This window comes from Aquarana catesbeiana, linkage group LG12 (assembly GCF_042186555.1).
Source record: "Aquarana catesbeiana isolate 2022-GZ linkage group LG12, ASM4218655v1, whole genome shotgun sequence".
In the NCBI taxonomy this organism is placed as follows: domain Eukaryota; kingdom Metazoa; phylum Chordata; class Amphibia; order Anura; family Ranidae; genus Aquarana; species Aquarana catesbeiana.
Genome location: NC_133335.1, coordinates 3,518,922 through 3,591,010, shown reverse-complemented (window position 1 = coordinate 3,591,010; position 72,089 = coordinate 3,518,922). Strand labels below are relative to the sequence as shown.

Sequence of the window (72,089 nt, the reverse complement as noted above, 5' to 3'; positions counted from 1 at the left end):
AAAGGAGATAAGATAACCAGCCAAGAGAAGAGGGTCCTCACTCTACAGAGATGAGGGAGCCCACCCCACAGAGAGATGACCAAGCTGGAGACGAGGGGCCCACCCCACGGAGGTGACCAACTTGGAGACGAGGGTCTCACCCACAGAGAAGACCAATCTGGAGATGAGGGTCTCACCCACACAGACGACCAATCTGGAGATGAGGGTCTCACCCCACAGACATAACCAACCTGGAGATGAGGATCCGCACCATGCACAGATGAGGGCATTCACCCTACAGAGATAAGCAATCAGGAAATGAGGCTCTTCACCCTACAGAGATAACCAACCAAGAGATGAGGGGCTTGCCCCACAAAGATAATCAGCCTAGAAAAGAGAGGTTCACCCCACAGAGATAACCAAACCTAGAGATGAGGGGTTCACCCCACAGAGATAACCAATAAATATGAAGCTCACCCCAGAGAGATAACCAACCTGGAGATGAGGGATTCACCCTATAGAAATACCCAACCAGGAGATGAAGGGCTCACCCCACAGAGATAACAAACCAGGAGATGAGGGGCTCATCCTACAGAGACAACAAATCAGCAGATGAGAGGCTCACCCAACAGAGAAAACCAACCTAGAGGTGAGGGGCTCACCCTGTCAATATAACCAACCAGGAGATGGGGGGGGAGGTGAACCCTACAGAGATAACCAACCAGGAAACCCAGCCCCAAAATCATACATCGCATCCTTCACAGCTTTTTATGAGCAGATGGTGTTTGGGCAATGAGTTCCACCAAGACCAGCACCTAATCATTAACTTTCTTGAGACTAAGAGGTGAGGATTAGAGTAGACAGGGACCGCCCCTCTTGCCCCCAATGCCTGCAACTCTACAGCCATACATCACCCAGAATGCATGTAATATATACCTTTTTATATATACTTTTTTTTTATATGTTTAAATAAAAAACAAATTACAAATTAAAAATAACATGTTTAGAATGACCCCATATTATGTCCTCTATGGGCTGATTTGTGAAGGAAATGTTACACAATGTAGGCAGATGATCCAGTACAGCCTCTATCCAGGTGAAGGAGTCGGATGAGAGTCATGGCAGCCAATTGCAACCTCCAAATGGGTTAGATGAGACCATTCGTAATGAGGGGACCCCCCCTCCCCTGAATATTCTCCATTCATGCCCCCCTCCCAGGTTTATGATTATGCTGCCATTCACTCGGCACAGAATAATCTCTGGATGTTCCCTCACCCACTCACACCGGGCTGTGCCAGGAAAACACCGAGAGCTCATCAACATCTACAAGAGGAAACGCCAACCTTCCAGGCAGGAGGTGACAGTACACGGCGCTGTTTACAACATGCTGTACACGTCTAATGACGATTATGTATCTCTCTCTATACACGGTCTGTATAATACAACAGAAGTTACTTGGCACAGAGCTCTGCGTGGCGTCAGTGTGCCGGGATTATCAACGCTCAATAATATTTTCTTACCGAGGTACCGACAATATACCGAGGTACTGACAATATACCGAGAATATACCGAGGTACTGACAATATACCGAGAATATACCGAGGTACTGACAATATACCGAGAATATACCGAGGTACTGACAATATACCGAGAATATACCGAGGTACTGACAATATACCGAGAATATACAGAGGTACTGACAATATACCGAGAATATACCGAGGTACTGACAATATACCGAGGTACTGACAATATACCAAGAATATACCGAGGTACCGAGAATATACCGAGAATATACAGAGGTACTGACAATATACAGAGAATATACCGAGGTACAGACAATATACTGAGGTACTGACAATATACCAAGAATATACCGAGGTACTGACAATATACCGAGGTACTGACAATATACCGAGAATATACCGAGGTACTGACAATATACCGAGGTACTGACAATATACCCAGAATATACCAAGTTACTGAGACTATACTGAGAATATACCGAGGTAACGGGAATATACCGAGGTACCGGGAATATACAGAGGTACCGAAAATATACAGAGTTGCCGAGAATATACCGAGGTACTGAGAATATACCGAGGTGCCGAGAATATACCGAGGTACTGAGAATAAACCGAGGTACTCAAAATATACAGAGGTACTCAAAATATACCAAGAAAATACCGTGGTACTGAGATCATACCAAGGTACCGAGAATATACAGAGATACTGAGAACATACCGAGGTACCGAGAACATACCCGGGGTACATAGAATATACTGGGGTACACAGACTATACTTAGGGTACACAGACTATACTTAGGGTACACAGACTATACTTAGGGTACACAGACTATACTTAGGGTACACAGACTATACTTAGGGTACACAGAATATACCTGGGGTACAGAGAACATACTTAGGGTACAGAGAATATACTTAGGGTACAGAGAATACACCAGGGTACAGAGAATAGACTTAGGGTACAGAGAATATACCGGGGTACAGAGAATATATCGGGGTACAGAGAATATACCGGGGTACAGAGAATATACCGGGGTACAGAGAATATACCGGGGTACAGAGAATATACCAGGGTACAGAGAACATACCGGGGTACAGAGAACATACCGGGGTACAGAGAACATACCGGGGTACAGAGAACATACCGGGGTACAGAGAATATACCAGGGTACAGAGAACATACCGGGGTACAGAGAACATACCGGGGTACAGAGAACATACCGGGGTACAGAGAACATACCGGGGTACACAGAATATACCGGGGTACAGAGAATATACCAGGGTACAGAGAATATATCGGGGTACAGAGAATATACCGGTGTACAGAGAATATATTGGGGTACAGAGAATATACGCGGGTGACAGAGAATATACCGGGGTACAGAGAACATACCGGGGTACAGAGAACATACCGGGGTACAGAGAACATACCGGGGTACAGAGAACATACCCGGGGTACAGAGAACATACCCGGGGTACAGAGAATATATTGGTGGCCTGCTCTTCACTTCAACACACTTTTATATAGAGAATTCTAGTAATAAATTGGATCATACTTTGCAGTTTTTTTACCTTCCTCTGGATCCTCTGTGGGTATAGGATTGTGTATATGGGATTGTATAATTTTTTTTCCCCCCTTTTATTGATTGAACTGGATGCACTTTTATGTTTTTTTTTTTTTTCAACCAGACTAACTATAACTATATAATAAAGATATATGCAGTATATCTAACAGTACAGCAGGAGGAGGGGGTACACCTGCTGCATTCAAATACAAGAGAACTACAAGTCCCAGCAGTCCAATAATTATCCATAAATGAGGTCAATGAATCCAAGGACAGGGATGACACGGTGGGTCTCTGGTTTCCCATTGTCTTTTCTGGACATAGCTGACCAGCAGACCATTGTCTGTAATTTCCAATGGAAAGGTAACCGGCATCCGGTGAACTGGGGGGGGGAGGGGGGTGTCAGACAAATCCCTGGAAATCATTTTATGACGTTGGCAGCCATACAGAGAGCCGGTATGGGAGGAATGAGACGGAGCGGCTCTATAGACACGTCTCCATATAAATCATTTCCAGAATAAACTCTGCGAGTGGAAAGGATTACACAGGATGTATAAAATAGATTTATTCCGTTACTATTTATAAGAATATAGCGGGGTGTCCCCTCCCTGTAGAAGATACGTCGGGGGTGGAGAATGACACCAGAGTCCTATAATGGGGGAGCGACAGACGCCATACACCAAGCAGCTGTGTGTTTTAAGGAGCACTCCGGACAGAAAGAGACGTAACCCACCTAACACTGGCCACATACTTTCCAACCATAGATCACCACGTTTTATAATTGTCCACCAGGAACAAGGATTTGTGATCTCTGCTCTTCCCATTATACGGGGTCCCCTGACACATTTGTTTTACCATCATCATCGAATATAATAGAGAGTGTTGTAAAAAGAGCTGGGGCCCCCCCAGCGTTGAGCTCTCTCCCCCTCCTGTTGGGTGGTAGGCTGACCCTTTACATAAGTCTGATATCTCACATGGAACAGATGTGTGACGTCGCGGGAGCTCGCTGGCAGATGGATCGCTCCCTGACCCAGCGCACAGATGGCGGGCAGTGCAGGCGCTGCGGTGGATGCGCGGACGGTAATATATTATTATATAAAGCTCCACAGAACAGGATTAAGGGAAGGCAGGAGGTGAGGGGGAGACCTGCTCCGCTCCGCAAATCCGAAATGACTAACAGAATTCCCAAGCTGTGCCGGCACGCCGATAGACGTCAGCGGATTAGGGAAGCGTCGGTGAGCGCCCGCTATGCTTTGTGCTGGATTTCCACCTCCACCCTCCCTGAACTTTTTCCACTGTTAGTCTGGGCTCCGCAGATTCTGAATAAAGCTGCAGCAATATGTGGGTGATGGGGGGGGGGGCTCCTTTCCTTCCGAGTCGATTCTGGCCTGGTACACCAAGCTTATCTCTGGATGCCCAATTGAGCTGGACCCATAGGGTTATCTCCATGGTACTGATGATGATAAAGCGATCTGGTGCCCAGGCAGGCGGCTTCTACACCCCAGAGGATCTCCATGTCCTCTTTGACTTGTAGACTAATATAACAAAACTTGAGGTGCAACACCACTGCTAAGAGATCCAGATACAACTTTATTCAACTAAAAGTCAGGGATACAGTCCAAAAAGTATCCAATGCATTTCAGCAGGCCAAGAGCGCCCCCCTTCATTAGTGGGTTGAGTGACAGCAATGTGAACAAGAACAGCCAAACCAGCTGCTGAGAAGGCCTGTGCTTGTAAATCACACTGGAAAAATACTATTGCAGGCCCAGCTCAGGTCTGGCTTGTTCACATTCTTGTCAATCTAGTAGCCCTGATGAAGAAGGGGTGCACATAGACCCTCGAAACGCATTGACTACTTTTGGTACTGTACTCCTGACTTTTATCAGAATAAAAATGTATCTTGACCTTTTAGCAGTGGTGTGGCGCTTTAATTTCTATTTTTGTCCCCTATTGTAAGAAGCCCCCCTGGTCTCCCAAAGAATGACATTCTCCTGAACTTGCACATGGGCAACATATAACTTATTTGATGCACTTTTTAGAATATGCAAACATTACTCTCAAAGACCAATAGGGCGTAGGCTTTTAGGCCTTCCCTGAAAGTTGGGGGGGGGGGGGGCACAGGGACTTTTGGTCAGGTTCTACCCCAACCATGGAGAGCCCCAACCTAATACTTTAGTAGACCTTGTCTTGGCAGATCTCCCAAAGGATGGGGTTATCCTGGTCTTGCATGTGGACAACATATAACGGATTTATTACACTTTTTGGAATATGCACATATTCTCACAGACCAGTAGGGTGTAGACTCTTGAGCATGAAAATTTGGGGTTGGGGGGTACATGGCTTTTTGGTTAGGTTTAACCCTGCCCACAGGGAGCCCCAACCTAGTTAGTACTTCAGTAGAACTTGCCTTGGCAGGTCTCCCGAACATTGGGGCTCTCCTGGTTTCGAATAGGTGGACCAAGACTTGCCTTGGCAGGTCTCCCGAACATTGGGGTTCTCCTGGTTTCGAATAGGTGGACAAAGACTTGCCTTGGCAGGTCTCCTGAAGAATGGGGTTCTCCTGGTTTCAGACAGGTGGACCAAGACTACCCTGCCCCTGTCAGGAGTCTCGAACCCCAAGGGGGGAGGGCCAGGTGTTACATTGTGTGTTTCCGCAGCTCATTTTTGCCTGAAATGTCTATCAGGGTGGGGTGGTGACATGATGAGATCTGGTCAGAAGACCTGTAGAGATTATCAGCAACTTAACAAGTGATTTTGGGATTTAGAGGAGAAGATCATGGAAAACAGAAATATTGGTGACGGTTCCCTCTAAGGCCATCCTGTAAACATTGATCAACAGACACATCATGGCTGAGAAATAAGACTTGACTTACGTCTGTGTCGGGGCCCTTGTCCCCCCCGGGACAGGTGAACGTGACAAATTCATGGCAGCGTTTGTGCACCACAAAACAGCAAACTGCAAAAAGAATAAAAATAAGAGAAATGGAGATTGTTACTCATTTCAGATAAGATACATTTTGAAAAACAAAAACAAATCAGAGACAGAATCTTTTGTTTGATAACCAGCAACCAACATTTACAAACAAAAAAAGCATAAATGAAAAAAAATCCAGTATGGACTGAGACAAGGATATTGTTCTGGGGTAATTACTATGAGCCCCCAGGTGTGAAGTCGGAAGGAGTAAGTCAGAGGTCACAGAGGGAAATCTAGAACTTGAAGTCAGCATTGAAGGTTTGGGGGTAGTAAACCAGAAGTCAGAGGGCTTAAGTCCGAACTCAGAGGTGACACACAAGAATTTGGAGGTGGAACTCAGAAGTTAGAGGTTATAAGACTGTAGTTGCAGAGTAGAAGTCATAAAATGGAGGCGGTAAGTCAGAAATCAGAGGGGATGCATCATAAATTGGAAGTGGTGAATCAGAACATCGAGGGGATAAGCCTGTAGTCTTTAGTGGTAAGTGATAACATAAAGGGGGATAAGTCAGAAGTCATAGGGGGTAAATCAGAATAGGGAGGGGATAGGTCTGAAGTCAAGGGGGATAAGTAGGAACAGAGGGATAATTCAGAATATGGTGGAGAAAAGTCAGAATATGATCATGAAAAGTCAAAAGGCAGAAGGGAAAAGTCAGAAGTCAGAGGGGAAAAGTCAGAAGTCAGAGGGGAAAAGTCAGAAGACAGAGGGGAAAAGTCAGAAGACAGAGGGGAAAAAGTCAGAAGACAGAGGGGAAAAAGTCAGAAGAGAAAAGTTAGAAGTCAAAGGGGAAAAGCCGGAATACAGAGGGGTAAGTGAGAAGTTTGAGGGGAAAAGTCAGAAGTCAGAGGGGAAAAGTCAGAAGTCAGAGGGGTAAGTCAGAAATCAGAGCAGATAAGTCAGAACATGGCGAGGATAAGTCAGAACATGGCGAGGATAAGTCATATCAGAGGGGATAAGTCAGAACATGGAAGGGATAATTCAGCAACAGAGAAGATAAGTTAGAACATGCAGGGGGTAAGTCAGAAGTCGTGGGGGGGTAAGTCAGAAGTTGGAGGTGTTCCTGTGTGTATTCGTACCAACTTGGGTGCTTTTTTGCCATACCCTCAGATACATGTAAACTGGGAGCAATGTCTGTAACATGGCAGCCAATGGCGGCATTCAGATATGTGCAGTTACATGCACTGCGCTGCAAAAGAGCGGCGTCCCAATTCTTGCACGCAGTCCTTTCGGCGGCCCTTTACATTGAGTGTGGTAATAAAGCCCCCAAATGCGCCTTGTAATTGCAGCTCTTATTTACTGGTGGATTTTTAGTGCAGATATCTGAACACAGCATAGAGGGGTGAAGAGCCGGCGCCATTCCTGACACAGCGAGGTGATTTTATACAACCGCTTTACGATGAAATGGCGCTCAGCAGAAGTTTTCTTGAATTTTCGGCTTTCCTGATGAATTTTTTTTTAGCGCGCTGACAGACAAGCGGAGGGTTTATGGCCCATCCCCAGCCTGACAATTTATCAGAGAAATCATAATATGTGAATATCCGATATTAAAAATGTGTGACAGATGGCGAGGACGCGGCGTAATGAAGAGAACGCCGCGCTGTCTGTGAATCATCATCTCCTCGTAATTCTCCCTGCCAAATTCCCTGCAATTAATAAAAGTGACACAGCATTGCTCTAAACGCTGCGCCGAGTGAGGCTGGCAGCCGGGGACTCCGTGCCAAGCAGCGGGCGCAAGTCATCTGCTGAACACTTGGTAGGATCGCCATTTCTGCAGGACACAGTGGGGGAGAAGTCGCCAGTCCTGAAAAATAGCAAACGACCTCATGGCATGCCAATAACCAGCGGGAAGAGAGGCGCTCTATGCAACCGAGGAGACCGATTTAGTCTGCTCTATGTGAATGAGGTAGAGGAGTCACATCGAATGTAAATAAGGAGGCGGGCACTAACTCAGCGGGCTTTTCAATAGAGCAGGGGGTTCCAAACTTTCTAAACAAAGGGCCAGTTTACTGTTCTTCCAACTTTAGAGGGGCTGGACTGAGGCCAGCGGGAGTAGCAAATGTCCTGGTGTGAGTAGACAGTGCCCCATCATTGGTATCAGTGGGAGGAATAGTGCTCCATCATTGGTGTCAGTGGGAGGAATAGTGCTCCATCATTGGTGTCAGTGGGAGGAATAGTGCCCCATCATTTGTGTCAGTGGGAGGAATAGTGCCCCATCATTGGTGTCAGTGGGAGGAATAGGGTCCCATCGCTGCTGTCAGTGGGAGGAATAGTGCCCCATCATTGGTGTCAATGGGAGGAATAGTGCCCCATCATTGGTGTCAGTGGGAGGAATAGTGTCCCATCATTGGTGTCAGTGGGAGGAATAGTGTCCCATCATTGGTGTCAGTGGGAGGAATAGTGTCCTATCATTGGTGTCAGTGGGAGGAACAGTGCCCCATCATTGGTGTCAGTGGGAGGAATAGTGTCACATCATTGGTGTCAGTTGGAGGAATAGTGTCCCATCATTGGTGTCAGTGGGAGGAATAGTACCCCATCATTGGTGTCAGTGGGAGGAATAGTGCCCCATCATTGGTGTCAGTGGGAGGAATAGTGCCCCATCATTCGTGTCAGTGGGAGGAATAGTGCCCCATCATTGGTGATAAAATGTTTCAGCCAATAAGGGGGGTGGGGGAATTACTACAGAGCTATGGCCAGTCTGCCCAGTCCAGGAGCCAGCAGGATTTGTTTTAGGAGGTAGGTCCTTTGACAACTAGAGAAAACCTCACAAATTAGGAAGCATTGGTGACTTGGCTCCTGGGATTTGTCCAGCCCTCAGCCGACAAGCCTATTGTTCCCGATATAAGAGACTTGGCATGGTCTACACTTCAGATGACAAGGCCCCAGTTTTGGTGCACAGTAAGTTGTGGCTCTGTATTTGTTGTGGAGCTATACATTTCAGCAGAACCTGGAGGCCACTGGCCGGTGAGGGACACTATGGCTTGATGTTCAACCACGGCTAGAAGAAAAGGATCCAACAAATGCAGACCTTTGCCAAACGAAACTTTGGCTTGCGTCAGTCTGCAGCGTTCATGTACACAGAGCGGCTACCGCACACAGCTGTGACCACCGGGGTCGGTGTATACCGCCTAAATCCCTGCCTGATAGAAGCAATCTAGATAATCCCCCAAAACACGGCCGCGAGGAGACAGATGGCCGTGACTGCTCGCCTCCGAGCGGAGGATTCTGGGTAACAACAAAAAAAAAAAGCCAACAGAGGATGAATCCAGAGAAAATGAACTCAGCTACGTTCTCCTAATCAGACGAGTTCTGCGTCTCCTGATCAGCCGACTGCCATGTTTATGGCGGGGGTAACATCTGCGGGACGGGGCGGCGATGGCGGGTCACTCCTCAAACACGAGCCGCAGATTTTTATTAATAGCAGCTGCTGGAAGAGTATACAAACCAGAAAGTGGACCTTGATCTACGAGCTGTATAGACAGATAGATACAATGTATATATAGATATAAGTAGATACGTTGTATACAAAGATAGATACAGTGCCTTAATAAAGTATTCATACCCCTTGAAATTCTCCATATTTTGTGATGTTACAACCAAAAACGTAAATGTATTTTATTGGGATTTTATGTGATAGACCAACACAAAGTGTCACATAATTGTGAAGTGGAAGGAAAATGATAAATGATACAAATAAATATGAGAAAAGTGGGGGGGGTGGGCATTTGTATTCAGCCCCTTTACTCTGATACCCCTAACTAAAATCTAGTGGAACCAATTGTCTTCAGAAGTCACCTAATTAGTAAATACAGTGGAACCTTGAGCATAATCCGTTCCAGGAGTATGCTCGTAATCCAATGTACTCGCATATCAAAGCGAGTTTTCCCATTGAAGTCAATAGAAACGAAAATAAATTGTTCCTTGTTCTGCATTGACTTCAATGGGATGCAATACCGCATGCGGCCAGAGGCGGGGGGCGCCTCGGAAACGGCCGAAAAAGGCCCAAGGGACACTTCGGCGGACCTCAGAAAGACTCCGTTCACGAGCCTTTCCGAGGTTTGCCGAGGTCAGCCGAACTGTCCTCGGGCCTTTCCGTGCATTTCCAAACGGCGCCGATCGGCGACTTTCGGCTCTGCTCAGCTCCGGCGCCCCCCACCTCAGGCCAAAAGCGGTACTGCACACCGCTTTTGGCCTGAATCCTGCTCCTTTTGCGAAACAACACTTGCAAACCGAGTTAGGAATTTTAGAAATACAGCGCTCGGTTTGCGAAACGCTCGTTAACCGCGTTACTCGCAAACCGAGGTTCCACTGTAGAGTCCACCTGTGTGTCATTTAATCTCAGTATAAATACAGATGTTCTGTGGAGCCCTCAGAGGTTTGTTAGAGAACCTTAGTGAACAAACAGCATCATAAAGGCCAAGGAACACACCAGACAGGTCAGGGATAAAGTTGTGGAGAAGTATAAAGCAGGGTTAGGTTATAAAAAAATCTCCCAAGCTTTGAACATCTCACGGAGCTCTGTTCAATCCATCATCGGAAAATGGAAAGAGTATGGCACAACTGCAAACCTACCAAGACATGGCCGTCCACCTAAACTGACCGGCCGGGCAAGGAGAACATTCATCAGAGAAGAGCCAAGAGGTCCATGGTAACTCTGGAGGAGCTGCAGAGATCCACAGCTCAGGTGGGAGAATCTGTCCACAGGACAACTATTAGTCGTGTTCTCCACAAATCTGCCCTTTATGGAAGAGTGACAAGAAGAAAGACATTGGTGAAAGAAAGTCATAAGAAGTCCTGTTTGTAGTTTGTGAGAAGCCATGTGGAGGACACAGCAAACATGTGGAAGAAGGTGATCTGGTCAGAGGAGACCAAAATTCAACTTTATGGCCTAAAAGCAAAAAGTTATGTGTGGGGAAAACTAACACTGCACATCACCCTGAACACACCATCCCCACCGTGAAACATGGTGGTGGCAGCATCATGTGGTGGGGATGCTTTTCTTCAGCAGGGACAGGGAAGCTGGTCAGAGGTGATGAGAAGATGGATGGAGCCAAATACAGGACAATCTTAGAAGAAAACCTGTCAGAGTCTACAAAGACTTGAGACTGGGGGGGAGGTTCACCTTCCAGCAGGACAATGACCCGAAACATCCAGCCAGAGCTACAATGGAATGGTTTAGATCAAAGCATATTCATGTGTTAGATTGGCCCAGTCACAGTCCAGACCTAAATCACATTGAGAATCTGTGGTAAGACTTGAAAATTGCTGTTCACAGACGCTCTCCATCCAATCTGACAGAGCTTGAGATATTCTGCAAAGAAGAATGGGCAGAAATGTCCTCTCTAGATGTGCAAAGCTGGTAGAGACACCCCCAAAAAGAGTTGCAGAGAAAGGGGGTTCTACAAAGTATTGACTCCGGGGGGCGCCATACAAATGTACCCCCCACACTTTTCACATATTTATTTGTATCATTTATCATTTTCCTTCCACTTCACAATTATGTGACACTTTGTGTTGGTCTATCACATAAAATCCCAATAAAACGCATTTACGTTTTTAGTTGTAACATGACAAGATGTGGAGAATTTCAAGGGGTATGAATACTTTTTCAAAGGCACTGTAGATAGATACTTTGAATATATATAGAGATATAAGTAGATACAATAAATGTATGTATGGGTATAGGTAGATACTTTGTATATATAGATATAGGTGGATACTTTGTTGTAATATAAAGATACAAGTGATCTTTTCCAAGCAATGTATCGGTTTCCGGTAACATCTGTGCCCAGGTCCTGGAAAGATGATCCCACACTGGATGGAGGCCAAAGTCTGAGGATAAAACTCACATGTGAGGAGAGCAAATCCGGTCATCTGTCCTGATTACAATTACATTTCTAATAACCACTGACTGAGATGAAAGGAACTGCCATAATAAATCCATCAAATCACCGCAGTCACGTGACTTCCCGGGAACCCACAAATCTCCCCAGAAGATGGCTTCAGGTCACAGTATACACACAGCAGTCATATCCTGACAGCCAGGCTGACATATTGTCCCCACAGACAGGAATAGTACGTACGGCAGGAACGGTGACCCCACAGCAGGCAGATTTCAATCATCAAAGCAGACACAATGATGAAAGATGAATGGACATCACCCTGCGCACAGTCCCAATCTATATACAATATATCTCGTACAGAGTGCCAGGGATGGGTCCTAGACAGGACAAATCTTTCCCTGCTATTTGGGTTGTAGACCCTTCAAAGGACATTTTTAGGGTTCCAGGTTAGTCCCGACAGAGAGGATAGGCCTGATTTTAATACTCTCTGGACTGGTAAGTCCTCATTTGGGACACAGAATTTGGAGGCTTGGGGAGACTTTGGATGGGAAAGAGCCTCCAAAACCCTGGTGCCCATCCTAAGGCCTGAGGACCACATGTGGCCCTTTGGTATATGATGTGTGGCCCTCAGACCTTAGCAGTCTGTAGTGGGAACACTGATTGGGGCGATAGCATTGATCTCTACCACCCACAAGTAACATCTTCCCAGTTTTGTAGCCAACAATGTATCCTGTCCTCACTCTCTGACCACCAACAATGTATCCTGTCCTCACTCTCTGACCACCAACAATGTATCCCGTCCTCACTCTCTGACCTCCAACAATGTATCCTGTCCTCACTCTCTGACCACCAACAATGTATCCTGTCCTCACTCTCTGACCACCAACAATGTATCCTGTCCTCACTCTCTGACCACCAACAATGTATCCTGTCCTCACTCTCTGACCACCAACAATGTATCCTGTCCTCACTCTCTGACCACCAACAATGTATCCTGTCCTCACTCTCTGACCACCAACAATGTATCCTGTCCTCACTCTCTGACCACTAACAATGTATCCTGTCCTCACTCTCTGACCACCAACAATGTATCCTGTCCTCACTCTCTGACCACCAACAATGTATCTTGTCCTCACTCTCTGACCACCAACAATGTATCCTGTCCTCACTCTCTGACCACCAACAATGTATCCTGTCCTCACTCTCTGACCACCAACAATGTATCCTGTCCTCACTCTCTGACCTCCAACAATGTATCCTGTCCTCACTCTGTGACCACCAACAATGTATCCTGTCCTCACTCTCTGACCGCCAACAATGTATCCTGTCCTCACTCTCTGACCTCCAACAATGTATCCTGTCCTCACTCTCTGACCACCAACAATGTATCCTGTCCTCACTCTCTGACCCTCATTTCCTCTATTAGCTCTGCAGTCTCTGACACTCCTCTCCAGCATTACATATACTGAACATTATGTGCGGCTCTTTGGTGATATCAGGGGCCACATTTGAGGCCCCCTTTAGCTCACAAGTTGACAACCACTGCTCCAAACCCGATTACAGGAACGCAGGTTCTCAGAGGGTTGACCCACCTGCAAGGGAGGCTTTAAAAGCAGCGGGAAGGAGTCAGCAGCTATCTATGTGTTGGAGAAGTCCACGGCTGTGACACATGTGGGCTGTCTGGTGACTGAGGCTCGGTTTACCGAGCTCCTGCAATTTTGTCTTGCACCCAGAAACAGATGGGAACTTAAGACCCAAGTGTAGGACTGAGATACTGGCGGTGAGCCATTTTGTGGTCTTCATTAGAACAGGACTATGGGGCGTTTGGCTTTATTTTACAGAAGAATGCTATCTGTGTTCGCTTCTTTTGAGAGACTAATAAAGGTTATTTATCTCTGACTCTTCATATTACTATTATGCATACAGTGTGTCTGGTGACCCATCCCAATAATCAATGCGCAGATTGGACAATTACCTATTGGCAGGGAATTGCACGGCTGGGAGTCCTCAAGCCGCTCTCCACCAAACGGCACCAAGAACAGGTGCCATCTGTGCCCCATGTTCACACACTCTTCATTATCTGAGGAGGTGGACACTTGAATATCCAGCCCTTGGTTGGGACGTGCCCTGCCTGCGGAGTGCCTCCAACCTCCATCTGCTGAGAATAGCCAATTCCCCCACGGACACCAAAATCCTCATCTCCTGAACTGATAAAAAGGGCAACCAATGTTCCAGCCCTCAGTGAAGCCCCGCCCACACAGGTTGGAGCAGAAGTGGGAGCTTGCACAGCACAGGATCATGTGACACCCGGATGCACTGTGATAAGCCTGCTGAAAATGGCCTCCAGCGGCCGTGCCTCCGATACTACCGGATTATCACAAAGAGTCACGATGACAATGACTGAGGGAGAGCCCTCGTCTGCCGGCTGAATTCACAAAGTAGGGGGAGGAGAAGGGGGTAAATGGCGTGAAAAACGCCGTCCACCCGTCACACCGGTTCAATGAATGCCGCTGATGGTGAGACGGTAAAGCCGTGATGAAGCATTTTCTGTTGTTTTTCCAGGAGAACGCTCTGTTCTTGAAGCAATGTTTCCACTGCATTAGTCACAGAGCTCGCACTTCATTTCACTCCGCAGACTGACTACTTCCATCTGCCCCGTCACACCGCAGACTGACTACCTCCATCTACCCCGTCACACCGCAGACTGACTACCTCCATCTACCCCGTCACACCGCAGACTGACTACTTCCATCTACCTCATCACACCGCAGACTGACTACTTCCATCTGCCCCGTCACACCGCAGACTGACTACCTCCATCTACCCCGTCACACCGCAGACTGACTACTTCCATCTACCCCGTCACACCGCAGACTGACTACTTCCATCTGCCCCGTCACACCGCAGACTGACTACTTCCATCTACCTCATCACACCGCAGACTGACTACTTCCATCTACCCCATCACACCGCAGACTGACTACTTCCATCTACCCCATCACACCGCAGACTGACTACTTCCATCTGCCCCGTCACACCGCAGACTGACTACCTCCATCTGCCCCGTCACACCGCAGACTGACTACCTCCATCTGCCCCGTCACACCGCAGACTGACTACCTCCATCTGCCCCGTCACACCGCAGACTGACTACCTCCATCTACCCCGTCACACCGCAGACTGACTACCTCCATCTACCCCGTCACACCGCAGACTGACTACTTCTACCTGCCCCGTCACACCGCAGACTGACTACCTTCATCTACCCCGTCACACCGCAGACTGACTACCTCCATCTACCCCGTCACACCGCAGACTGACTACTTCCATCTGCCCCGTCACACCGCAGACTGACTACTTCCATCTACCCCGTCACACCGCAGACTGACTACTTCCATCTACCCCGTCACACCGCAGACTGACTACTTCCATCTGCCCCGTCACACCGCAGACTGACTACTTCCATCTACCCCGTCACTCCGCAGACTGACTACTTCCATCTACCCCGTCACACCGCAGACTGACTACTTCCATCTACCCCGTCACACCGCAGACTGACTACTTCCATCTACCCCGTCACACCGCAGACTGACTACTTCCATCTACCCCGTCACACCGCAGACTGACTACCCCCATCTACCCCGTCACACCGCAGACTGACTACCCCCATCTGCCCCGTCACACCGCAGACTGACTACTTCCATCTACCCCGTCACACCGCAGACTGACTACTTCCATCTACCCCGTCACACCGCAGACTGACTACCTCTATCTACCCCGTCACACCGCAGACTGACTACTTCCATCTACCCCGTCACACCGCAGACTGACTACCTCTATCTACCCCGTCACACCGCAGACTGACTACCTCTATCTACCCCGTCACACCGCAGACTGACTACCTCTATCTACCCCGTCACACCGCAGACTGACTACCCCCATCTACCCCGTCACACCGCAGACTGACTACTTCCATCTACCCCGTCACACCGCAGACTGACTACCTCCATCTACCCCGTCACACCGCAGACTGACTACCTTTATCTACCCCGTCACACCGCAGACTGACTACCTTTATCTACCCCGTCACACCGCAGACTGACTACCTCCATCTACCCCGTCACACCGCAGACTGACTACCTTTATCTACCCCGTCACACCGCAGACTGACTACCTTTATCTACCCCGTCACACCGCAGACTGACTACTTCTATCTGCTCCGTCACACTGCAGACTGACTACTTCCATCTACCCCGTCACACCGCAGACTGACTACTTCCATCTACCCCGTCACACCGCAGACTGACTACTTCTATCTGCTCCGTCACACCGCAGACTGACTACTTCCATCTACCCTGTCACACCGCAGACTGACTACCTCCATCTGCCCCGTCACACCGCAGACTGACTACCTCCATCTGCCCCGTCACACCGCAGACCGACTACCTCCATCTGCCCCGTCACACCGCAGACTGACTACTTCCATCTACCCCATCACACCGCAGACTGACTACTTCCATCTACCCCGTCACATCGCAGACTGACTACCCCCATCTACCCCGTCACACCGCAGACTGACTACCTCCATCTACCCCGTCACACCGCAGACTGACTACCCCCATCTGCCCCGTCACACCGCAGACTGACTACTTCCATCTGCCCCATCACACCGCACATCAGTCCATGTGCTGATGAAAAGCCTGATGACAGGAGGAGAGAGCAGAGCGATCGAGAGATAAGCTTATCACTGTGCTGCATCTCCTTTCACAGACCAATCTGGCTCGATTCACAAAGCTGAGGTGCAAATTACATCCGTTTTTTAATGTGCGATTGCAGTGCGAATTCACAGTGCGATTTGTGTGTGTCAAGTGCGATTCTAATGCAAATTTGATGTTTGAAGTTAAGTCTATGGCGCTTAATTTGCACTGCACCAGATCAAACTCACACACGACCCTTTTTTTTAGCCGCATCAGAATCGCATCGCATCAATGTGAACGGCCTTCATTGAAAACAGTGTTATTTCAGATGACATGGGAATCTATGCATTCGGGGAGGATCAAAATCGCATCAGAATTCGCATCAGTGTGAACCGGGCTTCAAAGGCTGGGGGCGGGTCCAGGAGGGCCTGGGCTTAGAGGAAGTGTGTTGAATGATGCTGGCCATCAGACTGGGGACATCTAGTGGTGGAAAACAAGTACTACAGGGGGGGGGGGGCGCAAGCTCTGGATTGAAGGTGAATAATTGTAGCAAAAGGTTTTATTTTTTATTTTTATCTTTCGATTTTTGGCTGGGGTTTTGCTTTAAAGAGACAGGCACTATGACATCACTTTAAAGGATGCAAGCTCAGTGGGTGTGGCCTTCATCCTGACTTTGCTACTAAGTCACCAAGCTTTCAATGGTTCCAGGACAGCAATTCTCCAAATAAAGAAGTGAGGAGGATAATGACGGCTGCAGCGCTTGGCCTCTTCAGGTTCCCCTTTAAGGCAGAGGAAGAGAAGACTTCTTTGTCGGGTCTGGCAGGTGCGCCGGGGGCCCGGCTCCTGGGACTCCTTTACAGCGTCACTCTACCACTCCGCCGGGAATCCGGGATGAAGAAGACTCCCGACCGCAAGTGTGAAATGAAGACGTGTGAGATCACCACACTCATGACATGTGGTCACCCCCATCCTGTGTATTACATACCACGGCTTCCCTCAATGCCAGACTTCATTCTTCACCAACCACTAAAGCCACAACCAGCCCCCGTCCCAGCCTGGCCCCCCGCCAGGGGCTCCCAACACGCTGCGACTGACACCAATTATAGACGAGAGAACGTTAAAGAGGGAGAATACGACACCGAGGACTGCAACACCGATATATAAACTGCTCCGGACAACGCGGTGTAGTCACCAACAAGGGACCCGACCATCATATTTCACAACTCATCATCTCACCCTCCCCCCCTCCAAGCAGTCGATACGCGGTGACACTCTGACAACCGGTGACTACAAAACCGCAATACACACGATGGACTGGGAATATGGAGAATCTTATTACCTGAGACACCTTTAGACAGAACTCTATGAAGAGGGATTAAGAGGATTAGATGTTCCATGTCATTAGAAGCTGTAGACCCGGGGAAGGCAACCTGGGGTCTTTCAGCTGTTGTGGAACTACATTTCCCATGAGGCTTTGCAAGGCTGGCAGTTACAATTACTCCCAGAGGCATGATGGGACTTGTAGTTCTGCCACAGCTGGAGGGCCCCGGGTTGCCCACCCCTGCTGTAGAGTATCATTCAATTTTAAGCAGGCGGCTCCTGTCTGGTAGACTTGCAGTGAGATCGGACTGTATAAAACTTTAACACTCATTGGTATCATTATATACACAAAGCTGTATTTATAGCAAACCCCCCACCCCAAAAAAAACAACAACGTAAAAATGAAGATCCCGATAAAATAATAAAACCAGCTTTTCCTGCAATAGTTCCCTTCAACCCAGAGTCTTCCCCTGCAGTCCTTGTTTTCTATCACTAGATGTCCTCGGACTGATGGCCAGCGTCATACAACTGTCAGAGCTGGGCTCAGCCCTTCCTTCTCTGAGCTGGCCGCTCAGCTGTCGGATAATTGCCAGCTCCTATCTCTCCACAGTTACTCAGCTGTTGATGATCCTGCTCGTCAGTCCTGCCTACTTAAGCCGTCCAGCCAAGATGATCTCTGCCTTTGCCTTGGTCAACATCACAGAAACTATCTCCTGCGTTCCTGTTCAAGACTTGCTTTGCTGACATCCCTTCTGGCTCCAGATCCTGCTTGCTGTTCCACTACATTGATCCCTGACTTTTGGCTTGTCTGACTTTCCGTTCTGGTTACTGAACTTTGGCTATGTTTTGACTACGTTTGTTCTTTTTACTTTTATTATTAAACAAGTGTGATTTAACTGTACTTGTCTCGGCCTGATTTCATGGTTTCTGGCAACAACCCAGTTCTTCTGAGCCCAAGTCATCCTGGACCAGCCCCCAACCTGTGACTGGAGAGTGAAAGAAGCAGCAGCACAATAATGAGCTCATATCTCGCCCACTCTGATCTCAACTCCTATTGGCGTGCTTCTTGTCAGCACATGAAAAGACTGGGTCCTTGTGCCGCTTCTTCCTCTCCCAGTCTGAGCTCTCTGTACTATTAGAGGCCGATACCAGGTCACATTCAGATACTCACACTGCTTGTTATTTAAATGATGTATTCACAATTACAGAGCTGTATTAAGCGATGAATAGTTAGAACCCCGTTAGTATTTTTTTGCTTTGTGTCCCCCTTTCCAGTATACAACAGGAAGTGAGGAAATTCAGTTCTTAGTGACAGTTGTCATCAGATCAGGTGACCCCAATGGGGGGGGACTTCCCCCTCACCCTCTTTTCTGATGAGAGCGGTAACATTTCCTATCACTCTGCGATCAGGTCCTGTTATGAACGGCCAGCTATAAGTGGAATCAATAACAATGTATCTCTGTACACACATCTATAAATCACAATGTGGAGGACATAATCTGCGGAGTCGGCACTTTTCACACCATTAATCCACGTCTGCTGGGAATACTTAATAATGGCCGCCAAGAGAAGACGTCCAATCTGCGCCCAAGAACGATCCGTCTTCTCCGGTGTTGGGGCATCATCACTGCCAGAGGTAATAGGACTGAGGACCCCGGGGGGGGGGGGGGGGGGGGGGCACATAACACCCCCTCCCCCCAAAAATCACCGTACAATGGAGAGCCCCCATGTGACACAGGACAATGAGAGGCAATTAGCCAAAACACCTACACCGATCGATCTTTGGACTTTATCCCCCACCAAAGGGGGACTCCAGTGCATTAAATGGTACTTAGGAGCTTAATGTAAATAATATCTGCAGTGAGAACATTGTTTCCTTGTATACATTGTATAATATATAGATAGAAATAAATGGAGGGGGTACAGCACAGAGAACACACACATACAAATACATACACACACACACATACACACAGACATATACACACACACACACAGACATACAAACACACTGCTTTATATCAGCAGGAATGCGGGGGGGGGGGGGGGGGGGGACGCAGTCCCAGCACCTCCAGAAATGACCTCCAGAAATCAATGTATGCACTAGCAAGTGGTGCTGGGGTGTGCTGGAGGGTCTATAGATGCTGCAGGCTGGGGGGGGGTCTATTGTCCTGATGGGAGATCTATTGCTGCGGGGGGGTCTATTCTTGCTGGAGAGGTCTATTGTTGCTGGTGGGGGTCTATTGTTGCTGGTGGGGGATCTATTATTGCTAGAGGGGGGTCTATGTTCCTGGGGGTTCAACTGTTGCGCGAGGAGTCTACTAATGCTGGCTGCTGAAAGATTTACTGTTGTTGGCGGGAAACTGTTGCTGGGTGGGGGTACATTCTTGCTGGGGGATGGTTTCTTGGGGCCTATTGCTGCTGGGGGACTATTGTTGCTGGTGGGGATCAATTGTTTCTGGGGTGTCTAATATTCCTGGGGATTCAGTTGTTGCTGGGAGGGATCTACTGTTGAGGGAGGGGTCTACTCATGCTGGCTGCTTCGACATGTATTGGTGGAAAACTGTTGCTGGGTGGGGGTACACTGTTGCTGGGGGTGTGCTGGAGGGTCTACTGATGTTGCAGGCTGGGGGATCTATTGTCCTGGTGGGATATCTATCGTTGCAGAGGGGGATATATTCTTTGTGGAGAGGTCTATTGTTGCTGGTGGGGGATCTAATGTTCCCGGGGCTTCAAATGGGGGAGAGGTCTACTAATGCAGGGATCTACTGTTGAGGAAGGGGTCTACTAATGCTGGCTGAAGGGAGATTTATTCTTTTTGGCAGGAAACTTGCTGGGTGTGGGTACATAGTTGCTGGGGGATCAATTGTTTTTTTGAGGCCTATTGCTGATGGGGAGTCTAATATTTCTGGGGGTTCAATTGTTGCCGGGAGGGATCTACTGTTGAGAGAAAGGTCTACTAATGCTGGCTGCTTGGAGATTTATTGTTGTCGGAGGGGTCTACGGTTGCCGGAGGGGTCTACGGTTGCCGGAGGGGTCTACTGTTGCCGGAGGGGTCTACTGTTGCCGGAGGGGTCTACTGTTGCCGGAGGGGTCTACTGTTGCCGGAGGGGTCTACTGTTGCCGGAGGGGTCTACTGTTGCCGGAGGGGTCTACTGTTGTCGGAGGGGTCTACTTTTGTCGGAGGGGTCTACTGTTGTCGGAGGGGTCTACTGTTGTCGGAGGGGTCTACTGTTGCCGGAGGGGTCTACTGTTGCCGGAGGGGTCTACTGTTGCCGGAGGTGTCTACTGTTGCCGGAGGGGTCTACTGTTGCCGGAGGGGTCTACTGTTGCCGGAGGGGTCTACTGTTGCCGGAGGGGTCTACTGTTGCCGGAGGGGTCTACTGTTGTCGGAGGGGTCTACTGTTGTCGGAGGGGTCTACTGTTGTCGGAGGAGTCTACTGTTGTCGGAGGAGTCTACTGTTGTCGGAGGAGTCTACTGTTGTCGGAGGAGTCTACTGTTGTCGGAGGAGTCTACTGTTGTCGGAGGAGTCTACTGTTGTCGGAGGAGTCTACTGTTGTCGGAGGAGTCTACTGTTGTCGGAGGAGTCTACTGTTGTCGGAGGAGTCTACTGTTGTCGGAGGGGTCTACTGTTGTCGGAGGGGTCTATTGTTGTTGGGGAGGGGTCTATTGTTGTTGGGGAGGGGTCTGTTGTTGTTGGGGAGGGGTCTATTGTTGGGGGAGTCTATTGTTGGGGGGGGGTCTATTGATGCTGAGGGGGAGGATATAATGATATAATGTTGCTGGGTGGGGGTATATTGTTTCTGGGGATCTATTGTTTCTGTGGGGCAGTTTTCCCCTGTAAATGCTGCAGGGGAGAAGACAGAGTGCTGACAATGGCTGAACTATGGAAGTCTATGGATGACATCACAACTCCTGGAATTCACAGCCGTTGTCCAGCATTCCCTAACAGAGAAGCCGAAGCTGCGGGGTCATGTGACCCGACCGGATTAATAACAGGTAGGTACACAGATCTTTTTTTATTTATACAAGGTAGGTAGGAGGAGGGGGAGGGAATCGTTTTAAGACTAGTTAGTGTTCGGCTTTTCTTCCACTTTAAGTCCCAAATAAGAGACCCTTCAATGAAGAATCATGTGATCTGGTAACATTGTTGCCATGTGCCCCATCCTGGGGGGGACTCTACTGATGGGGTCACTATAGACACGAGATGATGACGGGATCACCTGTCTGGGAACGACCAATCGCTGGGCTGTATCCTCCTGTACACTGCCTCCTGTCTATGGGGGGTGGAGTCACCTGTACCGGGAATAAACACGCACGCTACGCTGGATGGCGGAGGGAGAATTCCCACAATGCACTGCTCCCAGTTCTGCCGAGATCAGAGATTTCCAATAGTGGAGGAAAATGCTCGATCGACGTGTAGAGAAGATGATTTCCCATCGTCAGTGCAGGAAATCGGATGCAGATTATTAATAATGATTATATACCCAGAACACGCCGTCCTCCTCTACGACTTTCCCCGCTGTATTCCCGCCGCTCTCCTCGCCCGTCTCGCAGGTAAATCGCACTATTTTTAGCTGAAGAACGGCTGACAGAAATGTCACATTTTATCGATTTTTACTATCGTGCTGACAGACCGCCATCAGCGATCATCTGAGCGTCGCGGAGCGGGGGGGGTTTCCACACACAGCCGCCATCGCCGCGGCTCCTCGCCATACCGACACATCACCGACTATAGAAAACTTTATATAGATGGAAGGGGAACTTTCCCGGGTCTTACGGAATTTTATTTAAAATATTTTTTTGTTTACATATTTATTTATTTATTTTAACATATTTTTATAAGTTTATAAAACATTTTGTTGATTTTTAGGTTCATTTTTGTATAAAAACCTTATTTTAGAAATAAAGAGATTTAATACGAGAGGAAACCGATGTGATACAAAGTTTACACAAAAAAGTGATATGACATTCGTGCTCAGACCCTCGAAGAAATAATACAGAGCAGCCAGCAAAATATTGTTCAACAGGAACACAGAATACAAAAATATAAGCAGTGCTAGAAATCCATAAATACATAAAAAGTATTCATACCCCATGACATCTCCCACATGTTGTCATGTTACAACCAAAAACGTAAATGTATTTTATTGGGATTTTATGTGATAGACCAACACAAAGTGTCACATAATTGTGAAGTGGAAGGAAAATGATAAATTATACAAATAAATATGTGAAAAGTGTGGGGGGGAGGGGCATTTGTATTCAGCCCCCGTTACTCTGATACCCCTAACTAAAATCTAGTGGAACCAATTGCCTTCAGAAGTCCCCTAATTAGTAAATGGAGTCCACCTGTGTGTCATTTAATCTCAGTATAAATACAGCTGTTCTGTGAAGCCCTCAGAGGTTTGTTAGAGAACCTTAGTAAACAAACAGCATCATGAAGGCCAAGGAACACACCAGACAGGTCAGGGATAAAGTTGTGGAGAAGTATAAAGCAGGGTTAGGTTATAAAAAAATCTCCCAAGCTTTGAACATCTCACGGAGCTCTGTTCAATCCATCATCGGAAAATGGAAAGAGTATGGCACAACTGCAAACCTACCAAGACATGGCCGTCCACCTAAACTGACCGGCCGGGCAAGGAGAGCATTCATCAGAGAAGAGTCAAGAGGTCCATGGTAACTCTGGAGGAGCTGCAGAGATCCACAGCTCAGGTGGGAGAATCTGTCCACAGGACAACTATTAGTCGTGTTCTCCACAAATCTGCCCTTTATGGAAGAGTGACAAGAAGAAAGACATTGGTGAAAGAAAGTCATAAGAAGTCCTGTTTGTAGTTTGTGAGAAGCCATGTGGAGGACACAGCAAACATGTGGAAGAAGGTGATCTGGTCAGAGGAGACCAAAATTCAACTTTATGGCCTAAAAGTAAAACGCTATGTGTGGGGAAAACTAACACTGCACATCACCCTGAACACACCATCCCCACCGTGAAACATGGTGGTGGCATCATCATGTGGTGGGGATGGTTTTCTTCAGCAGGGACAGGGAAGCTGGTCAGAGTTGATGGGAAGATGGATGGAGACAAATACAGGACAATCTTAGAAGAAAACCTGTTAGAGTCTACAAAAGACTTGAGACTGGGGCGGAGGTTCACCTTCCAGCAGGACAACGACCCGAAACATCCAGCCAGAGCTACAATGGAATGGTTTAGATCAAAGGATATTCATGTGTTAGAATGGCCCAGTCACAGTCCAGACCTAAATCACATTGAGAATCTGTGGCAAGACTTGAAAATTGCTGTTCACAGACGCTCTCCATCCAATCTGACAGAGCTTGAGATATTTTACAAAGAAGAATGGGCAGAAATGTCCTCTCTAGATGTGCAAAGCTGGTAGAGACACCCCCAAAAAGACTTGTAGAGAAAGGGGGTTCTACAAAGTATTGACTCCGGGGGGCGCCATACAAATGTCCCCCCCCCCCCCACACTTTTCACATATTTATTTGTATCATTTTCCTTCCACTTCACAATTATGTGACACTTTGTGTTGGTCTATCACATAAAATCCCAATAAAATACATTTACGGTTTTGGTTGTAACATAACAAAATGTGGGAGATGTCAAGGGGTATGAATACTTTTTCAAGGCACTATAAGTGAGTGTGTAATCCAGAGGCTACTGACAGCACATAGTAAAGTTCTGCCCTACGCCACCTGTTGGTGACATGTTGTAAATATGAAAAGCTGTGAACTCAGACTCTGACCTGAACAAAGATGGCGCAGAGAGAAGACGACATTGTCGGGAGAAGTACGGTGATCTCTGTGAGATATAGATAATAAAGAGTTACACTGACACATGACTGCGCATGCTGCTCTTACTAGAATTTATGGTTAACATTATTTGCCGCTCAGATGCAATACAGACAGTTCATATTTCGGGTATAGACTCGGGTCTGTACAGATGAGATCACACGGTGATAATGATGTGTAGAGTGCAGGGCTCGGTGTGATGATTTGTGACGGTCGGCTGGCAGTAGAAGGATCCGATGTCCCGGGAGATGACAGACATCTGATGCCAGGTGAGACCTCCGGGAATTCCCTCCGGTACAAGACGCAGCGACACTCCCGGGAGACGCGGGGTGACAGAGAGTGACGAGACACGCCCGGAGTCCCTCCATACTGATATCTCTATAGTCAGCGGAACCCGGGGAGGGTGTGTGGGGCCCCTTCCCACACCGCGGGGCCCAGTGATGGACAAATAAATCTCCTCAACCTAATAAATCACATCTGATACTTTGTATCTCTTCACCATTTCCATCCATCCTCGTGTCTTCAGAGAGAACGCAATGCACTTCTCTCCAACCTACCAAGTACACGGCCAATGAACACGTCTTCTGATCTGCGGGTCCAGGCACTGAAGATGCTGGATGAGGACGACACCCAGGCAAGGAGCATTTCCACTACAAACTATCAGTAATCATAAACATTTCCTTTAGACATGTGCCGAAATATTCTTTTGTTTGTTGATTTTGGGGTCATTTGTTATGATTGCAATTTGTAAATTCGAAATTTCGGAAATTCAAAGATTCGGAAATTGGAAGATTCGGAAATTGGAAGATTCGGAAATTGGAAGATTCGGAAATTGGAAGATTCGGAAATTCGAGGATTTGGAAATTCAAAATAACTAATAACTAACTAATAATACTATTAAATTATAGGTAGTTTGAATTTCCTTCCAAATTTTGATGTTAGTGAACATAACGAATATGAATTTACCCGAAGTTATGAATTATCCAAAATAACGAATGCCGCATCTAAACAAATGGAATGAATTAATAATAAATAATAATAATAAAGTAAAGTTTTTATCTCTGTTATTTATTATTATTAATTTGCTACGTTCCATTCGTTAAGATGCGGCATTCGTTAATTCGTAACTTTGGGTAAATTCGTATTCGTTACGTCCACTAACAGCCAAATTTAGAAGGAAATTCCAATACCTAGAATTTAATAATTAGTAATAGTCAAATTTTCGGCTTATCAAATTTCGAATTTCCAAATTCACGAATTTATGAATTTTCAAAAAGATTTGTTAAACGATTTTTCGTTAACTCGGATATTTCCAAATTAATAAACTCGTCAAAAAAAAACAAATTTGGAACAAAACGGATTGAATGGGTCTAAGTTTCCTTCACATATATTCTGATTCTTATCCACTTATGACATATCGGTACCTTTATACAGCTTTGGTGAAGCCATTTTCCAGTAAAAAAAAAAAAAAAAAAAAGAAAAAATTACATATATATAGTATTCCATTCAAAAGATAAAAAAAGGAAAATAAAAGCCAGAAGAGGGATGCCTCCACCTCTCACCTGCCTTCTTTTGTGGGGAAGAAATATCATTCTTATGGCTGTACGGATACGTTTCTAGATCGGCGTTTCTGAACTCCAGTCCTCAAGGCGCCCCCAGCAGGTCATATTTTCAGGATTTCCCTCAGATGAAACGGCTGTGGTAATTACTAAGGCAGTGAAACTGATCAAATCACCTGAGCAAAATAACGGAGAGCCTGAAAACATGACCTGTTGGGGCTTCTTGAGGACTGGAGTTGAGAAACACAGGTCTAGGGGATACACCTTTTATGTTTGTAACTACAATTTATTTATGGGGTCTATGAAACACATATGGTTTGTTTTCTTCTCTTGTGTATTTTATGAAGGTTGCCTGAGTTTCTTATTGTGTTGTATTGTTATGGTTACTTTATCAATTAATAAAAACAATTTATACACCAAAAAAAAAAAAAAAAAAAAAACACTTCTGCTGCAATACCCGTCTTCAGTCTGGAGCTGTCTGTCCCCCTGCAGGACTTCTTTTCCGCCACTAGATGTCCTCAGATTTCCAGGTTCAATGACAGCCTGCACCATCCAAATATCTTCCTCTAAGCCCCAGGTGTTATGGACCCGCCCCCAGCCTGTGATTGGATAGTGAAAGGAGAAGCAGTAGAGTGATAAGCTCATCTCTTGGTCACTCTTCACCAGGGGGGTCTCAAACTGGCGGCCCCTCCAGCTGTTTTGCAGAACTTCAAGTCTCATCATTCCTCTGCCTGTGGGAGTCATACTTGTAACTGTCAGCCTTGCAATGCCTCATGGGACTTGTAGTTCTGCAACAGCTGGAGGATCGCCAGTTTGAGACCCCCCCCTGGTGAAGAGTGACCAAGAGATGAGCTTATCACACTGCTGCTTCTCCTTTCACTGTCCAATCACAGGCTGGGGGCGGGTCCATAACACCTGGTCTTTAAAGGAAGATATGTGAATGGTGCAGGTTGTCATTGAACTGAAGCAACCTTCACAATCACAGGCACACGACACAAAAGGTGGATTTAGAGGAGAACTCCGCCCAAACATTAACCAGGCAAAAATGAAGAGCCCTTTAAAAGTTAAAATAACAAAACCAGCTTTTGTTGCAATATTCACCTTCAGTCCAGAGATGTCCCCCTGCAGTACTTCTATTCCACCACTAGATATCCTCACTCTGATGGCCATCATTCAACCCTCTTCCTCTGAGCCCAGGTCATCCTGGGCCCATCCCCAGCCTGTGATTGGACAGTGAAAGAAGGAGCAGTGCAGCCATGAGCTCATATCTTGGTCACTCTGCTCTCCCCCCCTATCAGCTTGTCAGATCTGATTGGCTCTTAATGGCTGCTTCTCCCTCTCTGAGGGCTGAGGCTCTGATGAAGAAGGAATGCCTTCGAAACGCGTCAGCCAGTAGCGGTTCGTATGTATACTCTCCAGGACTCAGAGTCTGCAGACGGACTGCCATATGTCAAAGACCTTTTTAAGTGTGATTGTCTCCTACCTTTGTGAGTAGTTTTCAATATATTTTTTGAATAAATGTACCAAAAGATAATGCACTAGGCTGGTGCGCCCTCTTTTCTTTGTGTCTTTGTTCTCCCTCTCCTAGTCTGAGTTTGGCTGCACAGGGACTGGTAGAGGATAAAAGCAGGAAACGTTTATAATAATCACTCTGCTTCTATGTAATGATGTGTCAGGTTCACTTCACACTACTGAGATCTGATGGCAGGGGTCTCAGAACTGAACTACAACTCCCATCATGCCTGTGAATGTCAGAGTTCATGGGACGTGTAGTTCCCCAACAGCCGGAGGGCCGGAGTTTGAGGATCCCTGAGGAGTGCAACTTTGTTGCGACTTGGTTGAATCTTGGATGTGGTTGGCATAGTCCATGGGGGCGAATCGCATTGCTAATCACACCAAAAGTAGTACAGGACGCTTTCCCAAAATGGTGCCGCACAGAGTCACACTGATGTGATTGTGTGCGACTGAAATCAATGTGTCATGTGATTGTGTGCGACTGAAACCAATGTGTCATGTGATTGTGTGCGACTGAAAACAATGTGTCATGTGATTGTGTGCGACTGAAAACAATGTGTCATGTGATTGTGTGCGACTGAAACCAATGTGTCATGTGATTGTGTGCGACTGAAAACAATGTGTCATGTGATTGTGTGCGACTGAAAACAATGTGTCATGTGATTGTGTGCGACTGAAACCAATGTGTCATGTGATTGTGTGCGACTGAAATCAATGAGTCATGTGATTGTGTGCGACTGAAAACAATGTGTCATGTGATTGTGTGCGACTGAAAACAATGTGTCATGTGATTGTGTGCGACTGAAACCAATGTGTCATGTGATTGTGTGCGACTGAAAACAATGTGTCATGTGATTGTGTGCGACTGAAAACAATGTGTCATGTGATTGTGTGCGACTGAAACCAATGTGTCATGTGATTGTGTGCGACTGAAATCAATGAGTCATGTGATTGTGTGCGACTGAAAACAATGTGTCATGTGATTGTGTGCGACTGAAAACAATGTGTCATGTGATTGTGTGCGACTGAAAACAATGTGTCATGTGATTGTGTGCGACTAAAACCAATGTGTCATGTGATTGTGTGCGACTGAAAACAATGAGTCATGTGATTGTGTGCGACTGAAACCAATGAGTCATGTGATTGTGTGCGACTAAAACCAATGTGTCATGTGATTGTGTGCCACTGAAATCAATGAGTCATGTGATTGTGTGCCACTGAAATCAATGTGTCATGTGATTGTGTGCCACTGAAATCAATGTGTCATGTGATTGTGTGCCACTGAAATCAATGTGTCATGTGATTGTGTGCGACTGAAATCAATGTGTCATGTGATTGTGTGCCACTGAAATCAATGTGTCATGTGATTGTGTGCCACTGAAATCAATGTGTCATGTGATTGTGTGCGACTAAAACCAATGTGTCATGTGATTGTGTGCGACTGAAAACAATGAGTCATGTGATTGTGTGCGACTGAAACCAATGAGTCATGTGATTGTGTGCGACTAAAACCAATGTGTCATGTGATTGTGTGCCACTGAAATCAATGAGTCATGTGATTGTGTGCCACTGAAATCAATGTGTCATGTGATTGTGTGCCACTGAAATCAATGTGTCATGTGATTGTGTGCCACTGAAATCAATGTGTCATGTGATTGTGTGCGACTGAAATCAATGTGTCATGTGATTGTGTGCCACTGAAATCAATGTGTCATGTGATTGTGTGCCACTGAAATCAATGTGTCATGTGATTGTGTGCGACTGAAAACAATGAGTCATGTGATTGTGTGCGACTGAAAACAATGAGTCATGTGATTGTGTGCCACTGAAATCAATGTGTCATGTGATTGTGTGCCACTGAAATCAATGTGTCATGTGATTGTGTGCCACTGAAAACAATGTGTCATGTGATTGTGTGCCACTGAAATCAATGTGTCATGTGATTGTGTGCGACTAAAACCAATGTGTCATGTGATTGTGTGCCACTGAAATCAATGTGTCATGTGATTGTGTGCGACTAAAACCAATGTGTCATGTGATTGTGTGCCACTGAAATCAATGTGTCATGTGATTGTGTGCCACTGAAATCAATGTGTCATGTGATTGTGTGCCACTGAAATCAATGTGTCATGTGATTGTGTGCCACTGAAATCAATGTGTCATGTGATTGTGTGCCACTGAAATCAATGAGTCATGTGATTGTGTGCCACTGAAATCAATGTGTCATGTGATTGTGTGCCACTGAAACCAATGTGTCATGTGATTGTGTGCGACTGAAAACAATGAGTCATGTGATTGTGTGCGACTGAAAACAATGAGCCATGTGATTGTGTGCGACTGAAAACAATGAGCCATGTGATTGTGTGCGACTGAAAACAATGAGCCATGTGATTGTGTGCGACTGAAATCGCAGCGGTGTGAATGGAGCCGTAATGATTGCCGAGCCGCATTACTTTATATCTTTTCTATCTAGGAGCTCCAGGATCAATACACCGAAATCGCTCCCCATGGCGTCCTCCAAACTTTATTTTTTTATAAATATTCCTTCTAGACGTGTCCAGTGTCACAATGAATGGCTCCAGTAAGTGCTACAATGTCCCAGTGCTCCCAGTCCACCCCTGATATCACTGGGATGGTACCGGACAGGCAGCGCTCTGTACAAACCACAAGGTGGAGCCGCCGAGCCGACATGACCGGTCCACTTTCAGGCCATTCCGATAAGTGGGAGAGTTAAATATCTGATCCATTTATTTCCCAGGAAAGAGCCTTTCCCCCTCCGGATTATCGCATGGCGGGGAAATGATCTCACTGCAATCAAATTAGTCCTAATGCTAAAAGCAGCAAACGGCACCGAGCCGGCCGGAGGAAGATCTCCGCCATGACCAGATCACCGCCAGGAATCCTCACACAGCTCCAACCTCACACCATAGAGACTAAAGAGGACCCGTCATCAGAGATGTACTTCTTCATGCCGAGTAATGTGTCTGGGTATTTATTCCCGATCAAAGAGATCACATAACCCCCCCATCCCCGACAATGCCTCCATCTGAATTTCTCCCCAGAAGGATGGAACCATATATATATATACACACACACACACACACTATATATATATATATATATATATATATATATATATATATACCCTTTCTAGGGAACACAGCTGAATTTGATGTCCGCTAGTGACGAAACACGTATGGAGGAGCCAATAACGGTGACGTCATCATGTTTTCCCTCTCAGGAGGTGGATGGCCGAATTACACAGGAAGTGAACAGAAGTCTCTGGAGACGTTGCGGTTCCACTTTTAACCAACTAACGCTGTATCGCTTTCAAATAGCTTTTACCTTGTAAGTGCAAATCTATCTTCATTAAATCCATTTTATACAGTATTGTGCTATGGGAGACTTTCTTTTCATGTTTTTTTTGAGTACCATCGGCACCAGCTACAGTTCCAGGCAGCCTTTTAAAAGGTCTCGGGGAGACCCATTCATTCCCTGTGTTTGGTGAGATCACCGATTGGTCATCACGGAGTTCTGGTAAGCAGATTCATTTCTCACCTGTGGGGTGGAGCTGGAAGGATTCTATGAAGGATTTCTTCACGGATCTTTCCACTGCAAACTTTCACTCTTATTTGGATGGGTGTTCATTGTTCAATCCATGGACCTTAATCCCAATGGGACTCTGCTTTAGTTTTCTTTTTCACTTTGTTTTTCTCCAATGGAGTTTTGTTTTAGTTGTTTACATCACTTGTTTAATTAATCACTAAGTTTATCAGCGCTGCATTTACTTTGTATACCTGTTTGAAGTTTTTTGTATTAGACTTTTAAGTGCTACCAGCTGTACATTGTTTAATTCACATTCTCACATATTTTCTAGCGCTACGTTGGCCTTAGGGCCTCCTTTCTCTCTCTCTCTCTATATATATATATATATATATACATATACACACACACACTGTATATACAGTATAGATATAGATATATCTATATATATATACATATACATATCTGCAGTCATTACACTGACACCTTCCAGATGCCGCTGTGTTACTTAAAACCAGAAAAGGGCGACAATCGCGGCACAGCTGAGACTCCGGCTGACTGAACTCCACAAACAGAAGGCTGTGCCGGCGATCAGCGGGGTAATGAGCCAATCAGCGATGAGCACATTTATCAGAGCTCCTCGTTAGCGTTTATTATATTAGCGGGATGAGGGAGCGAGGAGGAGACACGATTGTGAAGAGGACAGTTGTGGCTGCAGGTAAGAGCCGGGAATGAAATAATCACATCAATACATTGTCCGGGGACACACCAGGAAAACAATGTGATTTTTTTTTAAGCCGCTACATTGTAACTTTTCATATCTAATTTAATAATCGGAGAAGAATAAAGAGGTTACATGACATCTATTCCTCCAAAAATCAGGTCATGTGATTTATAGCTGAACTCTGAGCACCAAAACTTCTATTTAAATCTATTCCTCAATAGCTACAAAGGAAATCAATCCACTTCCTGTTCATCAAACAACCTCAGATATTACCGTGTAAAAGTATCAGACATAACCACTGCACTGTACATCGCCTGTGCAGAGAGCGGAGCTGTGGGAGGGGCCCAGCAGACTCCACCCACTACAGACAACTATAGGAGGGGGGCGGAGACAAAACCATTCACCCTACACAAGAAAAGATAGCTGTGGGTGGGGCCCAGCAGACTCCACCCACTACAGAAAACTACAGGAGGGGGCGGAGACAAGACCAGTCCCCCTGCACAAGGAGGGAGAGCAGAGCTGTGGGAGGAGCCCAGAAGGCTCCACCCTCTACAGAAAACTACAGAAGGGGCGGAGACAAGACCAGTCCCCCTGCACAAGGAGAGAGAGCAGAGCTGTGGGAGGGGCCTAGCAGGCTCCACCCTCTACAGAAAACTACAGGAGGGGGGCGGAGACAAGAGCAGTCCCCCTGCACAAGGAAAGAGAGCAGAGCTGTGGGTGGGGCCCAGCAGACTCCACCCACTACAGAAAACTACAGGAGGGGGCGGAAACAAGACCAGTCCCCCTGCACAAGGAGAGAGAGCAGAGCTGTGGGAGGAGCCCAGAAGGCTCCACCCTCTACAGAAAACTACAGAAGGGGCGGAGACAAGACCAGTCCCCCTGCACAAGGAGGGAGAGCAGAGCTGTGGGAGGAGCCCAGAAGGCTCCATCCTCTACAGAAAACTACAGAAGGGGCGGAGACAAGACCAGTCCCCCTGCACAAGGAGAGAGAGCAGAGCTGTGGGAGGGGCCTAGCAGGCTCCACCCTCTACAGAAAACTACAGGAGGGGGGCGGAGACAAGAGCAGTCCCCCTGCACAAGGAGAGAGAGCAGAGCTGTGGGTGGGGCCCAGCAAGCTCCACCCACTAGGCAACTACAGAAGGGGGCGGAGACAAGACTAGTCCCCCTGCACAAGGAAAGGAGAGCTGTGAGAGGGGCCCAGCAGACTCCACCCACTACAGAAAACTACAGGAGAGGGCGGAGACAAGACCAGTCCCCCTGCACAAGGAGAGAGAGCAGAGCTGTGGGTGGGGCCCAGCAGGCTCCACCCACTACAGACAACTACAGGAGGGGGGCGGAGACAAGACCAGTCCCCCTGCACAAGGACAGAGAGCAGCAGTGATTGGTCTTTATTACAGGGATTCTCACTCTGGATTACTGCACAAATCTGGAAGAAATACACAAAGATCACCGAGATTAAAGAAGAAGAAACATCAACATCGGATTATAAAACAGTCACTCTCGGCGAAATCCTGATTTTACCTTTCAGATAGTGAGTGGCTACAACATATATATATATATTTATTATTATTACTTTGTTAATAAACTGCAGAGTCATATGGAAGGTAACTCTTGTGACTCCCCTCGGCTCTCTCCCGCCTCTCATCACTACTTAGCGCGCGGACCGGCACTTTCCCTAATGAGAACGGAAAATGGCTGGAAATGAGCTTTTTTCCATTTTTTGTCTTTTCTTAATGAAACGCTTTCCTGTGCATTACACAGACTAATGGAGGACATGTAGATCGCATGCATTAGCCGGCCCGGTACATCTGGGAGACAATAAAATGAGCTTTTAGGAGATTTTAGGAGTTTAGAGCGCCGAGGGATTTCTGAATCAACAATGAGTGAGATGTAATGCTGGAGAGAGCCGCATCGCCGTCCGGACGCCGCAGTCTCCTCCTACTTCACAGTATTAATAATACAGGGAAAAAAGGTGACCCAGAGTCACCTGACCCACTTCTTATAGGTGGGGGCAGGGCCGGGACAAGGGGTGGGCGGAAGGGACAGCTGCCCTGGGCGCAGCAGAGCAAAGGGAGAGAGAATGGAGACAGCTGTATATGGGAGAGAGCCGGGTCATGTGACAGCTGTATATGGAGAGAGCCGGGTCATGTGACAGCTGTATATGGAGAGAGCCGGGTCATGTGACAGCTGGATATGGAGAGAGCCGGGTCATGTGACAGCTGTATATGGAGAGAGCCGGGTCATGTGACAGCTGTATATGGAGAGAGTCGGGTCATGTGACAGCTGGATATGGAGAGAGTCGGGTCATGTGACAGCTGGATATGGAGAGAGCCGGGTCATGTGACAGCTGTATATGGAGAGAGCCGGGTCATGTGACAGCTGTATATGGAGAGAGCCGGGTCATGTGACAGCTGGATATGGAGAGAGCCGGGTCATGTGACAGCTGTATATGGAGAGAGCCGGGTCATGTGACAGCTGTATATGGAGAGAGCCGGGTCATGTGACAGCTGTATATGGAGAGAGTCGGGTCATGTGACAGCTGTATATGGAGAGAGTCGGGTCATGTGACAGCTGGATATGGGAGAGAGCCGGGTCATGTGACAGCTGGATATGAGAGAGAGCCGGGTCATGTGACAGCTGGATATGAGAGAGAGCCGGGTCATGTGACAGCTGTATATGGAGAGAGCCGGGTCACGTGACAGCTGTATATGGAGAGAGCCGGGTCATGTGACAGCTGTATATGGAGAGAGCCGGGTCATGTGACAGCTGTATATGGAGAGAGCCGGGTCACGTGACAGGTGTATATGGGAGAGAGCCGGGTCATGTGACAGCTGTATATGGAGAGAGCCGGGTCACGTGACAGCTGTATATGGGAGAGAGCCGGGTCATGTGACAGCTGGATATGGAGAGAGCCGGGTCATGTGAAAGCTGTATATGGATAGAGTCGGGTCATGTGACAGCTGTATATGAAGAGAGCCGGGTCATGTGACAGCTGTATATGAAGAGAGCCGGGTCATGTGACAGCTGTATATGGGAGAGAGCCGGGTCATGTGACAGCTGTATATGAAGAGAGCCGGGTCATGTGACAGCTGGATATGGAGAGAGCCGGGTCATGTGACAGATGTATATGGAGAGAGTCGGGTCATGTGACAGCTGGATATGGAGAGAGCCGAGTCATGTGACAGCTGTATATGGGAGAGAGCCGGGTCATGTGACAGCTGTATATGGAGAGAGTCGGGTCATGTGACAGTTGTATATGGGAGAGAGTCGGGTCATGTGACAGCTGTATATGAAGAGAGCCGGGTCATGTGACAGCTGGATATGGAGAGAGTCGGGTCATGTGACAGCTGGATATGGGAGAGAGTCGGGTCATGTGACAGCTGGATATGGGAGAGATCCGGGTCATGTGACAGCTGGATATGGGAGAGATCCGGGTCATGTGACAGCTGGATATGGGAGAGATCCGGGTCATGTGACAGCTGGATATGGGAGAGAGCCGGGTCATGTGACAGCTGGATATGGGAGAGATCCGGGTCATGTGACAGCTGGATATGGGGGAGAGTCGGGTCATGTGACAGCTGGATATGGGAGAGAGCCGGGTCATGTGACAGCTGTATATCCATTAGGTAAAAGGTATTCCGATGTTATTTTTAATTAACCACTTCCCGCCCGCCCTATAGCGGATTGACGTCCGGGAAGTGGTTCTGTTATCCTGACTGGACGTCATATGACGTCCAGCAGGATAACATGCCGCAGCGCGCCCCCGGGGGCGCGCATCGCGGCGATCGGTGGAGCGGTGTGTCAGTCTGACACACCGCTACACTGATCTTGGTAAAAAGCCTCCGGCGGAGGCTCTTTACCACGTGATCAGCCGCGTCCAATCACGGCTGATCGCGCTGTCAATAGGAAGAGCCGTTGATCGGCTCTTCCTCACTCGCGTCTGACAGATGCAAGTAGAGGAGAGCCGACCGGCGGCTCTCCTGGCAGGGGGGGGTCTGCGCTGATTGTTTATCAGCGCAGCCCCCCCTCAGATCACCCCACTGGACTACCAGGGATGCCACTAGGACCACCAGGGAAGGGGCAACGTGGATGGCCAGGTATGTACCCCATGGCCATCCACATGTGCCCAATCTGTGCCAATCAGTGCCCACAAATGGGCACTGATTGGCACTATTATGTCCATGATCTGCCCAGCAATGCCCAGATCTGCCCAGCAATGCTTTTTTCAGTGCCACCTGTCATTGCCCATCTGTGCCAACTGTCATTGCCCATCGGTGCCACCTGTCAGTGCCTGTCAGTGCCCATCTGTGCCCATCAGTGCCCACCTATCAGTGCACATCAGTGCCACACATAAGTACCCATCAGTGCCACCCATATATACCAATCAATGCCACCTACGAGTGCCCATCAGTGACGCCTATGTGTGCCATCGGTGCCACCTATGAGTGCCCATCAGTGCCGCATACCAGTGCCACCTATCAGTGCCCATCAGTGCCACCTATCAGTGCCCATCAGTGCCACCTATCAGTGCCCATCAGTGCCGCCTATCAGTGCCTATCATCAGTGCCCGTTAGTGCCACCTCATCAGTGCCACCTCATTGGTGCCACCTTATCAGGGCCCATCAGTGCTGCCGTATCAGTGCCCATCAGTGCAGCCATATCAGTGCCCATTATTGAAGGAGAAAGCGTACTTATTTACAAAAAAATTTAACAGAAACAAAGAAAAACTTGTTTTTTTTCAAAATTTTCGGTCTTTTTTTATTTGTTGCGCAAAAAATAAAAACCGCAGAGGTGATCAAATACCACCAAAAGAAAGCTTTATTTGTGGGAACAAAATGATAAAAAATTTGTTTGGGTACAGTGTAGCATGACCGCGCGATTGTCATTCAAATTGCAACAGCGCTGAAAGGTGAAAATTGGGCTGGGCGGGAAGATGTCTAAGTGCCTGGTATTGAAGTGGTTAAAATAATTACAGCGCAGTCATTCACATACAGGAATAGAAGGGAGAATGGAAATCACAGTGGGTGTTTAGTATGACTTTAACCCCTTGACATCGACAGTACGCAGATATGCGGCCTCACTGGACTGGGCTTTTATCCCGTGGGGCCGTGCATCTGTCTTTGGGCTGCGCAGCTAGTTCCCAGCACAGAGACCGGAGTCTAAGCGAGAGCCCCGGGTCCCATATTAACCATCAAGCCCCGGAACAACCGGTTCTGGGTCACCTGATTGCCGTGATAGCCTCTGATTGGCTTACAGAGTGATCAGTCACTCTGAAGCCCGCCCGTGTTTTTCTCTCTCTCTGTGAATGGAGAGGAAAGATACATTGTATCTCTCTCTCCCTCTATCCTTGAAGAGAGAAACAAACTGAGTAAAAAATAAAGAAAAAATACCTAGATCAAGGTCAGTGCCAGGATTAGTGATTGGGTCAAGTAAGGGTCAAAGGTCAAGGTCAGTATATTATGGACAGGATTATTTTTATTTTTTTAATTAGTATCAGTGTCAGCGTGTTTTTAGGTAGGATAAAATTTTTAACAAAAAAATAATAATAATTATTATTATTGTTGTTTCTGGGCTGTACTACAGGTATAACCAAACATACACATATATGGTATCCCTGCGACTGTCAGGAGATGGAGAATTTAATTTGGGTTGTTCTTTGGTGGTAGGTTACGGTAGTAGCAAGAAATATACAGCTACATTTAAAAAAATTATTTTTTTTTTATTTTTTTTTACTCTTTTAGGCCAATTTTCCTTTGATAATAAATACAAAATCAGGAGTTTATCTATAACCATTTACCACCAAATGAAAACCCAATTTGTCCTGAAAAAAAAAACACGATATAATCCACCTGGATGCACAAAGTCGTTGTGATAATCTGTACATTTTTACTAACACATGTCAAAGTTGTAAAATTGTGCTTAGGCATTAACATTAGTTTCACCCTGAGGCGGGAAGGGGTTAAGTTCTGCATGAAGTAGGGATTCTCAGCTAGATTCTCTGTTGTCAGAGTCTTCTGTAGACTATGCTATGCAGCCATGTCACCCTGAGCAGATACATTGCTGTGAAGAGCCAACGTCAGTGCAGCTTCTATAACTGGTTTTGTATCATTGTGCATTCTATGCATGCTCTTTGCCATCCTGACCTCGTTTTTCCATCACATAGTCTAGTTTCTACTTGTCTCTGATCATTTGGTTGGTTAGGAACCTGTTACAAAGTTACTTCCTGCAAGTTTTGCAACAAACTGTTGAGTTTCGTTTCCCCATTTCTCGTACGATGGCGTCTGTAGAGATTATCGATGATCCAAGCTGCGCCGTCTGTATGAACGCTTACGCCAAACTTATGATGCTGAACTGTGGACATGAATTCTGTCGCAAATGTATTACTAAAGTTCTGGATACCCTGGAGACAAATGAAGAATATTACAGCTGTCCAGAGTGCGGGGAGATATTTGAAAGTGGATCTGAGCTGCAAAGGTTTAGAGAATTCAGTGACAACGAGGAAAGACTTGAATCAACAGAACGAGGCAGAGAGCAGCCGGTGATCTTTTGCTCTTACTGTATTGACCTCGACACACCGGCTGTGAAGTCCTGTCTGCTCTGTGAGGATCATCACTGTGAAGATCACCTGAGAAGACACATAACTTCACCAGAACATGTCCTAGTGAAGCCCACCCATGACCTGAAGAGCAGGAAATGCCCCATCCATAACAGGATCCTGGAGTATTACTGCAATGAGGATGAAGCTTGTATCTGTGGGTCATGCAAAGATGGTGGACACCAAGGACACCAGGTGGAGAAGCTGGAAAAGGTCTCACCGGTGAGAGAGAAGGTGAAGACTGAAAAGAAACTCAACAATCTATACGAACAAAGCGGAAGGATGGAAGAAAACAAAGCTGACATAACAGATAAAGTCGATAGATTGTTTAGAGACATCAGGCAACGGCTGGAAGACCTGGAGGAGAGGGTCCGCCGTGAGGTCTTCAGGCAAGCAAAGAGCTCCTCGGTCTCTAATATAATCCAGGAGCTGGATAGTAAGAAGGACGAGCGATTACGAAAAATGGGTGAGATTGAGGAGCTGTATAACACGCCTGATCAAAAGGACGGGGCATTGCATGGAAGTACTAAGAAGGTCACAGATGTACAGAACGAGGCGTGTGAACAGGATGAGTTCCTTATCTCAATGATTTTACACACCGGTTTATCAGATATAGTAAAAATGAAGGACGATCTGTTCCCTGTGCTGCAGCCTTCAGGAATAACCCTGGATATGAATACTGCAGCCAATGATGTGCAAATCTCTGATGACCTGAAAACTGCCAAGTCCACCACAGATGTGAATCAGAAGCGCCCAAGACACAGAAAGTTTCAGACTTGTCGGGTTTTAAGCACTAATATGATTTCTTCAGGGCGACATTACTGGGTGGTGGAGACCAGTACATCAGGGAACTGGGCTGTAGGTATGTGCTATCCCAGTATAAGGAAGGGCCAGGGCTGGATAGGAGAAACCGAGAAGTCCTGGGGGCTCAAGAAGCTTTATGGTTCATATCACGTACAGCACAAACGTAACTCCAAACATCTGTCAGACATGGTTCCCTGTAACAGCTTCGGAGTCTGTCTGGATTATGAGGCCGGGCGTCTGTCCTTCTATGCGCTGTGTGACCCCATCCGACTCCTCCACACCTTCACCACCACCTTCACCGAGCCCCTCCATGCTGTGCTCCAAGTAGGAGAGGTAGGGTCACACAGCCAGATTAAGGTACTCTAGATTGGTGGTTCTCAAACCTAACCAGACCAAGGCCCTGTACAACCTTCCGAAACCTTCCATGCCCCAACATAAAAAAAAAAAAGGTTATACTCACACCATAAAATTACGGGAATGCAAAATATGTACTAAAATGCAGGAGGGTTCTGGATGGGGCTGGGGGAAGATCGGGGTTCTGAATGGAGACTTTGCATGAGACCAGGTGTCCCTGTAGGGGGTGTCCCTGTAGGGGGTGAGGCTTCTGAAGGGAGGTGTGGTCAATCCAGGAGGCTGGGAGCACTGTGGGAGACTGGAGGGCAGGGTGGGGGTTAGGAAGCAGTATGGGAGGTTGGGAGGCAATGTTTGGAGGGCTGGAGGCTCTGGACAGTGTGGGGGCTGAGGGCTCTCAAGGGGCCACTGTGGGGGGGGGTTGAGAGACACTATGGGAGCCGGGAGATACTGTGGCAGGTTAGGGGATCTGCAGCTGGCTTTAGACCCAGGAGGAGGGAGGCCTTGGCCCGGTGGTTGGGAACAACTGCTCCAGATTAACACCATCAAATCATATGTTAGGACAGCTTTGCCCAATCACATCTGCATAGACCTCAGGCACATAGGATCCTGATTGTAACAATGTGGTTGGTCGGGCACTGAGCAGAATTTATAATTCTATAACTTTGATCTGGGATTATAGTTGAGGAATAATATATTATATAAGTAGAGTGACTGTAAACCTCAGACATGAAATATGAACAAAGCATAGCCCTCTATAGGTTGTACTTGTCTTAGTCCAGAGCACTAAGTGTCACTTTTGTCTGCTGCCTCCTTCCTCTGCTATCAGCATGAGTCACTTCTGACAATTTATTCTGACACCAAGAGAAAAATGGTGACAGGGGAGGGATCTCGAGCACACAGCCTGTGATTGACAGCATCTGCTCTGTTCCTGTGTGCAGGGGGCGGGTCTCTTTCCTTCCAATCAGCTATCAGACCTCTCCTTACTGAGCTCTGCAGAGTGTAACTTCAGCTCCATACCTCCTTTTTTTCTGAACTCTCAGACAAGCTTTACAAAAGCAGCACTTTGAATGGCTGTAGAGCAGAGAAGACTGCAGATAAACAGGTACAACTTATGTAGGGGGATTTGTTCCATCTCTGTGTATCACTTGAAGTCACTTCACTGGGGATATAGAAAGGTTTACAACCACTTTAAGGATTCGGCCCAGCAGATCACAATCATGATGCTCATATAGAATACTGTATATACAATACAGGCAAGGTGGTGTACTATATATAATATATTTTATAGATTTTGGGGAAATAAAGTTTTTAGGGCTCATTATAATTCTTACATAATAAACAACAGGTTCATGTGGATAATTTTGGATTCTTATTGATACAATACAGATTATAGAATGATACAGTAATGATATTTTATATTATAGTTTAATGATGGGCTAAGGTGTGGGCTGAACCCGCAGAAAGCTGTCACATGACAGCAGGGCACCGCCCCCAGGGAACTCCCTGCCGCCACATGAAACATAAGTGGTAGGTACACCAGTCACATCCTTGACCTGATAGAAGGTCAATGTCGTAACCAGCACACTACCGCTTTGTTTTATTCGGCTGCAGCTGAGCGGGGGCGGAGCCTTGCTGTCACGTGACAGCTTTCCGTGGATTTGGCCCAAACATGAGCCCATCCTTTTATACAGCTATAGAGCGGTCCCCACAGAGGCCATCAATAGAGTTTCATCTGATTGGTAGCCACGTCTCAGGGCACCAGAAGACACCTCTGACCTTCTTTCTCAGGGGAGCCAGTGATTGGCTGGGCTGGGTTTATATCCAACTGCCACTGACTCCCCCCCCAATAAAAGTTCGATGTTGGGGTGTCTTCCTCCACAGAGATAATGTGTGGCAATGATATGATCCGGTACATAGAAGATCATTGGTGGCTGAAATGTCCAATCAGCATACAGGCTGTATTTAGAATGGTACAGTTATGGGTGGTGTAGTATATATATATATGACTATACAATGTATCTTTATCACAGTTAATAAAATGTAACTCTGCCTTACAAATATGAGTACGCAGCTTCATTTTATATTTTAGGCAAATAATGATTTTATATTTCACCCCGGAGCATAACTGAAATCCCAGCCACCCCCTGTAACTGGATTTCTCTAATCTGGGTGGGACCCGGTTCTCCTCTCATGATCATCCAGTGGGATGTATTAGAGGTTTCAGTTCATGCGCCCTTCTTCACTCCATATTGTGCAACTCTGCATGATGTGTATATAGTGCAGGCCTCATCTATACACAGATTATCAGGGTCACCTTCCAGGACTATAAATAGAAAATTAAACATCTCAAGGCCACTGCTCAATAACTAGACACATATCTCCCAATAGTCCCGGATTGTGCTGGACGGCCCTGGATTTTCACCAGAGTCCCGTGTACAGAGGCCTGAAAAATTAAACATCTCAAGTCCACTGCTCAAAATCTAGACGCATATCTCCAAACAGTCCCGGATTGTGCTGGACGTTCCTGAATTTTCCCCATGTACAGAGGTTTGGTCTCACCCCTGCTACAGTGTTCCCACAGCTCATTCATATGCAAATCACCTCACTGCATATCAATAAGACACAGTAGGTTTGGCATACCAATGAGCTGGTTGTGGAATTTGCATATGAATGAAGTCTATTCCAAGCATCAACTATTGTTTTACTGAAAGAGTAGTTGATGCTTGAAGACATATCTCCCAATAGTCCCGGATTGTGCTGGTCGGCCCTGGATTTTCACCAGAGTCCCATGTACAGAGGCCTGAAAAATTAAACATCTCAAACCCACTGCTCAATATCTAGACGTATATCTCCCAATAGTCCCGGATTGTGCTGGACGCCCCTGGATTTTCACCGGAGTCCCATATATAGAGGTTTGGTCTCACCCATGCTATAGTGTTCCCACAACTCATTCATTTGCAAATCACCTCACTGCAGATTAATGAGACACAGTAGGTTTCGCATACCAATGAGCTGATTGTGGAATTTGCATATGAATGAAGTCTATTCCAAGCATCAACTATTTATTTTACTGAAAGAGTAGTTGATGCTTGGAATAGACTTCAGGTAGAGGCAATGAGTACGGTAGTTAACAGTAGGTGGAATAAAACATGCTGAGGAAAATCAAATATATTCTCAGATAAAAGAAAAGTTTCAGTAATAAAAAGTGTAACTGTAGACAAAAAGTTCAGTGCGCAATACCTAGACACACGTCTCCAAATAGTCCCGGATTGTGCTGGACTGTCCCACATTTTCAACGAAGTCCCATGTGCAGAAGCCTGGTCCCACAAAAGCTCTTCTGCTACAGTGTACCCACAGCTCATTCATATGCAAATCCCCATGCTTCATATGAATGAGCCGCAGGAAGTTTTGCATATAAATGATCTGGCTGTGGGATATGGATAAAGTCTATTCCAGACATCAATTACTATTACCAAAAGAGTAGTTGATGCTTGGGATAGACTTCCAGCAGACAACAGTAAAAGGATTCAAACATGCTTAAGACAAGGAAGTTTAAAACAAAAAAAACAAAAAAAAAAGGGCTAATTTGATTGACCACAGTCTTTTTTTCTGCTCTCACAAGTCCGTGTTTCTTTTTGTTTTCTAGTGTTGGATGGACTGGAGAGGGATTAGACCCCCTGTCAGATTTTTATTGCTCTCTGTGCCCGAGAGGGAGGTTTACCATTTCTAGTTGTCCTCTTTACTGTTATCACTGGGAAAGAAAATCCCAATTTTTTGGTTGTCACTAAAAACAGGAACAGGGGGAAAATCTTCCAATGGGGACACACCACACTTAAAAGGGATTTCTGCACTTCCTGTTTTGGCTATGCAACAGGAAATGAAGGAAATTCTCCCCAATGTGACACAGAACAGATGGCAAACAAAACCTAACAGGGATTCTAAAAAATCCTCCATTACGCTATACTTCATGCTGATGACAGGGGCGGGGGGCTTCTTGAAATCTGGAAGCCCCCTTTAACAAGGGCACCCAGATCCCAGCCACCCCCACCTTCAATGAGTAAGCAGTACACTGTACCCATACCCATTCACCCAATAAAAGTGTCAAAAAAAAAAAAAAACAACTCACTTTTTGACAAAGATCTTTAATAAAGCAGCTCCAGAGTCTCTTCTCCTTCCAGTAAGGTCTTCATCCTCCGGTTCTTCTAGCTGAGCTGAGGTCTTCTTCCGCTGTCGGTTCTTCCTCCGGTTCTTCTCTCTCCACCGTATTCTTCTTCTGCTGGTTCTTCCTCCGTTTCTTCTCCCGACGCTAACTCCCGCTGTACAATGTACCCCATACTCATTCACATAGGGTGGGGGGGGGGCCAGGATCTGGGGGTCCCCTTGTTAAAGGAGGCTTCCAGATTTCAATAAGCCCCCCCGCCTGCAGACCCCCAAAACCACCTCCCAGGGTTGTGGGGAAGAGGCCCTTGTCTCCATCAGCATAGGGACAAGCTGCTTTGGGGTGGGGGCAGTGCAGAGCCACCCTTCCCCAAAGCACTCACCCCCCCCCCCCCCCCATGTTGAGGGCATGCGGCCTGGTATGGTCCAGGAGGGGGTGGGGGCGCTCGTCCCCCCCTTTCCTGACCTGCCGGGCTGCGTGCTTGGATAAGGGTTCAATATGGATCTTGGTGGGTCCCATGCCATTTTTTTCTTGTTTTTTTTGGCGTGGGCATTCCCCTTAAAATTCATAGCAGACTGAAGGGTCTGGTATGGTCCTTGGAGGGGTGAAACCAGACGCCGTTATTACAAAACAAATTTGGCATGGGGTTTTCCCCTTCAAGATCCTTAGAGTACAAGTCACATGCCAAAGTCGAATCAGTTAAGATGATGATCCGACTTTAATCCAACTTCAATGATATTCAATGGGCTGAAGTAGGACCAAAGTCGGACCCAAAGTACTTCAGCAACCTTTTTCAGACCGACTTGTATCGGACCAGTTAAGACGGCTCTCATAGGGAACCACTGATTTATACAAGTCATGCAACATTCTCTCCCAAAGTCGGACCAGTCGGACATGTTCTCCCAAAGTTGGACCAGTTAAGACGGCTCTCATAGGGAACCACTGATTTATACAAGTCAGAGTGTATGTCATACCAATGTGAACCCGCCCTGAATGCACAGCAAAAAAAAAAAAAAAAAAAAAAAAAAGAAAAGTGTCTCTGGAACTTTTTTTGAAATGTTGGCAACTATGTGGGTCGGATGTTGCCCAGGGGTCATAGTTTGGAGAGCCCCGTCATAAGGAATAGGCGTTTCTGTGAACAATGACAGAATGCAGGAAGGACATTTCATATCTGGCACGTTTCCCTGTATTCTCTTTTAGTTTCATTTCTTCATAATACGATTACGTTTTATTTCTTCATACTGGCTAGAATGGCATCTGCAGTTATGGAAGAAGATGTGTCGTGCTCCATCTGCCTGAACCTTTATACGGAACCTGTGACCCTCTACTGCGGACATAACTTCTGCCGGGAATGTATTAAGACATATTTGGACATCAAAGAGAAAAATCATGAAGATTACAGATGTCCTCAGTGCAGGAAGAGATTTCGGGACAGACCTTCACTGAAGAAGAATATAAATCTCTCCAATATTGCTGAAAAGGTGAAATCCTCTGCTGATCAGGAGAACAGAAAATGCTCCGACCATAACAGGATCCTGGAGTTATACTGCACAGACGACTCCACCTGTATCTGTATGTTCTGCATAGTAGAAGGAGAACACCGGATACACGAGGTGGAGAGGCTGGAGGTGGCTTCTGAGAAGAAGAAGAGTAAACTAAGAAACAATCTGCAAATACTGACAGCAGAGAGAGAGAAGACGGAGAGGAGAGTCCAGAACCTGCACAATCGCAGGAGAATGGCGAGGAAACACCGAGAGGGCATACAAGGCAAAGTCGCTGCATTGTTTAAAGAGATCAGGAAACGTGTGGATGACCTGGAGAACCGAGTCCAGAGTGAGCTCTCCAAGCAGGCAGAGCAGGAGGACCCGGTCTCTGATCTGATCCGGAAACTGGAACTAAAGATGGACAAGCTGTCCAAGAAGATTGGACGCTTAGAGGAGCTGAACGCGGCCGATCCAATAACTCTCCTACAGGACGGGGACTCAGATAGACACACTGAGGAGGACACGGGTCTAGGCTGGAACGAGACGGGTGAACTAGACGAATTCCTCGCTTCAGTCAGGTCACACTTCGGTTTATCCACGATGATAAGAAAAGGTTTAGCGGACATAATAAAGATGAAGAACACTTATTTCCCTGCGCTGCAGGCTACAGGAATAACTCTGGATATGAACACTGCGGCTGATAACGTACAAATATCCAATGACCAGAAAACTGCCGTGTCCACCGATGTGAAGCAGATACAACCCAACACTGCCAACAGGTTTGACTCTTCTCAGGTCTTGAGCGCCAATAAGTTTTCTTCAGGGCAGCTTTACTGGGTTGTGGAGACCAGTACATCGGGGGAATGGGTGGTAGGGATGGGGTACCCCAGTATGAGGAGAAGAGGGGGTTGGTTAGGAGAAAACAATAAGTCCTGGGGGATCGGGAGGACAGGTCACTCATATCAGATGCTACATAATGGAGAATCCAAACTTCTGTCTCACGCAATTTCCTCCGACAGGTTGTTAGTTTATCTGGATTATGAGAGCGGGCAGCTCTCCTTCTATGAGCTTTCTGACCCACCCAATCTTCTCCAAACCTTCACCACCACCTTCACCGAGCCCCTCCATGCCGTACTCCAACTGAGAAAGGATCTTATTTATAACTCACACAGTCAGATTAGGGTGATCTAGAAGGACACCTGGCGCAACTCCATGTTAGGACCAATCACATCTAGATGGACATCAATCACATGTATGGATCCAGATTGTACAGATGTGGTTGGCCTGGAGATGGACAAAAGTTTGTAATTATAGATCTCTAGTCTGGGATTATCATTGGGGAATATTTTAATGTACAATATTAGATATTAAAGGTTCAGATTCATCAATACAATCCAGGTATGGTGGGAGATATAATTACATAGTCGGGAAGGTTCAATAGAGACACCAGTTCATCCAGTTCAACGTGTGTGAGTATTATGTCCCTATCATTATCCCATAACCCTGAATATTGTGTTCAAATAGATCTAAGGATTTTTTATAATGGCTACATTTCCTTCTGTGACCACTGATTGTGGAAGGGAGTTCCACATCCTCACCACTCTAACAGTAAAATACACCTTACGCCGTTTATGGTTGAACCTTTTCTCGTCCAACTTCATAGAGTGGCCAAGTGTCTTCATGAGTGACCAGAGACTGAATAGTTTCCTCCCAATGATGGAATCCTTTCTACAGGTCATTGTTCAGATACAAAATGACTATATGTTACGGGTTCAGATGGGTAATAATGTATTAATATAAATACATTACAGATATAATGCTATTATTACATTGATATTTTATGTTACAGTTTTATATAGAATGATCCCCACAGAGATGTGATTGGCCATCAATAGATTTTCATCTGACCGAGGAATATTTTATTGTACAATATAACAAAATAATAAATAACATAATACAGTATTACAGAATGATCTGAGCAAATCAATTTTGTTTATTAAAAATAAATATAATACAGGTGTGGTGGGGGGTATATAAGCTTTTTTTATATTAGAATAATATACACATTACCAAAAGTATTGGGACACCTGCCTTTACACACACGACCTTTAGTGACCTCCCAGTCTTAGTCTGGAGGGTTCAATATTGAGTTGGCTCCGCCCTTTGCAGATATAACAGCTTCACCTCTTCTGGGAAGGCCGTTCACAAGGTTTAGGAGGGTGTCTATGGGAATGTTTGACCATTCTTCCAGAAGAGCATTTGTGAGGTCAGGCACTGATGTTGGATGAGAAGGCCTGGCTTGCAGTCTCCTGCTCTAATTCAAGTTCCTCCTCCCCAAACTCGCTCATCCAGGTCTTTATGGACCTTGCTTTGTGCACTGGTGTGCAGTCATGTTGGAACAGGAAGGGGCCGTCCCCAAACTGTTCCCACAAAGTTGGGAGCATGAAATTGTCCAAAATGTCTTGGTATGCTGACACCTTAAGAGTTCCCTTCACTGGAACTAAGGGGCCAAACCCAATCCCTGAAAAACAACCCCACACACCATAATCCCCCCCCCCACCAAATGGTTTGGACCAGTGCACAAAGCAAGGTCCATAAAGACATGGATGAGCGAGTTTGGGGTGGAGGAACTTGACTGGCCTGCACAGAGTCCTGACCTCAACCCGACAGAACACCTTTGGGATAAATTAGAACGGAGACTGCGAGCCAGACCTTCTCATCCAACAAGCGACAAAAAACAGCCAAGGAAAAATCCAAGCTCTACTTACCGACCAGTTTGTGAGCAACCAAATTAACCTGTCCTTCCTTGGCTGTTTTTTTGTCATGTGTTGCCCTCCAATGCTCCTTGCTGTATAGGCCAGGTATAGATGGGGGCAGCGGCTCACTTTTTGTAGTCTTCTCATCCAACATCAGTGCCTGACCTCACAAATGCTCTTCTGGAAGAATGGTCAAACATTCCCATAGACACCCTCCTAAACCTTGTGGACGGCCTTCCCAGAAGAGTTGAAGCTGTTATAGCTGCAAAGGGCGGAGCCAACTCAATATTGAACCCTCCGGACAAAGACTGGGATGTCATGTGCGTGTAAAGGCAGGCGTCCCAATACTTCTGGTAATATAATGTATATCTTATATAGGGAAGAGATGGGTAAGGCTCATTATATAGATATAAAATGATTTTATAGAATATAGATACATTACAGATAAAATGCTATAATAATGATATTTTATGTTACAGTTTTATAGGGAATGTTCCCCACAGAGATGTGATTGGCCATCAATAGATTTCCATCTGATTGGTGGCCTTTGTGTCTCAGAATGCATCTCTGACATTTGTTCCTGGGGGAGCCAGTGATTGGCTGGGATGGATTTATGTCTAAATGACACTGACCCCCCCAAATAAAAGGTCGATCGATGTCGGGGTGTCTGCTTCCAAAGATATTAACTAGTGGGCTCAGGAATAATCATCTTAATGATATGATCATTTATATAGAAGATTATTGGTGGCTGAAATGTCCAATCAGACGGGTATATACTGTATACTTGGAACAATGTATCTTTATCTCATGTAATAAAATGTATCTCTGTGACACACAAATGAGTACTCAGCTTCATTTTAGGTAAGGAATGACTTTATAATGATATCCACCTGGAACTGAACGTCTCTAATCAGGGTGGATCTGGTCTCCTCTTAGGCTGGATTCACACCTATTGCATTTTTAGTGCTTTTTGCATTTTACAGATTTGCACTACAGTCCATTCAACATGGTTTCCTATGGAACGCGTTCTGTAGTGCAAATCTGCAAAGTGCAAAAAGCACTAAAAATGCGATAGGTGTGAATCTGGCCTTATTGTCTGGTGTGATGTATAAAAGCACAGGTGTCAAACACAAGGCCCACGGGCCGAATCTGGCCCTCCAGACCATTTCACGTGGCCCTCGCACCTCTCCTGTAGCTGCGGTAACCTCCTCGTCTCTGCCCCCACCTCGTCTCAGCAGTCAACAGCAAAGAGAAGGACAGAACTCCTCCGCCAGATCTTGTGCTCTTCCTTGCAGCCACGGAAAGGTAGGTCTCTGCTCAACACCCACGTCCCAGTTTCAGCAGTCGGCAGCAGTGGGCAGCAGTGCCCCGTTGTCTCCGCCTCCCCTGGTCTCAGTAGACTTCATCCCTCCTCTGGTCCCCCTTCAGACCCTGCACGTTCTGCTTCCTAACTCCGCCCCCAGCTTCTTCCTGGCAGCAGCACAAAGTAAGGGGGTTGCACCGTGATGTAAGGTAGGGTGGTGGACTCTTGATATCTCATGTAAGGGGTGGGGGGTGCTCTGGACATCTAGTTTTAAAGATATAACATATAACTGGCCCTTTGAGGGCGACAATAATGCTGATGCGGCCCGCGATGGACTTGAGTTTGACACTCCTGTATTGGAAGATTCAATCAATGTTGATCTGGTTCATTCACCTACACCATACTGAGTGATGTGTATATAGTGCAGGATTCATCTTCACACAGATTATCGGGGGGGACACCTTCCAGAACAAGAGACAGGAAATTAAACATCTTCACTTCATTACTCAATACATAAATGTGCCGCCTCCTTCACCTGCTGGTATCTGATGGGACCCTCACATACACACAATGTAGGTGGGGTGACTTTTTCTGTGCCTAATGCAATTCCTATCAATGTCAATGGAAAGGATTTTTTTTTTTTTTTTTTGGGGGGGGGGGGGTGACGGGGGCTCAATTAGGGCCCATTCTGCATTAATCTGTCTCTATGGGTACAGCCAGTGGTGTACCTAGCATTTCTGGCACCCAGGGACAAATCATTTTTAACACCCCCCTCCTTCACCATACACAAGTAATTCATCTCAGTAATGAAGCAGCATGCACTGCGCTAAATGTTGGGCATGGCCAAAATGCACTGTCAGTGGGAGGGGCTTAAAGTGCAAAGGTTCAATAAAACCTGAAAAACCTGAGCCTTCTCACTCTATATAATATGCCACAGGCCCTTTTACCCACAAAAAAATGCTTTTTGTGTAATGTGCCACACGAAAGAGTCTAACAGACACATACAAACCTCAGCACAATAGTTACAATTTTTTTTTTTTAACTCTATTATATACTGTATGTTTTTTTTTCACACAGCCTACTTTTAGGAGTACATAATGTACATAGAGTGCAGTGGTCAGGAGTATGTCATATTGCAGAGTGCAGTGGCGAGGAGCATGAAATGTACAACATAGAGCGTATAGTGAAGGACTAGGGAGTACGTATTAAGGGGTCCAGTATATATTAAGGGGTCCGCGGTGACGCATAGTTCGGGGGTCAGCGGTGACGCATAGTTCGGGGGTCCGCCGTGTCGCAGAGTTCGGGGGTCGGCGGTGTCGCAGAGTTCGGGGGTCGGCGGTGACGCAGAGTTCGGGGGTCGGCGGTGACGCAGATTTCCTGGGTCAGCGGTGACGCAGAGTTCAGGGGTCCGCGGTGACGCAGAGTCCAGGGGTCCGCGGTGACGCAGAGTCCCGGGGTCAGCGGTGACGCAGAGTCCCGGGGTCAGCGGTGACGCAGAGTCCCGGGGTCAGCGGTGACGCAGAGTCCCGGGGTCAGCGGTGACGCAGAGTCCCGGGGTCAGCGGTGACGCAGAGTCCCGGGGTCAGCGGTGACGCAGAGTCCCGGGGTCAGCGGTGACGCAGAGTCCCGGGGTCAGCGGTGACGCAGAGTCCCGAGGTCAGCGGTGACGCAGAGTTCCGGGGTCAGCGGTGACGCACAGTTCCGGGGTCAGTAGTGATGCAGACGAGGATTGTAGCGATTCGCATGAGGACTACTCATTATATGCCGATGACCTCCTACTCTCTTTTAAGTGTTTTTAATCCCATTGAGCCTGTAATAAATCTTTTAACTACTGCATTTAGAGGTGCTTTTCTCTGTCTTTTAGCAGAGACGAAGAGTGCAGGAGCAGAGTTTAGGGGTCAGTAGTAAGTGACCCAGTTCAGGAGTCAGTGACGCAGAGTGTAGGGGTCAGCAGTGACGCAAAGTGCAGGGGTCGGTAGTGAGGGGTCAGTAGTGACACAGAGTTCAGAGGTCAGTAGATAGTGACCCTCTGTCTCGCAGCTTACTGCCTTTCTCTCTGGACTCATGGTGGTTCTCTCCATCCCCCGCATAGGCTCTCTTCCTTCCTTTCCCATGTTCAGTGGAGAGAGCCACAGACTGACCACAGTAGAGGGTATTTTCAGTCCTGCTACCCTGGAAAATGGAGAACTCCACCCCACCACCCCACCCATCAAGGATAAAGATTACCGATGTATCATTGCACACAATCCTCTACAACAAAAACGCAAACCTTTATTTTTACATATTATGGCAAAGACAAGATTGCAAGTATCCTGACGCCGATGATCCTGGAGCAATACACAAATTTGGATTATGAGGCCGGGCGTCTCTCCTATGAGCTTTCCGACCCCCTCCATCTTTTCCACCTTCACAGAGCCCCTCCATGCCGTGCTCCAACTGAGAAAGTATCATATTGATGACACAGTCAGATTAGGGTGATCTAGGCGGATGCCCGGTATAACCCCATGTTAGGACCAATCACATGTATGATCCAGATTGTACAGATGTGTTTGGTCTGGAGCTGGACAGAGTTTGTAATTACAGATCTCTGGTCGGGGATTAAAGTTGAGGAATATTTTAATGTACAAAACATATTACAAAATTAGTTGAGCAAATTAAAACCATTTTGTTCATCAGTAATAAATATAGATATGGTGGGGGGTATATAAGCCTTCTTATACTAGAACAATGTATATCTTATATACATTTAGGGGAGAGATTGTTAAGGCTCATTATATAGATACAAAATTACTATATACTGTATTATGGGTTCAGGTGGGTGATTTTGTATTATAGATACATAACAGATATAATACTATTATTATGTTTTATGTTACAGGTTTGTTTTGAATCCTTTTTTTCCTTTATGTTTTAATATAGAATGATCTCCATAGAGATGTGATGGCCATTGATAGATTTACATCTGGTTGGAGGTCTTCATGCCTCAAATGTCAGCACACACCTCTGACATTCATTCCTGGGGGAGTCAGTGATTGGCTGAGCTGAATTTATATCCAACTGCCACTGACACCCCCCCAAGAAAAGGTTGATGTCAGGGTGTCTGCCCCCACTGATATAATGTGTGCTCAGGAATATTAATGTGTGGTAATGATATGATCATGTATAAAAAAAGATTGTATGGTGGCTGAAATGTCCAATCAGTATATAGTCTGTGATTAGATTAGTACAATTATGGGTGGTGTAGTATATACATGACGGGTATATACTTTATACTATATACTTGGAACAATGTATCTTTATCTAATAAAATGTATCTCTGTGTCACACAAATGAGTACTCAGCTTCATTTTAGGCAAATAATTATTTAATAATGCTCTTCACCCAGAACTGAATGTCTGTAATCAGGGGGGATCTGGTAATCGGGGGGGGGGGGGGGGGGGGGGATCTGCTCTCCTCTGATTGGCTGGTGTGATTGGAGGATTCAGCCAATACTGATCTGGTTCATTCACCTACACCATGCTGAGTGATGTGTATATAGTGCAGTATTCACCTTCACACAGATTATTAGGGGCACACCTTCCAGAACAAAAGACAGGAGATTAAATATCCTCAATCCATTACTAAAATACATAAACTTGCCACTTGCTTCACCCCCCCCCACCCGTCCCAATGCATGTCCAGAGGGTCCATCTACAACCCCCTGCAGTAAGGCAGAGGGATCACATAACAGGTCACAGATCTGGACCCATCTGTCACCTCACATGGGAGGATAGGCAGTTGGGGCCCATTCAAACTAGGACCTGTATGTGAATGCTATGCGGTTCCTGTGCGATTCACATGCAGTTTTGAGCAGTGTGATTTTAGCCCATCCATTTTTTAATGGGCTAAAATCACACTGCACGAAAAGTAGTGCACACACTGCAACCGGATCACACGGTACTTTTGTGCTATCCAACTGCCACTTGTGGAACCATACTGGCAGAAAGTAGATGGGGTCGAGTTCTCTGTGTCTATTCAATCTCCTATCAATGTGAATGGAATGGATTTAGCGGGGGGGGGGGGCTTGATTAGGGCCCCATTATGCTTTAATCTGTCTCTGTGGGTGCAGCCAGTGCTGTACCTAGCATATCTGGCACCCAGTGACAATCATTTAACACCACCTTCCTCTACCATACACAAGAAATTAATTTCAGTAATAAAGCAGCATGCACTGCGCTAAATAGTGGGTGTGGCCAAATTGTGCTGTCTGTGGGAGGGGCTTAAAGGGAAATGGTTCAATAAAACCTGAGCCTTCACTTTATTCACAACACATATATGTTGTAGTCCTTTTACCCACAACATATACTTTTGGTAATGTGCCACAAAGCAAGAGTCTAACAGACACATACAAACCTCAGTACAATAGTTTAAAATAAATAAACTCTTCCATTATATATGTTTTTCTACACACAGCCCACCTTCAGGAGTACATAATGTACACAGAGTGCAGTGATCAGGAATATGTAATGTACAACACAGTGTTTATAGTGCAGATCTCAGGAGTGTGTTCTACAGAGAGTGCAGGGGTCAGGAGTGTGTATTACAGAGAGTGCAGGGGTCAGGAGTGTGTATTACAGAGAGTGCAGGGTCAGGAGTGTGTATTACAGAGAGTGCAGGGGTCAGGAGTGTGTATTACAGAGAGTGCAGGGGTCAGGAGTGTGTATTATAGAGAGTGCAGGGGTCAGGAGTGTGTATTATAGAGAGTGCAGGGGTCAGGAGTGTGTATTACAGAGAGTGCAGGGGTCAGGAGTGTGTATTATAGAGAGTGCAGGGGTCAGGAGTGTGTATTACAGAGAGTGCAGGGGTCAGGAGTGTGTATTATAGAGAGTGCAGGGGTCAGGAGTATGTATTATAGAGAGTGCAGGGGTCAGGAGTGTGTATTATAGAGAGTGCAGGGGTCAGGAGTGTGTATTATAGAGAGTGCAGAGAGAGTGCAGGGGTCAGGAGTGTGTATTATAGAGAGTGCAGGGGTCAGGAGTGTGTATTACAGAGAGTGCAGGGGTCAGGAGTGTGTATTATAGAGAGTGCAGGGGTCAGGAGTATGTATTATAGAGAGTGCAGGGGTCAGGAGTGTGTATTATAGAGAGTGCAGGGGTCAGGAGTGTGTATTATAGAGAGTGCAGGGGTCAGGAGTGTGTATTATAGAGAGTGCAGGGGTCAGGAGTGTGTATTATAGAGAGTGCAGGGGTCAGGAGTGTGTATTATAGAGAGTGCAGGGGTCAGGAGTGTGTATTATAGAGAGTGCAGGGGTCAGACATGCACATGACAGTGTAGGAGTGTGTAACGCAGAGTATAGTGCTTAGGAGTGAAGTGTAGAATGCAATCAAAAATGATTCTCTCCTCCCAATATAAATTCCCGCAGCCCCCCTACATCCACCAAAGACCATATGGGCACACAGTACAGATTTACCCGGGAGCCCCAAATCTCCTCCAGTACAGGTACCACAGCCCCAACCCCAACCCCCCCCCCCCTCCCAGTAAAGACACCCCCTTTACGGCCCACCGACTCAGTACAGACCCCTCAGTTCTCATTATAGCACCCCTCTTAGTACGAACCCCCCTTTCCCGGTAGAGTCCCCTCTCCTCCCTCAGTACAGACCACCCTCCATCCAGGCCCTCCCCTCAGTATAGACCTCCCACCCCCTCCACAGCAGAGACCTCCCCCTATATAAATATTTACCCCCTCCCTTACCAGATGCAGTGGTGGTTCAAAGTGAGGGAAGCCCCTCCCCTCGGCTGTGTCATGTGACAAGAGCTGAGTCTTCCCATGCTCTGAACTGCCAATGTGGGGGGGGCCAGAAGCAGCAACACGGTGTAAATACAATATGTACTGTATCTCCATATTATACATATAGAAAAAACATTGTAAGGCAGCTACCCAACATTTTTTCTTTTTTGTAACTGGAGGCCCTACAGCACACCTTGAGCGACCGCACCCCCGCCCCCCCCCCCCCCCCCCCAACCACAGGTGTAGCAGATACGTTTTGAAATATGCCAGCATGGGGGGTGGGATTATTTGCATGATATCAGCCTAACTTACTAACGGTTATAATAGACTTTAATGTTTCCTGAGCAGTATTACCAGTTCACTGACTCTAATGTCTGATCCTCACCATATCTATCCCCTCCTTAGTCCAGCTGTACACATTACTGGGTATCCCACAACAGCATTACAAAACCCATATGGGCTTATTTACTAAAACTAGAGCACTTAGAATCCGGGGCAGCTCTGTATAGTAACCAATCAGCTTCCAGGTTTTAATGTCAAAGCTCAATAGAACAAACTGAAGTTAAAAGCCGATTGGTTACTTTGCACAGATGCACAGATTCGGAGTCCTCCAGTTTTAGTAAATCTCCCCCTATGTGCCAAAAGGCAACATTCTACCGAGTATGTCAGCTCCATTCCTCATCCAACAATGGTGCCTATGAGGATAGAGAAGTGTTCAGAAGGGACGTTATCTGGAAGCAGAGGGCCTGTGTGCAAAATCTTAATTTGGGCCCCATTGCTCAAGAAAAAAAAAATCAAAGTGTGCAAAAAAAAAAAAAAAAAAGTGGGGTGTTCTTTTCATTGCACTGAATATTGGGTGTGGCTTAAGGAGGTGTGGTTAATAGCGTCTGAGTCAACTTACATAGTGTGGTTTTTGAATAGGAAATGTACAGAGAACAGTATCTGTGGAGCTACACTGAAGGGGCTCCATCCCAACATTAGACATTGGAGCGCCTGTTTAAAGGTCAGTAGCGACGCAGAGGAGTTCAGGGGTCAGTAGCGACGCAGAGGAGTTCAGGGGTCAGTAGCGACGCAGAGGAGTTCAGGGGTCAGTAGCGACGCAGAGGAGTTCAGGGGTCAGTAGCGACGCAGAGAAGTTCAGGGGTCAGTAGCGACGCAGAGAAGTTCAGGGGTCAGTAGCGACGCAGAGAAGTTCAGGGGTCAGTAGCGACGCAGAGGAGTTCAGGGGTCAGTAGCGACGCAGAGGAGTTCAGGGGTCAGTAGCGACGCAGAGAAGTTCAGGGGGTCAGTAGCGACGCAGAGGAGTTCAGGGGTCAGTAGCGACGCAGAGAAGTTCAGGGGTCAGTAGCGACGCAGAGGAGTTCAGGGGTCAGTAGCGACGCAGAGGAGTTCAGGGGTCAGTAGCGACGCAGAGGAGTTCAGGGGTCAGTAGCGACGCAGAGGAGTTCAGGGGTCAGTAGCGACGCAGAGGAGTTCAGGGTCAGTAGCGACGCAGAGGAGTTCAGGGGTCAGTAGCGACGCAGAGAAGTTCAGGGGTCAGTAGCGACGCAGAGGAGTTCAGGGGTCAGTAGCGACGCAGAGGAGTTCAGGGGTCAGTAGCGACGCAGAGAGTTCAGGGGTCAGTAGCGACGCAGAGGAGTTCAGGGGTCAGTAGCGACGCAGAGGAGTTCAGGGGTCAGTAGCGACGCAGAGGAGTTCAGGGGTCAGTAGCGACGCAGAGGAGTTCAGGGGTCAGTAGCGACGCAGAGGAGTTCAGGGTCAGTAGCGACGCAGAGGAGTTCAGGGGTCAGTAGCGACGCAGAGGAGTTCAGGGGTCAGTAGCGACGCAGAGGAGTTCAGGGGTCAGTAGCGACGCAGAGGAGTTCAGGGGTCAGTAGCGACGCAGAGAAGTTCAGGGGTCAGTAGCGACGCAGAGGAGTTCAGGGGTCAGTAGCGACGCAGAGAAGTTCAGGGGTCAGTAGCGACGCAGAGGAGTTCAGGGGTCAGTAGCGACGCAGAGGAGTTCAGGGGTCAGTAGAGACGCAGAGAAGTTCAGGGGTCAGTAGCGACGCAGAGGAGTTCAGGGGTCAGTAGCGACGCAGAGGAGTTCAGGGGTCAGTAGCGACGCAGAGGAGTTCAGGGGTCAGTAGCGACGCAGAGTTCAGAGGTCAGTAGTGATGCAGAAAAGAAATAAACAATAAGAATGATTTCGCGCAGTGATCAAATTATCTGAGGAGATCTCCTCTAAATGTGATATAGTGAAACATAACAACAGGACTACCAAAGTGCATTCAATAAAAAAGTGATCATAAATTCATGATTAGTATAGATATATAAATATAAATAAAAAGACTGATGAATGATAACAAAGATGCTGATAAATAATGTACCAGTAATAATCAATTGTGCAATATATAATAAATGGTCCAAAAAATAAAGATGAATGGAAAGGCTAAGTCCTCCTGGTAAGTTGAATTGTACTAAAAAGTCACGAACATGGGAAAAAATGCAATTCCAATGGCTGGCTTCTTAGTAGCAAAGCATAGTGGTGTTGCCCATATGAAACGTCATACAATTAATTAAATGTGGTCTCCCAGAACTCTCACCTCAAAGCTGATTAATTATTGCATCTGTGAGTTCGGGTCTGCAGATATTGCCACTGTTGTATGTAGTCAGTAGGTGGATTGTAAATTTCTCCTTAAGAGTCCTCTGCTGGAATCCCTTTAAAGCTCCGGTGTTAACAACACCGTGATAGGGGGAGTTCTGGGAGACCACATTTAATTAATTGTATGACGTTTCAACTTCCCAGGAGGACTTAGCCTTTCCATTCATCTTTTATTTTTTGGACCATTTATTATATATTGCACAATTGATTATTATTGGTACATTATTTATCAGCATCTTTGTTATCATTCATCAGTCTTTTTATTTATATTTATATATCTATACTAGTCATGAATTTATGATCACTTTTTTATTGAATGCACTTTAAGCACTTTGGTAGTCCTGTTATTGTTTCACTATATCACATTTAGAGAGAACTCCTCAGATAATTTGATCACTGCGTGAAATCATTCTTGTTGTTTATTTTTGTATTTGTGTCACTGTGAACACTTTAGATTTTTGCTGTAATCAACTCATTTATTAATATTTTTATTCTTTTTTTGTGTTGCACACTATTGATAGCGCGAAGGACACTTATCACTCTAGTAGTGATGCAGAGTTCAGAAGCGATGCAGAGTTCAGGGGTCAGTAGTGATGCAGAGTTCAGGGGTCAGTAGTGATGCAGAGTTCAGGGGTCAGTAGTGATGCAGAGTTCAGGGGTCAGTAGTGATGCAGAGTTCAGGGGTCAGTAGTGATGCAGAGTTCAGAAGCGATGCAGAGTTCAGAAGCGATGCAGAGTTCAGAAGCGATGCAGAGTTCAGAGGTCAGTAGTGATGCAGAGTTCAGAGGTCAGTAGTGATGCAGAGTTCAGGGGTCAGTAGTGATGCAGAGTTCAGAGGTCAGTAGTGATGCAGAGTTCAGGGGTCAGTAGTGATGCAGAGTTCAGGGGTCAGTAGTGATGCAGAGTTCAGAAGCGATGCAGAGTTCAGAAGCGATGCAGAGTTCAGAAGCGATGCAGAGTTCAGAGGTCAGTAGTGATGCAGAGTTCAGAGGTCAGTAATGATGCAGAGTTCAGAAGCGATGCAGAGTTCAGAAGCGATGCAGAGTTCAGAGGTCAGAAGTGAGGCAGAGTTCAGAGGTCAGTAGTGATGCAGAGTTCAGAGGTCAGTAGTGATGCAGAGTTCAGAGGTCAGTAGTGATGCAGAGTTCAGAGGTCAGTAGTGATGCAGAGTTCAGAGGTCAGTAGTGATGCAGAGTTCAGAGGTCAGTAGTGATGCAGAGTTCAGAGGTCAGTAGTGATGCAGAGTTCAGGGGTCAGTAGTGATGCAGAGTTCAGAGGTCAGTAGTGATGCAGAGTTCAGAAGCGATGCAGAGTTCAGAAGCGAGGCAGAGTTCAGAAGCGATGCAGAGTTCAGAAGCGAGGCAGAGTTCAGAAGCGAGGCAGAGTTCAGAAGTGAGGCAGAGTTCAGAGGTCAGTAGTGATGCAGAGTTCAGAAGCGATGCAGAGTTCAGAAGTGAGGCAGAGTTCAGAAGCGATGCAGAGTTCAGAAGTGAGGCAGAGTTCAGAAGTGAGGCAGAGTTCAGAAGTGAGGCAGAGTTCAGAGGTCAGTAGTGATGCAGAGCGATGCAGAGTTCAGAAGCGATGCAGAGTTCAGAAGTGAGGCAGAGTTCAGGGGTCAGTAGTGATGCAGAGTTCAGGGGTCAGTAGTGATGCAGAGTTCAGGGGTCAGTAGTGATGCAGAGTTCAGAGGTCAGTAGTGATGCAGAGTTCAGAGGTCAGTAGTGATGCAGAGCGATGCAGAGTTCAGAAGCGATGCAGAGTTCAGAAGTGAGGCAGAGTTCAGGGGTCAGTAGTGATGCAGAGTTCAGGGGTCAGTAGTGATGCAGAGTTCAGGGGTCAGTAGTGATGCAGAGTTCAAGGGTCAGTAGTGATGCAGAGTTCAAGGGTCAGTAGTGATGCAGAGTTCAGGGGTCAGTAGTGATGCAGAGTTCAGGGGTCAGTAGTGATGCAGAGTTCAGAGGTCAGTAGTGATGCAGAGTTCAGAGGTCAGTAGTGATGCAGAGTTCAGGGGTCAGTAGTGATGCAGAGTTCAGGGGTCAGTAGTGATGCAGAGTTCAGAGGTCAGTAGTGATGCAGAGTTCAGGGGTCAGTAGTGATGCAGAGTTCAGGGGTCAGTAGTGATGCAGAGTTCAGAGGTCAGTAGTGATGCAGAGTTCAGAAGCGATGCAGAGTTCAGAGAGTTCAGAAGCGATGCAGAGTTCAGAGGTCAGTAGTGATGCAGAGTTCAGAAGCGATGCAGAGTTCAGAAGTGAGGCAGAGTTCAGAGGTCAGTAGTGATGCAGAGTTCAGAGGTCAGTAGTGAAGCAGAGTTCAGAGGACAGTAGTGATGCAGAGTTCAGAGGACAGTAGTGATGCAGAGTTCAGAAGTGAGGCAGAGGTCAGTAGTGATGCAGAGTTCAGAGGTCAGTAGTGATGCAGAGTTCAGAGGTCAGTAGTGATGCAGAGTTCAGAGGTCAGTAGTGATGCAGAGCGATGCAGAGTTCAGAAGCGATGCAGAGTTCAGAAGTGAGGCAGAGTTCAGGGGTCAGTAGTGATGCAGAGTTCAGGGGTCAGTAGTGATGCAGAGTTCAGGGGTCAGTAGTGATGCAGAGTTCAGGGGTCAGTAGTGATGCAGAGTTCAGGGGTCAGTAGTGATGCAGAGTTCAGGGGTCAGTAGTGATGCAGAGTTCAGAGGTCAGTAGTGATGCAGAGTTCAGAAGCGATGCAGAGTTCAGAGGTCAGTAGTGATGCAGAGTTCAGAAGTGAGGCAGAGTTCAGAGGTCAGTAGTGATGCAGAGTTCAGGGGTCAGTAGTGATGCAGAGTTCAGGGGTCAGTAGTGATGCAGAGTTCAGAGGTCAGTAGTGATGCAGAGTTCAGGGGTCAGTAGTGATGCAGAGTTCAGAGGTCAGTAGTGATGCAGAGTTCAGGGGTCAGTAGTGATGCAGAGTTCAGAGGTCAGTAGTGATGCAGAGTTCAGAGGTCAGTAGTGATGCAGAGTTCAGGGGTCAGTATTGATGCAGAGTTCAGAGGTCAGTAGTGATGCAGAGTTCAGAAGCGATGCAGAGTTCAGAGGTCAGTAGTGATGCAGAGTTCAGAAGCGATGCAGAGTTCAGAAGTGAGGCAGAGTTCAGAGGTCAGTAGTGATGCAGAGTTCAGAGGTCAGTACTGAAGCAGAGTTCAGAGGACAGTAGTGATGCAGAGTTCAGAGGACAGTAGTGATGCAGAGTTCAGAAGTGAGGCAGAGGTCAGTAGTGATGCAGAGTTCAGAGGTCAGTAGTGATGCAGAGTTCAGAGGTCAGTAGTGATGCAGAGTTCAGAGGTCAGTAGTGATGCAGAGCGATGCAGAGTTCAGAAGCGATGCAGAGTTCAGAAGTGAGGCAGAGTTCAGGGGTCAGTAGTGATGCAGAGTTCAGGGGTCAGTAGTGATGCAGAGTTCAGGGGTCAGTAGTGATGCAGAGTTCAGGGGTCAGTAGTGATGCAGAGTTCAGGGGTCAGTAGTGATGCAGAGTTCAGGGGTCAGTAGTGATGCAGAGTTCAGAGGTCAGTAGTGATGCAGAGTTCAGAAGCGATGCAGAGTTCAGAAGTGAGGCAGAGTTCAGAGGTCAGTAGTGATGCAGAGTTCAGAGGTCAGTAGTGAAGCAGAGTTCAGAGGACAGTAGTGATGCAGAGTTCAGAGGACAGTAGTGATGCAGAGTTCAGAGGACAGTAGTGATGCAGAGTTCAGAGGACAGTAGTGATGCAGAGTTCAGAAGTGAGGCAGAGGTCAGTAGTGATGCAGAGTTCAGAGGTCAGTAGTGATGCAGAGTTCAGAGGTCAGTAGTGATGCAGAGTTCAGAGGTCAGTAGTGATGCAGAGTTCAGAAGCGATGCAGAGTTGAGAAGTGAGGCAGAGTTCAGAGGTCAGTAGTGATGCAGAGTTCAGAGGTCAGTAGTGATGCAGAGTTCAGGGGTCAGTAGTGATGCAGAGTTCAGAGGTCAGTAGTGATACAGAGTTCAGGGGTCAGTAGTGATGCAGAGTTCAGAGGTCAGTAGTGATGCAGAGTTCAGAGGTCAGTAGTGATGCAGAGTTCAGAGGTCAGTAGTGATGCAGAGTTCAGAGGTCAGTAGTGATGCAGAGTTCAGGGGTCAGTAGTGATGCAGAGTTCAGAAGCGATGCAGAGTTCAGAAGTCAGTAGTGATGCAGAGTTCAGAAGCGATGCAGAGTTCAGAAGTGAGGCAGAGGTCAGTAGTGATGCAGAGTTCAGAGGTCAGTAGTGATGCAGAGTTCAGAGGTCAGTAGTGATGCAGAGTTCAGAGGTCAGTAGTGATGCAGAGTTCAGAGGTCAGTAGTGATGCAGAGTTCAGAAGCGATGCAGAGTTCAGAAGCGATGCAGAGTTCAGAAGCGATGCAGAGTTCAGAAGCGAGGCAGAGTTCAGAAGCGAGGCAGAGTTCAGAAGCGAGGCAGAGTTCAGAGGTCAGTAGTGATGCAGAGTTCAGGGGTCAGTAGTGATGCAGAGTTCAGGGGTCAGTAGTGATGCAGAGTTCAGAGGTCAGTAATGATGCAGAGTTCAGAAGCGATGCAGAGTTCAGAAGTGAGGCAGAGTTCAGAGGTCAGTAGTGATGCAGAGTTCAGAGGTCAGTAGTGATGCAGAGTTCAGGGGTCAGTAGTGATGCAGAGTTCAGGGGTCAGTAGTGATGCAGAGTTCAGGGGTCAGTAGTGATGCAGAGTTCAGGGGTCAGTAGTGATGCAGAGTTCAGGGGTCAGTAGTGATGCAGAGTTCAGGGGTCAGTAGTGATGCAGAGTTCAGGGGTCAGTAGTGATGCAGAGTTCAGAGGTCAGTAGTGATACAGAGTTCAGGGGTCAGTAGTGATGCAGAGTTCAGAGGTCAGTAGTGATACAGAGTTCAGGGGTCAGTAGTGATGCAGAGTTCAGGGGTCAGTAGTGATGCAGAGTTCAGGGGTCAGTAGTGATGCAGAGTTCAGGGGTCAGTAGTGATACAGAGTTCAGGGGTCAGTAGTGATGCAGAGTTCAGAGGTCAGTAGTGATGCAGAGTTCAGAGGTCAGTAGTGATGCAGAGTTCAGTAGTGATGCAGAGTTCAGAGGTCAGTAGTGATGCAGAGTTCAGGGGTCAGTAGTGATGCAGAGTTCAGAAGCGATGCAGAGTTCAGAAGCGATGCAGAGTTCAGAAGCGATGCAGAGTTCAGAGGTCAGTAGTGATGCAGAGTTCAGAGGTAAGGAGTAAGTGATGAAGAGTGGAGTGGTCAGTAAGTGATGGGAAGTTCAGAGGTCAGTAGTAACACAGAATTCAGGGGTCAATAGTAATGCAGAGTGCAGAGGTCAGGAGTAACACAGAGCCAGGGGGTTGTAGTAAATGATGCAGGGGTCAGTAGATAGTTACCCTCTGTCTCACAGCTTACTGCTTTCCTCCCTGGGATCATGTTGGTTCTCTCCATCCCCCGCATAGGCTCTCTTCCTTCCTTTCCCATGTTCTGTGGACAGAGTCAAAGACTGGCCACAGTAGAGGGTAATTTCAGTCCTGCTACCCTGGAAAATGGGGAACTCCACCCCACCACCCCACCCATCAAGGATAAAGATTACTGATGTCTCATTGCACACAATCCTCTACAACAAAACCCAAACCTTTATTTTTTACATATTGTGGCAGAGACAAGATTGCAAGTATCCTGACGATGATGATCCTGTAGCATTACTGCATGGACCAGCATGGACTGTCCCCAGGTTGCACACCATTTTTTATATTTATATATATTTAAAATGACCGAAGGCTGGTGTTGCTGTAGGAGGGCTTGGAGTCAGCGAGGCTTGACGGAAGGTAAGAGGGATCTGGAAGGGAAAAGAGTTGAATTATAACAGAGGGTCCATGTCCTGTTGGATGACACCAGAATGAGATACAGGAAAGCGTCCTGAAGGGGAATAGTAGGCATTGTGGTCAGTCTCTGATCTGGAGAAGAAGCATGACAGCCGGACAAGAAACGGGTCACATTGGGAGTTCCTTTGACTGATGACAAAACAATGGAAACATTAACACAATCGCTTCTGTAGCTGGCATGCATCTTCCGATAGCTAAGCTGACGGGCCCCAATAATGGCCACAGGGAGGTATGTCATATAACCAGACCGCTCTCTCTGCAATGTAAACTTTAGCAAACCAGTTTTCCAACCAGATCTCAGCAGACTACGCCCTGAACGATACATTCAAAATTCAGTTTCATTTTTTCATATTTGGTACAATGGCGTCTGCAAATGTGCAGGAAGATCTGACGTGCTCTATCTGCCTGAACATTTATACAGATCCTGTGACCCTGAACTGTGGACACAACTTCTGCCGGGAATGTATTAATATATATCTGGACACCAAAGAGAGAAATCATGAAGAATACAGCTGTCCCCAGTGCAGGAAGAAATTTCTGGGCAGACCTGAACTGCAGAAGAACACAAATCTTTCTAACATTGCTGAAAAGGTGAAGTCCTTGGCTGATCTAGAGAACAGAAAATGCTTCAAACATAACAGGATCCTGGAGTTATACTGCACAGAGGACTCCACCTGTATCTGTGTGTTCTGCATGGTAGAAGGAGAACATCGGGGACATGAGGTGGAGAGGCTGGAGATGGCCTATGAGAAGAAGAAGACTAAACTAAGAAATGATCTGCAGATACTGAAAGAAGAGAGAGAGAAGACTGAGAAGAGAGTCCGGGATCTGCACCAACACAAGGCAACGGCTACTAAACACACAGCTGAATTAAAGAAGAAAGTCACTGCACTGTTTATAGAGATCAGGAAACGTGTGGATGATCTGGAGAAACGTGTCCAGAGTGAGCTCTCCAGGCAGGCAGAGCAGAAATCCATCTCAGAGCTGATCCAGAAGCTGGAAAGAAAGAAGGAAGAGCTGTCCAGGAAGATCGAACGCACTTTGAAGCTGAACACGGCCGATCCAATAAATCTCCTACAAGACCGGGAATCAGATGGTCATACCGAAGAAGACATGGAACTTGCCAATAATGAGACGCGTGAAGCAAATGAATTTGTACTTTCAATGATGTTACAGCTAGGATTATCAAACATAAACAAAACGAAGGACTCTCTTTTCCCTGTGCTGCCACAAGGTACAAATATAACTCTGGATATAAAAACTGCGGCTAATGATGTAGAAATATCTGATGATCGGAAAATTGCGAAATCAACTGATGTGAAGCAGAAACGACGGAACCCTGGCATCAGGTTAACACATTATCAAGTTTTAAGCACATGTGAATTTTCTTCAGGGCAACATTTCTGGAAGGTGAAGGGGAGTACATCAGGGATATGGGCGATAGGCATGTGCTACCCCAGTACAAGGAAAGAATGGGGATATATAGGACACAACAGCAAGTCCTGGGCAATCGAGTGGTCAAATGATTCATATGAGGTGAAACACAATGGTAAAACCAAACATCTGTATCCCACAATTACCTCTAACAGGTTGTTAGTCTATCTGGATTATAAGGCGGGGCAGCTCTCCTTCTATGAGCTCTCTGACCCCCTCCGTCTTCTCCACACCTTCACCACCAAATTCACCGAGCCCCTCCATGCCGTACTCCAAGTGAGAAAGCATACTGATAACTCACACAGTCAGATTACGATGCTCTAGAAGGATGTCTGGTGTAACCCCCATGTTAGGACCAATCACATCTATATAGATATTAATCACATGGAAGATCCAGATTGTACAGAAGTGATTGGTCAGGAGCTGAAAAGAATTTATAATGATAGATCTCTGGTCGGGGATTATAGTTGAGGAATTTTTTTAATGTACAAAACATATTACAGATTTATCTGAGCAAATCAAAACCTGTTCATCAATAATCAATACAATATATGGTGGGGAGTATATAAATCTTCTTATACAAGAACAATATATATCTTATATACATTTAGGGGACAGACTGTTAAGGCTCAATAGAGATCCCAAATGACTATATATTACGGGTTCAGGTGGGTAATATATTATTATAGATATAATGCTATAATTAAAACGTAAGTTTTTAATGTTTCAGTTTTATATAGAATGATCCCCACAGAGATATGATGGTCTTCAAAAGATTTTCATCTGCTTGAAGTCATGTCTCGGGGGACCAGCACACACCTCTGACATTCGTTCCTGGAGGAGTCAGTGATTGGCCAGGCTGGATTTATGTCCAACTGCCACTAATACCCCCCAACAAAAGGTCAATGTCGGGGTGTCTGCCCTCAATGATATAATGTGTGCTCAGGAATAATAATGTGTGCTAATGATATGATCATGTACATAGAAGATTGTATGATAACTGAAAAGTCCAATCAGCACATGTGGTTAGATTAGTACAATTATGGGTGCTGTAGTATATATGACGGGTATATACTGTATACTTGGAACAATGTATCTTTATCTCATGTAATAAAATGTATCTCTGTGACACACAAATGAGTACTCAGCTTCATTTTATAACTATTTAAGAAATTATTGTTTTTGTATTGAACCCCCAGAGTTACCAAACCTCCCGCTATCCACCCGGGGGGGGGGGGAGGAGGATCTGCTCTCCTCTCATTGGCTGGTGTGATGTGTGATTGGAAGATTCAATCAATACTGATCTGATTCATTCACCTACACCATGCTGAGTGATGTGTATATAGTGCAGGATTTATCTTCACACAGATTATCGGGGAAGGAGAATGGTGAACAGTTCATTACTCAATACATTAATGTGCCACTTCTGTCACGCTCACAATCTCCTCTGTACTATACAATGCAGTCACTATCAGTGTATCTGATCTCTGTATGCAGAAAATTTGGAGGGAAATATTGTGTAACAAGATAATTAGATTATAGGTGACCTACACATTTTGCCTCCTTTACACATAATAAATGGTCTCGGATAGTAGAGTAAGGTCTCTCACTCCCAGAGGCCTCACGGCCGCCTAATTTGCCTACCGTGTGTGTGGGAGTGAATGTCCCCTGGTCGGTGCCCTCAGGGCCTATAATCTGGGGCATAAGCCCCCGGTGCCTGCAACTAATTTTCCCTGACCACTGCATGAGAGCCCAGGATCAGTGAGTGGCTCCATGTATTTCCCTCCCCCGACCCCTCCTCTTCTGTGGCACTCGAAGGATCTCCTGCCATGTGCAGACAGAGCTCGGATAGCCCCCGCATCGGCTGAGCAACTCCCTGATCGAATCCGTAATAGAGGACCTGCCAGAGGTGGCGCCTGGCCATCATCAACAGGTTAATACATGTACCCCACCTCTGACATCCTATCACCCTGCCTCCTGTCATCAACATCCCCATGAACCCCACTTCTAACCCTACCCCTGTTGTAATCATCGTTATCTTCATTCTCCTGTACCCCACTGCCAGTTTCCTATCACCCCACCCCCTGTCATCATCATCCCCCACCTCATCACAATCCCCATCGCTGGTATCCTACCACCCCACCCCTGTGTAATCCTTATCCCCCCTGTACCCCACCTCTGACATCCTTTCACCCCCACCCCCTGTCATCTTCAACCTCTCCCAGTACCCCTCTGCTAGCTCCCTTCCACCCCACCCCTGTCCTCTTCATCCCCCTGTACCCCTCTGCCAGCTTCCTTCCACCCCTACTATAATCATCATCCCCATACCCCACCTCTGACATCCTACCACACCCTGCCCCCTGTCATCAACATCCCCATCATCCCCCTGTACCCCACCTTTGGCATTCAACCACCCTACCCCCATCATCATCCTTATCTTCAACCCCCCCGGTACCCCACTGCCAGCTTCCTACCACCCCATCCATTGCCATCATCATCCCCCTCTGCTGACATCCTACCACCCCACCCATTGTCATCAACATCCCCACCATTCCTCTCAACCCCACCTCTGGTATCCTACCACCCCACCCCCATCATCCTCATCCCCCTGTACCCCACCTCTGGCATCCTACCACCCTGCCATTATCATCCACATCGCTCCTGTACCCCACCTCTGGCATCCTATCACCCTACCCCCTATAATTATAGGGGAGATATGATCTCAGCCTCTCACCCCAATGCTGCCACAATCATCCTAAAATGCATTCTGTCATCCAACCAACTGTACCCCAACAGTTGCATCACAATACTGCTCTACCACCCAAGTGATAATGATAAGCAGTAACCTATAGCAACTAATCAGTGAGTATTAATAATGTGCAGTAACCTCTAGCAACCAATCAGTGAGAGGTAATGGTGCGCAGTAACCTCTAGCAACCAATCAATGAGTGGTAATATTGTGTAGTAACCTCTAGCAGCCAATCAGTGAGTGCGAACCAGATCTTTATGTTTACATTATTAAAGTTTTTTTTTTTTCTGGATAATTCTGTGTGCGTGTTTGCTTTTTTGGGATGTTGGAGTGGAAAGTGATATTGCTAGGGGTGGGACCCAGAAAAATGTTTGCCCAGGGTCCAATCAATAATAAAGATGGCCCTGGGTGTCCCCAGGCTGGCAGTGTGAGTGGCCCGGCACACACTGGGGTAAAGCCATGGAGGTTTCAGCCATCTATAACACCCCCCCCTCAAACAGAGAACATCTCATCAGCTGCAGGCAATAGCTGGCTCTACCGCTTTCCTAGTCTTCACCCAAAGCCAGCACCACATTGCATGGTAGGAGTTGTTCTCCACACACACACTAGACTTGGCCCTCCAGTGCCTGCGCTCTGCAGAGACTACACCTCCCAGAATGCACTGCAGGGCACTTCAAGTAAATGGGTCAGCTTCTCCTGCTTGTAGTAGGGGATGGTGGAGTGTATAGAGGGATCATCTGTCTGCATCCTGTCTGTGGCGGGATCTTCTGTGGCTCTAGGGTTTGGTGGCTGCTGCAGAAATGTGGTGTACCATGTTAGCAAGGTGAGAGTTTGCTTGTCATTACCATAATAAGACCATCTCTTGTACTATGTCTGCAGTCTCTGACCATCTCCTGTATTATGTCCGCAGTCTCTGACCAGCTCCTGTACTATGTCCGCAGTCTCTGATCATCTCCTGTACTATGTCCGCAGTCTCTGATCATCTCCTGTACTATGTCCGCAGTCTCTGATCATCTCCTGTACTATGTCCGCAGTCTCTGATCATCTCCTGTACTATGTCCGCAGTCTCTGATCATCTCCTGTACTATGTCCGCAGTCTCTGATCATCTCCTGTACTTTGTCCGCAGTCTCTGATCATCTCCTGTACTATGTCTGAAGTCCCTGACCATCTCCTGTATTATGTCTGCAGTCTCTGACCATCTCCTGTACTATGTCTGCAGTCTCTGATCATCTCCTGTATTATGTCTGCAGTATCTAAATCCTCTCCTGTATAATGTCTGCTGTCTCTGACCATCTCCTGTATCATGTCTGCACAGTCCCTGACCATTTCTTGAATTGTGGCCGCGCAGTCTCTGATCATCTCCTGTACTATGTCTGCAGTCTCTGACCATCTCCTTTATTATGTCTGCAGTCTCTAAATCCTCTCCTGTATAATGTCTGCACAGTCCCTGACCATTTCTTGAATTGTGGCCGCGCAGTCTCTGACCATCTCCTGTATTATGTCTGCAGTCTCTGATCATCTCCTGTACTATGTCTGCAGTCTCTGATCATCTCCTGTACTATGTCCGCAGTCTCTGACCATCTCCTGTACTATGTCCGCAGTCTCTGATCATCTCCTGTACTATGTCTGCAGTCTCTGACCATCTCCTGTATTATGTCTGCAGTCTCTGACCATCTCCTGTACTATGTCTGCAGTCTCTGATCATCTCCTGTACTATGTCTGCAGTCTCTGATCATCTCCTGTATTATGTCTGCAGTATCTAAATCCTCTCCTGTATAATGTCTGCTGTCTCTGACCATCTCCTGTATAATGTCTGCTGTCTCTGACCATCTCCTGTATAATGTCTGCACAGTCCCTGACTATTTCTTGAATTGTGGCCGCGCAGTCTCTGATCATCTCCTGTACTATGTCTGCAGTCTCTGACCATCTCCTTTATTATGTCTGCAGTCTCTAAATCCTCTCCTGTATAATGTCTGCACAGTCCCTGACCATTTCTTGAATTGTGGCCGTGCAGTCTCTGACCATCTCCTGTATCATGTCTGCAGGCTCTGGAGGGGGGGAGCCTACAGAGGAGTCAAGAGCGAAAGAGCTGCTAGGATGGAGGTCATGGGAGGAGTCAGATGTGTGCGGACTGTGGAGAGGATTTTATAGGATGAAACCAGAGCCAACAAGCTGGAACCCATAGAGGACTGTCTGACTGTTCCCTGCACGGTGCACCTGAAAGGAGGTCAGTGAAAGCGCAAGGCTAGTCTGAGGGAGGATCACTGATGTAAGGGGGGAGTAAATACAGTAAGGTAAGGGGGCACTGATATAAAGGTTCCCCCTTATATCAGTAACAGCCCCCACCCCCTTTACCTTAGTGCATTTACTCTGCGGAAGGTGCTCTGTGGTCACCAGAGTCCCCACCCATTAGAGTTCCTGTTTTAAATGCAGGTGGGAACTCTGCGGACCCTAATGTAAAGGGGAACTCTAATGTAATGGGGAAATGCTGTGCACTCTGATATAAGGTGATCTCTGGCCACCAGAGCCCCCCCCCCCCCTTACATCAGAGTTCCCCCTTTACACCCAAGTCTGCAGCATTCCCCTTACATTATGATCAGCAGCATTCCCCTTTACATCAACGTTCTCCTTGCACTGTAACAGGTAACCCTTCACTGGCTGGGTTATATTAACCTGACCTTCCTGTAAGTGGAGAAATGTTTTTTGACTTTTGTTATAACTTAAACAAATTGCTAGTAGCTGCTGCACAAATTTTATCTTTATTTGTGTGGGTGTAATATTATATATATATAAAAAAAATACACATCACCCCAGACGATGTCCAATAGGACGAAACGCGTTGGATGACGGTTGTGGAATCATTGCATAATTACCTACAAGTTACAAGCTTGTTTATCTGGAATTTTTGTAAGTGTAAACCGCTTTTTTTTTTACAATAAATATACTAAACAGTATTACACTATGTGCAGTTCTCTCTTTTTTTCCATGCACATCAAGGATCATTGCACCATATGATGCGGTTCACCGCAAGTTTTGGAGTCTATGTCTTGCTACCGGGAAGCTTTGGACCTTTGGGGTATATCGGATGGGACCTACCCTGCTTACAGTGTCCTCCTGTGGTGGATTTCGTTGAGGTTCATCCTCACCAATGCTTGTTTGACAGACCTACTCTATAGTATGTGTGTCCATCGTGTCTGGGAAGCGTGCCAACCTTATCACTTTCTACTGCACCTTTTGGGATCAATATTTTATCAATTTCCCTGTACACGTCAAGAGAGATTTTCTACGGTCGTTTATTCTTCAGATTGACCGCCTTTTGGTGTCTCCACATGAATTTGAACGTTTTTGGTTTTTTTTATTTCATTTTTGCGCACACACACACACACACACATACACACACACACACAATGTTGTTCATTCACTCATGTTCACTGTTGAATTGACATTCACCTTTTATATTCACCATTTTGAGCGCTACACCAATTTCTTTACATAAGGTCCAACGAAACCTAGAGTCGCCTCTGGAAGTGGCAGAACCAAATAATCCACAAGGCATCTAGGCAGGAGCCTAGGGCGCAAAGCATGTGTACACACAATGTAGGTGGGGTGACTTCTCTGTGCCTAATGCAATTCCCATCAACGTCAAGAGAAGAAATTTTGGGGGGGGGGGGGCTTGATTAGGGCCCCATTCAGCTTTAATCTGTCTCTGTGGGTGCAGCCAGTGGTGTACCTAGCATATCTGGCACCCAGGGCCAATCATTTTATAACACCCCCTTCCTCCACCATACACAAGAAATTTATTTGAGCAATGAAGCAGCACGCACTGCGCTAAATGGTGGGTGTGGCCAAAATTGTGCTGTCAGTGGGAGGGGCAAAAAAGGCAATGGTTAAATAAAACCTGAGCCTACTCACTCTATATGAAACATATACATTATATGTTGCAGTCTTTTGGCCCACAAAATAAGCTTTAGGTAATGTGACTTCTGAAGGTAATTGGTGGCACCAGAGCTTTTTATGGGCTCCATAACAAAGGGGGTGAATACATACGCACGACAATTATCAGTTTTTTATTTCTGAAAAATAGTTTTATGTATATATTTTTCTAATTTTACTTCACCAACTTAGACTATTGTGTTCTGA

At 46.7% G+C, this 72,089-nt stretch overlaps 4 protein-coding genes across 4 annotated transcripts in view; 3 read left to right on the top strand and 1 right to left on the bottom strand.

Annotated features, from left to right (window-relative positions):
• The window catches only part of LOC141114265 (protein kinase C alpha type-like), a 230,229-nt gene extending 203,410 nt beyond the window's left edge, over window positions 1-26,819 (bottom strand). The window contains exons 1-3 of the mRNA XM_073607850.1: window positions 26,725-26,819; window positions 24,663-24,718; window positions 5,945-6,027 (exon numbers count right to left, since the gene is read on the bottom strand). Coding sequence (XP_073463951.1) covers window positions 5,945-6,027; window positions 24,663-24,718; window positions 26,725-26,819 — 234 coding nt within the window. The remainder of the gene's footprint in view (window positions 1-5,944; window positions 6,028-24,662; window positions 24,719-26,724) is intronic.
• Window positions 26,820-38,248: 11,429 nt separating this feature from the next.
• LOC141113822 (E3 ubiquitin/ISG15 ligase TRIM25-like) lies at window positions 38,249-41,856 on the top strand. Its single transcript, XM_073607134.1, has one exon. It carries the CDS (start codon window positions 38,324-38,326, stop codon window positions 39,812-39,814), a length of 1,491 nt encoding a protein of 496 aa, XP_073463235.1. The 5' UTR covers window positions 38,249-38,323; the 3' UTR covers window positions 39,815-41,856.
• Window positions 41,857-44,620: 2,764 nt separating this feature from the next.
• On the top strand, window positions 44,621-49,055 carry LOC141113823 (zinc-binding protein A33-like). Its single transcript, XM_073607135.1, has one exon. The coding sequence runs from the start codon at window positions 45,212-45,214 to the stop codon at window positions 46,634-46,636; it is 1,425 nt and encodes a 474-aa protein (XP_073463236.1). The 5' UTR covers window positions 44,621-45,211; the 3' UTR covers window positions 46,637-49,055.
• A 15,008-nt stretch (window positions 49,056-64,063) lies between these two features.
• Window positions 64,064-66,336, top strand: LOC141114558 (tripartite motif-containing protein 60-like). Its single transcript, XM_073608322.1, has one exon. The coding sequence runs from the start codon at window positions 64,126-64,128 to the stop codon at window positions 65,521-65,523; it is 1,398 nt and encodes a 465-aa protein (XP_073464423.1). The 5' UTR covers window positions 64,064-64,125; the 3' UTR covers window positions 65,524-66,336.
• Window positions 66,337-72,089: the final 5,753 nt, after the last annotated feature.

What these genes read in the sequence shown, in the direction of transcription:
- LOC141113822 (XM_073607134.1), top strand. Translation starts at nt 38,324, where the DNA reads ATGGCGTCTGTAGAGATTATCGATGATCCAAGCTGCGCCGTCTGTATG.
- LOC141113823 (XM_073607135.1), top strand. Translation starts at nt 45,212, where the DNA reads ATGGCATCTGCAGTTATGGAAGAAGATGTGTCGTGCTCCATCTGCCTG.
- LOC141114558 (XM_073608322.1), top strand. Translation starts at nt 64,126, where the DNA reads ATGGCGTCTGCAAATGTGCAGGAAGATCTGACGTGCTCTATCTGCCTG.